This window comes from Caretta caretta, chromosome 14 (assembly GCF_965140235.1).
Source record: "Caretta caretta isolate rCarCar2 chromosome 14, rCarCar1.hap1, whole genome shotgun sequence".
NCBI lineage: Eukaryota > Metazoa > Chordata > Testudines > Cheloniidae > Caretta > Caretta caretta.
Genome location: NC_134219.1, coordinates 21,848,504 through 21,920,592, shown reverse-complemented (window position 1 = coordinate 21,920,592; position 72,089 = coordinate 21,848,504). Strand labels below are relative to the sequence as shown.

Sequence of the window (72,089 nt, the reverse complement as noted above, 5' to 3'; positions counted from 1 at the left end):
CACATCCGAATCTCACCTGTGCGTGCGCTGATCGTCCTATGGAAATGCATAGGGAACATTTATGCCTTTTGACTTCAGTTTGAGAGTCCCAGGGTTTGATTTCTGATGACGCATGCATCTGCCTTTCACAGCTGGACCAGATCCCCAGCTTTAGCAGAGCTATGCTAATTTACATCTGCTGAGGATCTGGACCAATGATTCACCAAGGCATATGAGGGACGGGATGGGTGAGCCACAACCAGAGGTTTACCCTGAGTGGTTTAATTCGTTAGGTTTAACACATGGCTCAGACTATGGGTCCAGCACGTCTGGTATCAATGTTAGGACTAAATGTGAATCCCTGTGCGAAGGCAGGGTAAGCCGGCTTTGAAGGGATGAATTCCTTCCCCAAGGCCACCACACACCAGCACAGCTGCTTTAGGGCTGCTACTGCAATTCCCGGGGTTGTGGTAGCAGCTGCAGGCCTTGTGCCCTCTTTTTTTTCCCCCCGCTTTCCCATAGTAAGAGATCCAATGGCTATACCCCTCCCCTACACTCTCCTGTGTGACTGCCTAGCGAACGCCACCATGGAATGGTGCAGGGGAGCACAGTCGCTCTCTGTGGCAGGAACCCCCAGCCATCTGCTATGTTTCTGCTGTCTTTGAGGCTTTCTGCAGCCTTTGCCACGAGCCACAGTTTGGCCCAGAGGCACTAGGCAATAAGGTTTCAAAGAAAAGAGCAGACTGCATTTGATGCCCCCAGCCAATCTAGCAGTGCTGCCAGTTCCCTGTGGTGACCATCTTATGCACTGACTGACTGTAGTTGCTATGCTTTGCATAGTCATCTGTAAGTTTGGACGAGCAATGCTATTTAGAAACCATTCCCCTGCTCCCGTGGCTGTCCAGGCTGCTGTGGCTCATCTAAGACATCGAAGATGAACATAATTTGTTGGGAAACAGTCAATATGGTTTTTGTAAAGGAGAATCATGCCTCACCAATCTACTAGAATTCTTTGAAGGGGTCAACAAGCATGCGGATAAAGGAGATCCAGTGGATATAGTGTATTTAGATTTTCAGAAAGCCTTTGATAAGGTCCCTCACCAAAGGCTCTTAAGCAAAATAAGCAGTCATGGGATAAGATGGAAGGTTCTCTCATGGATTGGTAACTGGTTAAAGATAAGAAACAAAGGGTAGGAATAAATGGTCAGTTCTCAGAATGGAGAGAGGTAAATAGTGGTGTCTCCCAGGGATCTGTACTGGGCCCAGTCCTATTTAACATATTCATAAACGATCTGGAAAAAGGGGTAAACAGTGAGGTGGCAAAATTTGCAGATGATACAAAACTACTCAAGATAGTTAAGTCCCAGGCAGACTGCGAAGAGCTTCAAAAGGATCTCACAAAACTGGGTGACTGGGCAACAAAATGGCCGACGAAATTCAATGTTGATAAATGCAAAGTAATGCACATTGGAAAACATACTCTTAACTATACATATACAATGATGGGGTCTAAATTAGCTGTTATCACTCAAGAAAGACATCTTGAAGTCATTGTGGATAGTTCTCTGAAATCATCTGCTCAATGTGCAGCAGCAGTCAAAAAAGTGAACAGAATATTGGGAATCCTCACGAAAGGGATAGATAATAAGACAAAATAAGATATTGCCTCTAAATAAATCCATGGTATGCCCACATCTTGAATACTGCGTGCAGATATGATTGCCCCATCTCAAAAAAGATATATTGGAATTGGAAAAGGTTCAGAAAAGGGCAACAAAAATGATTTGGGGTATAGAATGGCTTCTGTATGAGGAGAGATTAATAAGACAGAGACTTTTCAGCTTGGAAAAGAGGCAACTAAGGGGGGATATGATAGAGGTTTATAAAATCATGAGTGGTGTAGAGAAAGTAAATAAGGAAGTGTTATTTACTCCTTCTCATAATACAAGAACAAGGGGCCACCAAATGAAATTAATAGGTAGCAGGTTTAAAACAAAGAAAGTATTTTTTCATGCAATGCACTGTGAACCTTTGGAACTCCTTGCCAGAGGGTGTTGTGATGGCCAAGACTATAACAGGGTTCAAAAAAGAACTAGATAAGTTCATGGAGGATAGGTTCGTCAATGGCTATTAGCCAGGATGGGCAGGGATGGTGTCCCTAGCCTCTGTTTGTCAGAAGCTGGGAATGGGTGACAGGATGTATTACTGGGTCACCTGATGATGACCCGTTCTTTCATTCCCTCTGGGGCACCTGGCATTGGTCACTATTGGAAGACAGGATACTGGGCTTGATGGATCTTTGGTCTGACCCAGTACGGCCGTTCTTATGACTTGTAGCATCTTGCCACTCTCATTGCTTGGCTCTTAGACAGCTGCTGTTAGTCTGCTACATTCAACACAGTCCCATCATGCAACTTTGATAGAGAAATATCCTAATGCTTCTGAAGGTATCCGCTCAGCCTGTGGTAGGCAGCCACTCTGGGGTCAAAGTGATTGCATCACAGCATTTTTGAAGGTTAATAACTTGATCATAACGATAAGAAAATAAAAAAATTAAATAGCAAAAAGACATCATCATTAATAATTAGTAATAGATTTTGAATTACAGAAACAACTTCATTACCACAGTTTCACACCGGTATTTCTCTACTGAAATTACTAAAACTGGAGAAATGCAGTGATAAATCCAGTATTTTACCTTTTGATTTGCCATGCTGTGATCCGAAACAGCTAAAAATCATTCATGGGGGTTGGGGGAACATCCATCTTTTTAAAGTGTTTTAAAATGCTATTAAGAATCTCCTCTCCTCCACTTTTATTCTTCACTTTGAAAGAGAAAAATAAAGACCATTAAGTTTTCTCCTAGATTAATTTAGAATAAATTTCAGCAGGGAGCACACTTTTATTGCTGAGTATTAAACCACTAAAAGCAGGGGTTTACTCTTGAAAGCATCACAGATTTCCAGATTTAGTACCAGCTGGGGAACTGCTGGAATGATAGAAGCACCAGAATAGGGGGTGGAGGGAGTTAAAGGAAAGAAAAGGGGCTTAGTGAGAAAGAGGCTTTGTGCTCCTGGTTTTCCTGGTATGGATTCAAGTGACACTTTCTGCTGAATATGTTAACATTAGGCCCTACAAATGATGTGCCAATTCCCTCTGCCCTTCAAAGGTTGAAATAACTTTCTCCTTTAGAAAGGGGATAACAAAGGGCCAAGCAAACCCCTTCCAAAGCACATCGAATCAGTGATAAACTTCATAATTAGCTTCTGTAATAAAGTACTTAATCTGAATAAATGCTCTTACTAATTACAAGAGGAAGTTTTGTCAGAGCAGTTTACCTACTGCTGAGACTAAGTGTCTCTCCACTGGCTCTGGGAACCAATACCCACTAGGGCCTGTATCTCGACAGGAGCCCCAGGCCTCAATTAGCCCTGGCCATTCCGAGTGCAAACAATTCTCCATTTTCTCATTAAAAGATGAAAGAGGAGGGTTTTTAAAAAAAAAAAAAAAAACACCCAGTGATAATTTTGCTGCTGTGAAGAAGAAGCTGCTCCTTTTTCATGGCCCCTGATTATGAAAGACAATGGGATTAGTTCAAACCGAGTTGAGAGGCCTTGGTGACTCCTTTACCGGCTAAATTGCCAGCGAGGGTGGATAATGGGAGATTGATTAGGGTTAATAGACTTATTTCTACAGGTCAAGCCGCACAGCACTCTGGGTTGTGGCGCTCCAAAACATATTATCGCAAGCCATAAATCAAGTGGCTTGGAGGCAATTCAGGCCAGCCTCCCTCTGAATTGTTGGCTAACAATTGACTTTTGTCTCCCTGTTGCTACTGCCTACGGCTTCTTGCCCCACAACTCCTGGTAGCGCCCAGTCCTGAGCGGTTTGGAGCACCTACTGCCATGGGCTGGGCACCTTCAACACCCATTAAATTAATTGTGGTGCTGGGCATGCTCAGCGCCTCACAGAATCAGAGTCTTCAATACTGCCACAGGATGATTCTGACAGGTGGGAAGTAGGGGTGTGGGTGGGGAGACGAGGTTTGTTTTATACGCAGATGTTAATGGGAACCTTCAAAACAGCTCCGTAGAATAGCAAGGTTTTTTCTTTCTCTTCATTTCTAAGGCTACGGCATGCTCTCCCATGGCCAGCACAACTGTGGAAGGCTGTCAATCTGTCTTGTGCTCAGTGACCAAAATTACTACAGTTGGGTGAGATTTAGAAAACGGGGAGTTGGTGGTGGAGGAGGAGAAAGCGTTCACACCATGAGGGAATTCTATTTAGACTTCAGCATGTAAACCTGACTAGAGAGTGGTGGATCATACTTAACATTTGGCGTAAATCTGCTCCTGGAATTATTATTTTTTTTAAAAGTAAAACCCACATTAAGCGGAGTGGCTTGTACATCAGTTTTTGGTACTGTATTTTTCATGAAAAGAAAACCAAGGCCACTGCTCCCTTAATAGATGAGGAAAGTAGAAAGAGCTTTCTCTGTGAAATTTAGAACAACAGAGAATTTTCTCGCACAATGAGCCAGATTCTGATCTCACTTGCACCAGTGTAAACAGTGAGTATCTCCATTGCCTCAGTGGAACTAAAAACTGTTTCAAAATGCTAGTTACCTGCATTTACATCAGTGTAACTGAAATCAAAATACAAGCTTTTCCCCGTTTTCTCTTTGATTAGAAATAAACACAAGTTCCACAGCACACTATACTGTCACAACCCAGTTCATTGTCAGACACAAATACCTCCCACCCCTTGCAAAAGAAATACTGCCGTAAAGACACACACACACCAGCTTGCAACAGTGTTGCTGTTATAGCATTTTGAACAATTGCTGTTGCATACCAAATTATTATTGAAGTGCCAGCAGTATACTCAGAACTGTACCAGATCTCCAGACTGTCCCTGTTCTGAGGTGGGAATAATTTAGAACCCGTGCATGCAAATTCAGTACAACAGTTTGTTCCTCCCCAAAAGGCATCAGTACTTTGAAAAGAAGATAAAAGTCAGCAGTAGCATCTCCACATTCATAAGCAACCCTACAATAACAGAGCACAGTATGCAGCTCAGCACTCATGAATACATTGGACAAAAGAATTACAGCAAACATATTCACTTATTTATTATTGTGGTGGTGCTGAGAGGCCTCCACTGAATTCAGCACCCCATTGTGTCTCTGCTCCAAGGGGCTTATCATTTAAATAGACAAAGTGTGGGAGAAAAGAAATAGCTCCATTTTATAGATAGGAAACTGAGGCACAGATTAAATGACTTGCCCAAGATCCACATTGTCTGTGGTAGAGCCAGAAATGGCAACCAGATCTTCTGAAGCACAGTCTATTGCCTTAAACTGTGAAAAGGAAAAGGTGTTATCTGCAAACAGACCTAGATTTTATGAATTTGTTCATTATTCAAAATGCATTAAACTAATGGCCTATGGAAACATTTCAACCTGTGAGTTTGCTCTCAAGGTACTACTCCAACTACAGTATTGTTTCAGGTATTCAGTGTCTGCAGTTTGTTATGTACACCATGTTACTGGTCACCTGAGTTGCATGCTACTCTAGCTTTTCCTTGATTGGATCCACAAAGAACTTTCAAAATGGCTGCCTACTTCAGCACAAATACTCAGGCAAATACATATTTGCATGAATTGTCATTTGTAAATACGTATTGGTACAAGTACTTGGGTGACTCCCCCCCTCCTTCTATGCACTTTCTTGCAAACACCATTTCCTTCATGTGAATGTTTGCAGAACTGAATGAAAAGGCTTTCAAAGGCTGCCTTTGGAAATTTAGTATCTTTTATTCAAATAAGTGATTGAATAATTGTTGGCAGGCATCACCTAGCTCTGCAACAGTTCAACAACACAACAGCATCTGAATACTATAGCAACTCTACAGTAACAAATGGGCATGAATATCACAGTGTATGTCTTCACTGAAAAATGAGAGAGCCATCTCAATGTAAAATCCAAGTGGAGACAAGACACAGTTAGTTTATACCTTGATGTAGCTAGTCAAGGTTAACCTTCTACCTCCCGCCTGGGGTTTAACTTCACTGGCTACATGAGAGTAAACACTACAGTGCCTTGTCTCCATGAGAAACTTACATTTAGATGACTATCAATGTAAAACCACTTATTTTTATAGTGAGGACAAAGCCTCTTCTCATGACACCCTGTAATAACAAACCAGTGTGCACAAGCATAGCACGTGGGGGGGAGAGGGGGGAATCAGAAATTTCATTTTCAACTAGACAAGCAATTACTTTAAGCGTCTGTGGGGGGGCGGGGGGAATTGATTTAAATAATGATATAAATGTCTCCACCTCTTGATCCTGGTGCTAAGGCCGAAAGAAGAGAGAGACGGAAAGTGACAACCGGGAACTCTTTCTACATGTGCACGCCTTCCATTGCTGTGCCCTGCAGATTCAGGCTTTGTAAAGTGCTAAGGCAAGTTAGTACTGGGAAGAGGCTAATAAGCAGCTGCATCACAATGGCATTAAAGAGCTGTCAGGGCCAGCGCTGGCAAAGTGGAGTCAATTGTTTGTGGACAATAGAGATCAGGGAGAGGAGAGCATTTCAGGTCATCCTCAGCATCCTTGCAAGACAAAGAGGGGCCCAGGCCCCTCTTTGAAAGGAGCCTCTGAACAAGATGAGGCAGCCCCACTCACGTTGCCATTTAGCTCTGAGCACAGCCTGCCTGTTGCCCGCACGGATGAGAGTTTGCTGCCATGTCAACTTTTATGGGGCCTGGTCCAGTGTAAGTGTCCATTGTCTTGTCAACAAATGGCACTTCTCCCATAAAAGCCTTGATTGACAATTGCTAGGAGCCAGCCACTCTGCTGTGATCTCTTATGCAACAGGGATCATGGTAACACCAAGGGGAGGAAACAGACCTGAAAAGTGTCTTTAAACTGCAGCTTGTGCTCTGTCTTATCTTCCCGCTGGCACAGGGATCAGGACCCTGGCATGGCTGTTCTACCTAATTCCCAAATGCATGGATGGAATTAAGCAGGTGGATTTGATAGGGTATGCTCTCAGGTTAACATCCAGCTGATAACTTGGGTAATCGGTGTCTATATTTACAGCCTATCACCTCAAATAAAGGACTACAGGTAAAGTTTTTTGGCTCCTTCCAGAGTTTCAGTGCTGACTTCAAAGATGGCTTTGCATGTGTAATGTAGCAATAGGAGCAGGATCGTGCCCCTAGTTTGGGTTTCATCCTCAGGTTATCAAGTCAGGGTTTGGAGAGTTGGGATGATCCCATGGCTAGGATGTTTAGTCTGGGAACTAACTCCCGGATTTAATGCCCTGCTATAGCTGAGATTTTCTGTGTGCTTTTCGGTATGTCACTTAAGGGCTGATCTTTAAAGGTGTTTAGGTGTTGTGGGGGGTGGGACAGATCCCCACCCCATCCAGGAAGGAGTTAAGAGCTGCTCTGGGCATAATCACAACCTAGCACATCTATGAGGCTTGGCAAGCCTGGAGGTGGGTGGGCCTTTAAAGGGGCGGATCCCTGCTCTCTGAGGGTATGTCTACACAGCCAGCAGCAGCGAGCCTCGCAGCCGGTGTTGACAAACTTGGGGTAGCACGCCAAAAATAGCTGTGTCGACAGTGCGTTAAAGCCGTGGCTCGGGCTGGAGCTCAGGCTCCGAAGGCTCAGGAGGGGGATGGGCTTCAGAGCCACAACACCACAGCACTGTCTACACCACTATTTACAGAGCTCTAGCCCGAGCACCGCTGGCCAGAGTCTGTCGACCCAGGCTGGGAGGCTCCCTGCCACGGGCTGTGTGGAGATACCCAGGAGCAGGACTTCATCTCGGAGCACCCCAGCCCCTGGAAGCAGGTGTTGCTGATTGGGGAAATGGTTTGAGAGGGTTGGCTACCCCCTGTTTCTTTTCTTTCTTTGGCCTCCTGAAGGCCTAGGACTCTGCTTTTTTGGGCTGCAGACGCATATTGACTTTTTGTTTGCTCTACATTAACTGTCCCCTTTCTCCACCCCCCTCAGGGGGGGCAGGCACCCTGAATAGCACAGCCAGGAGCCTGCCTTCTCCCCAAGGGGGCACTGGAGAGGCATAGCTTGCTACAAATGCAGAACATGGGCATTCGCTTCCTAACCCAGACCTGCAGTTGTGGCATCTCTGTAGTTGCCTTAATAAAGAACCAGTTCATGTTTCTAAAAGTAGAGTCCTCTCCTGTTATTACCCAGCACTGGGGACATAAAACAGGAGTAACTTCCCTGGGGGGCCCGAAGGAGCACTAGGCCTGTCCATTGACCACATTTTAAAGACGCATAGTCCTCCGGCCGGGGCTTTCCTGCTGCTGGGTGAATCCATTGAGTTACACCAAGTTGTTGTATCAAAGACTCTTCCTTCCTGCAAAATGAGTGGGGTTTTATAGTTGATCACTGGGGAGGTGAGTGCACGTGTGTGTGATGGTGGGAGGTTAACGCTCTTTGTACTGCCAAGTCAGAGGCACAGTCCATAGCTTCAGACAAGTCTGCTGGGTACTCTGAGATGGAGATGAGCCAAGCAATGTCTGGAGCGATAGAATATCTCCATGGAAAAGCTCTTTAGTCTGCCCCATGCTACTTCACACTCTAGGGGACATTTGTTTTGGCTTTCCCTTGGAGGCTAAGGGGCCTGTGCTGGCGTTGTGCCTGGGACGAAGGAAACTATACACTTCAGGACAGTGAGTACATTCAGGGGGAGAAAATACTGGGTGTTAAAGACTCAGAAATCAAGTGGAGGAAGGCCTATCACGAACCAACGGCTGGAAGTTAAAGCCAGACAAATTCAAATGAGCACTTAGGCACAATTTTCTTAACAGTGAGGGTGATTAACCACTGGGAAAAAACTACCCAAGAGTAGTGGTGGATTCTTCTTCCCTTCCCAAGATGGGATGCCTTTCTGGAAGAGATGCTTTAGTTATACAGAGGTTGTTGGGCTAAATACCGGGGTAACTGGGTGGAACTTTTATGGCCTGCTTTATACAGGAAGTCGGACTAAATGGTCTAAGGGTGGTGCCTTCTAGCATTGAAACCTGGAGGTTAATTTCACAAAGAATGGTAATGAGCCTATACTTCCCCATTCCTTTCTCTAATGTAGCTTCTACACCATGTGATGGGGTGCTCTGCTGGGTTCTCTCCCCAGGGAGTCTGAGGCGATTCCGTTCAGGTGTTTCCCCTAAGGCAGTTGCGTTCCCGAAGGCTGTTGCGATTCCTAATTATGAATTAAATGGCCAAAGGTTCACGTTGGTTTCTGAATCACTATAAAGCCTTCCAAGCCAAGTGCCATGTGCAGGATGTAGGAGTTGTGGGGGGAGGAGTGGCTGTGAAAATGATCTTGTACTCTTCTTCAATAATCGTCGTTAAACGCATTCAGCTTTTGTGTGGATTTCAACCATCTCAGATCATTCATCAAAGAAGAATCTTGTGGCCAAACTCCCCTTGAAAAAAAAATACAATAAAAACAACTCTCACTTGTTGAGCAGGGAGCCAGGACTAATGAAAGACGAGATACGGGAAGAGTCATGTGCTTCAAGCACTGTCCTTCATTAATATCTTCAATAAACAAACAGCCGTGCCTGGATAGTACTTTCTCTTATGCACCCACTGTTATCACTTAACTAAATTCCCCATGAAAGCACACTTGTCATAAACCATTTTGACTACAAGCCAGAGTTAATATATTAGCACTCATTTCATTTGCATTTTAATGGCAAGACTACACTTTCAAATAAATGACTGCACTTTATCAAAGAATTACTTCAGTTTGACTGTAATGCTTCTTTATCATGTGGGAATCATGTGGAGAGAAGCTTGAAACAACCACTCCAGCAGCTCAAACAGAACCTTGGGGTTCAAGAATATCAGCCTCACTCTTTATAATTTAATTTTTAGAAAGGGGAAGAAAAATAGCAACATAAAAAATATATATGTGATGTCTTTCTTTGCATTGGAGGGTGACATTGATTATGTAATTCCAGTTCATTTGTTTGTTATTTACACTGACTCCTCTGGTTCACATAGAACTAAGAATTATAGGTGGCCTTGGAGCAAACCTGTGAGAACAAAACATTGGGGAATTCTGGATCTAGACAATTCTGATCTCAGCATTGTAGCTCAAGGCCCTTCCCTTTTTTCAAGCTGGCTTCCACAGCAAGTTAATACCCAAAGTCTTTCCACCTTTGACAAGCTGGGATGGCATCCAAAGTGCCTAAGTGTGTGGATGTGCTATTCTGATAGCTGCCATCTTGGCTAATGCTAGGGTTTGAACTGAAGGCTTTCAGAGCTAAAAAGCACTGGTCTTCATAGCTTAAGCCAAAGAGACAGGCTCCTATGCTCTGTGGATCAGGCACAGTGGACCTCAAATTCACACTGACCTGTGGGTTACACTGTCTTCTCAGGGCAAACGTAAGAGGAACTAAAAATGCCTTTGAAAGGGAAGGAGAAGCAGCCTGCAGCTGTCTCATGCAAAATGGCCACCTTACACCATTTAAAAAAACAGATTCCAGAAGGGGAGGCTGGAAGAGTCTCTTTTAAGACAAAAACAATGAGGAGTCCTTGTGGCACCTTAGGGGCTAACAAATTTATTTGGGCATAAGCAAGGTGCCACAAGGACTCCTCTTTGTTTTTGCTGATACAGACTAACACGGCTACCACTCTGAAATCTTTTAAGACAGTGGACTACCCTGGATGATTCTTGGGGATGAAGCCATCACAGAGGGCCTGATCTATTTCCCTCTGAAATCAAAAGACAGGTCCAGGGAAACTGCTCCTAGAGAAGAGGCTGATTTCTCATCTTTTTGATGGTCAGAGATCAAGAGGGAAGACACTAGGAGGGTCTGAGATAGTTATGGCCTTAGATACGATGTTTCTGCAGGAACAATCTGGATACGTTTTGAACATCAGCTGCTTCCTGTGTTTAAAGTTACCATCACTGTTCCCACTCACCAATAAGCTCCTAGTGAAAGACACCCAGACTAAACCACTAGACTACTTAGTAGAGCCAGCAGCTCCTGGGGGCCTGAAAGGAAGAGACGGAAGAACTGCGGATCTGGTCAGGTGAGACGTGATGCTCAAGCATAGGAGGCAGGTGATCTTGGAGGTCAGGAGCAAGAGTAAGATGCATTAGAAGTTTATGGAGAAAAACTTGCACAGAGCACGGCAGAGCTATAATTAGCTGTAGTTAGAAATGTTAGCTCCTAATTTTTTGAGGTAGCACATTTACCATTGGGGAAAAAAGCCCCTGTTTTTAAAATATTAGGTTTGGAACCAGCATGCAGAAAAGGGAAACAAACACAGGGAGTTCATATGCAAGAGGAAAACGTCAGAGCAGGCAGGCATTGTATCTCCAGGTGCTTATTACTAACCCGCTGGTGAGTGTGTGTTATAGGGTCCTGCTTCTGTGTCCAAGCCACAGAGGATATGAATTTGTTCCAGCCACAGTTAAGGAGAGTTGCCTTTTTAGCCCGAGTGCAGCAGTTCATGCTTTCAGCTCTGGAAGTCCCCGGTTTAATCCCTGTTGTGGCAGCCATGACACAGCTACACTGCTTTGGGTGAAACATTGGCTAGAAGTGGCAGGAGTTCAGATTCTCAGATAATAATTCAACTACTCGTTTTTCAGCCTAGCTGGAAATCCTTGAAGAACAGCCTTTCTTATGGCATTTCATTGTTTCTGGTCTCAGCCTGATTCCAGAAATGCAGAGGGGAATAGTAGAAGAAAAGGTAGCCATACTTTTTCCAGCCTCTAACTTTTTATTTGCAGTTTTGATCCTTTCACAACTGGATTACCCAATGCTGGAGTTTCTTTCTGATGGATTTGAGGTACTGAAGTCACTTCTTTCCTTGTATAATGGCAATGAAAATCCAGACAGCCATTGCACTGTCCCTAAGTGCTACTTCACTATCACTCAAATGAAATAAATGGCCAAGCAGATACTGATTTTTGGGAGAGGTGCTACCAAGCTGCAAAGCTTGGATCTAGGTTAGGATCTGAAATTCACTGTAGTTTGGATCTGGTATCTGATTGGGGCCCATCTCTGTATGAAAGAAAATTGCAAATGTAGCCTTTCCCACAGCACATAGAGATCCTGCTTAATTGCCATTGGGATTCCAGTAGCTGGAAAAACCTGCAAAACGTAAAACCACAGGGACTAAATAGACAACATCAAATTGCCCTTGAACAAACAGCAGAATAAACTTAAATCAATTTCCAGTTCAAATTGGAACAAAACCGAAGTGTCAGCCTGCATTTGTTGACAGGAGTGATGCTGGGATGAATGACACGCTTGTGTACAAAAAATTTCATGTGTATTAAACCCTTCATTAAATAAAGACAGGGTAATGTGGAGAGGTAGAGCTATTGTTTGCTACACAACCCAGTGATAATGAAGGATGCCAGGAAATAGTAAAGTGTGAAATGTTAGTGGAGATAATAGAAATCCCTTGCAGCATTTTTCACCCTTTGTTACAAATTAACATATTGTATTGACAAACTGAATAAGGAGTCTCTAAAACAACCCTCACCGCCTGTTTGCAGAAGGCCAGCGTTGAGACCTAAGATTTGTGAGTATCTGCCGGACAAACTGGTTATTGATTCAAAACCACTTTATTTTAAAGGGAATTTTTAGTGCTGGAGAAATGCACCAGGGTGGCAGCCTCAGATACTGGTATGGACCAGGGACAGCATAGACAGCAGCCCTGAGAGCTCCCTGTATGCCATCTCACCACAGTGCCCAGCCCTATAGGAGTGGGGTACTGCTGGGGGTCAGAGGACAGCTCATGTTCTATGCCTGTTGTTGATTGCTGTTGGTCTTATAAAACACCAGTAGCAATGGTGAGGTTTTTGTGCTGCAGACACCTGACCACTAGGAGCTGGACTCTGACCTTTCAAGCCCATTTTACACAGGATGTAGGTTAGATGCAGGGAAATAATTACTTTTAGCACTACTGCCAGTGTCTGGCAACAAACCAGTTGGTGCTGCTTGACTTGGAGGTTCATGCAAATCTCCAAAAAGTATGGTATCTTGTTTCCTTCCATTGTGACCTCCCCAAAGCACCTCTTCTTCTGCCCCTCTCATTCTTTTGCCTGATCCCCTCCCTTTCCCATTCTCTCTCAAAGGCATGTGCCCCCACCTATGGTCTTCAGGGAATGATGGGTGGCTACATCCCCATCTTTATGCTTTGTCAGGGCAGCAGGGGTACTAGAAAGGACAGCTGCCTCTATTCTCATTCCATTATGATCTTTGAAGGACAGGAAGTGGTCTGTTTTCCCAACTACCCCCGCCCCTGACTCCCAGTAGGAGAAGGGGAAATGCTACTAAGGATTATGGGTATGTAGTATAGGTCTGGCCTAGTCCAGCAGCTGCTGCATGGTGGTAGAGATAGCTGTTGAAGGTTAAGCCACTTTCCGTCCTGATGGGTTGTGGAGATAGCCATGGTGGAGAAAGGTGGAGGATAAGGAGCTGCCAATCAGCACCCCCTGAAAGACTGCAGGGAGGAAAAATGTATCCCTATGAGGGAACAGGGCCAGGGCAAAGAGGACCAGCAGCAGGATGGCCAGACAACTTCCCTATGCAGCTGATATACAAGGTGGGGCCTGAGGGGCACTGAGAGAACCAGCTTTCTGCTGGGCTTGCCTGCTTTTATGTACTGGTCATTTGATCTCCTTTCACGACTGCTGCTTGAAGATGTCCGGGGGTCCTGAAACATCAGCGTCAGGTGTTCAGTTCAGTTTGTAGCAGGACACAGGACAGAAAGGAGCTCACAATAACTTGTCTTGATTTCCAGTGGTAGGTTAGTCACAGCCAAATGAGCTGTACCAGCTCAGTAGAGAGGTCGAGGATTGAAGGAGCATGAAGGCTGTGTTACCCTCCCAACCCTAACAGGGTTGGGGGCCTATCAAGTAGGGGAAGCTTACACTACCACTCTCCATACTGAGAGCCTCCACACTTCTCAACGGTCACCTTTTATTGGCACGTCCCATCCGTTTAATGCAGTATTTTAATTGTTATTCATCACAGTATTTTAATTGTCAACTTAGGCTTCGGATATTTCTTGAACACCATCTTTGAATCCCTGAAATGTGTTACAAGTAGTTCCTGAGGCATGTCTGGAAAGCTTTGTTCCACGTTCTGTCCTGGTTATATGTAATTCCACTAAAGTCTAAGATGAATATGGTGGATTGTATTTACACCATTGAATTCCCTTAGCAGTGCTTGGGCTTTAGTTATGTAATTCCCACAGGACGTTACATGGGGCTGCTGAGATGAAACACCCACAACACTTTGGAAACCTGCCCTATGGCATTGCAGTGAGATGCTGTTTCCTATACACTGTATGAGTTTAAACCTAATATCCATCTCTTTATGCGCTGGTGGCTAAAACACCTCTCATCTGTGAAGAAACCCCCATAAAAGCAACACAGAAAACGTGAGCTACCTTCCCATTTAAATGCAAAGACAGTGCAGTGCAATCATTCAAACCCAAGGCCTTGTTAGGTTTGAATGATTGCACTGCACTCCTCCCACGTGAAGAACCTTGGAAAAATTCCTTTGCCGTAGCATTTTGCATGTATTCAGGGGCTGGTTGCTCTCTGGTTGCGGACTCTGACATATGCAGAAATTTGCCTTGCTATGCTGTATTTGAATACTACAACTCCCTGGGATTTCTGGGATGGTCTCAGAGCTCAGCACTTGCTCGCTCTTGGTTCAGCTGATGTCCCAGATTGGCAACAGCTGGTGCCATCTCTCTTGCCCTGTCCCCTCTTAGACCACTGATTTTTAGATGCCACCCATCTTCTCCTGAGCTTGACAGGGCAGAGGGAAGACAGGCTGGGAGTGGGTAACTCATGGATGTTGGGGGACTTCTCCCACGTTCTCCCTCTCTGCTAGACCATTCTAGAAGAAATAGACACACTTTGTTTAGAGCAGTGAGGATTGAGACTAACTCTCCATGAGCTTCGAGGTGGGCATGGAGGGTTGACTTCCTATTTTCCCCCAAGTGAACCCATCCTTTGCATATTCTGCTTTGGTAGCTGGGACTATTGCGGACAAATGTATGGAACCGTTTATCCTAATCCAAGAGAGGAAGAGATACTCAGGGAACATCAGATCAGTATGGGGGAAGCTCTTGCTCAGCCTGCATATATGTCCCTCTGTGTGTGTGATCAATTATGAGTTTGGAATCTGTTATGAGCCTGTTACTTTTCTTGTTACATATAATCTAAAGGAAAACTGCAATGATTAGTGTTAATATTTTAGATAGCTACATTACTCACGGGGGAATTCTGTGCCAAAAAATTAAAAATTCTGCACACAATATTTTAAAATTCTGCAACAGTTGGCATACAGATGCTCCCTGGGTTATGCAAGACCCGACTTACACAAATCCACACTTACAGAAAAAGTTCCGTAAGCTAGAAATAGGAGGGTTGGGGTTTTTTTGTTTGTTTGTTTGTTTTTTTGCGTAATGTTCGGGTATGTGTTTCCAACTTATGCAAAATTCGAGTTACACAAGGCGTTCCGGAACAGAATGATTGCGTAAGTCGAGGAGGGTCTGTGTTTTATTTGTCAAAATAACACAACATAATCATGCCAGTTTCAATTGTTTTGGTAATTTATTCCAAAATATCTCCCAGGAGCTATGTCTGTAACAATATAGAAAACAAAAAAGATTCAGGAAATGTTTTTTGACAAATAGATTCCTTACTAGGCATATTAATACAGAATTATGAGTAAAAATTCATTTAAACTACAATACAGAAACATATTTCCCACACCCCTCAGAAGAAGTGCAAAGGCTTGGGGGAGTCAGAAGTAATGGAGGAGCTGAGGGAGAGGGAAGTAATTACTGGTTAGGAGCCTGGCTGTGAACTTAGAGGGTTGTTGGGTGTGGGTGGGAGATGTATGGAACAGGGGATTTTTTGGAGCAGGGAGGGATTGTCAGGGAGCCTCCACCATGCAGACCCTGGCTGACCCATAGCCTTGCTCATTCAAGCAGGCACATCTTCCCCTGTCCCCATGTGTCCCTGTAGCCCCCCCCATCCCCATGTGTCCTTGCACCCCCACTCAACCACCACATCCCCATGTGACCCTGCACCCCCTCCCTCCTGTTCCCATGTGGCCCTGCCCCCTCACTCCCAATCAGCCATCACCCCAGTCTTTTTCTGTAGACCATGTATAGCTGTTCGAAGTGTGGAACTAGTACAACCAGTGTCAAGAGTAAAGCATTGGCATGTCCATGGCCACTTATGAGATGAAACTGTTAGCTGTCTAGTGGACGAGATATTAATCATCATCCAGGTCAGAGGTTTTAACATTAGAGTTAGGACAAGGATTGTCTTGTTTCTAAATTTGTATAGAGCCTAGCGCAATAGAGTACCAATCACAGTTGGGGCCTTTGGGTGCTACAGTCACTGATGGATGAAGTCATTGAAGGGTGAAATAGTTGCAGCAAATTAGGATCTCAGTTCTGATCCTCATTGAAGCTAATGGGAATTTGACTTCAGTAAGGGGCAGGAGCTGACCCTAGCTCTGTAATGATACTTGTTTTAGTAAGAGAAGTTATGAGTTTCTTGCAGTAATCACTTGGTGAAATTCTCTGGCCTGGCTTATGCAGGAGGTCAGACCAGATGATCATGATGTGTCCCTTCTGGCTTTACATCTATGAATCTTCGAATAAATAATTCTAGTAGAGGTAAAGAAAATGCAAGAAAATGGGTCAAAAGGCCCCTTTTCTTTAAAATAAAACCAGGCCCATCAGTTTGAAGGTGGTATTTTTATTATCCCAAAAAATGAAGGCTACAAAAAATAAACTCAGTGACAACCACCCCCATTTTGCTTTTGAGCCAGACTTTAATCCTAACAAGGCCTTGGGTTTGAATGATTGCACTACACTGTCTTTGCATTTAAATGGGAAGGTAGCTCATGTTTTATGTGTTGCTTTTATGTGGGTTTCTTCGCATCCTTAATGCCTAACCATTCAATAATACTCCACTTTGCAGGACCCAGGAGACAACCTTCCAAGCAGTATTAGTTCTTTTATTTCCAACACAGGAGTAGTTAAGAAACTGTCTACACATCAATGACAAATTATTGCAATCTAACAAGAAATAAGGCAATAAAGATCACACTGGCTGAAAACTTAAAAGAAGATACAGACAGAAAAAGATAAAAAGAAGAAGAAGAAAAATCTCTAACTCTCTCAAATGCAACAATGTAACTAATTGGTACAAATGAGAGAAGCTTTAAAAACAGACCTGGAGATTAATTGCAAAGTTCTCGTCTTTCTATCATTCGTTCCAGTGGCTCTAAACTCAGTGCTGCTAGGGATCCATAAGCCCTTTCCTACAAAAGCCTTTCATTTTCGAGCACTGGTAACTCAGCTGTGAAAGTGCACAGCTCTGAGCCAAGGCTTGGTGTGTGAAATCTCACTCCCGCAAAAGCATGTTTCTTTATATATTTTGTATATTGACCAAAAACACCTAGGTGGACTCACACTCTGACTATGGTGGACTGATCTAGCCACTTCTTAGGATTATAGTAAAAATAGGGGGGGGAAGACTTCACATTACACTGATTCATCCCAGGGGTGAAAGTAAGTTAGAGGACTACCAGTATGCCGGAGTCCTGAGCAGGGGGCGTGGCCTCAACCGGAAGAGGCAAGGCCTTAAATCCCTGGGCCCTTTAAATCTTGATTTAAAGGGCCAGGGCTCCAGCTGCTGCTACCGCAGCGGAGCCCCAGGCCCTTTAAATCACTGAGGAGCCCTGGGGGCTCCTGGCTGCCACTGCTACCCCGGGGCTCTGGGCTCTGGAGAGCTTTAAAGGGCCTGGGGCTCCGCTTTGGTAGCAGCTGCCAGAGCCCCGAGCCCTTTAAATCCCCACCTGAGCCCTGCTGCCCGAGCCCTGGGGTAGCGGCGGCCGGGCTCTGTCGGGGATCTAGCAGTGCGGTAGCAGTGGCTGGAGCTCCAGGGCCCTGTAAATCCCCGCCGCAGCCTCGCCGCTACCCCAGAGCTTTAAATTGCCTTCTGGCAAAGCCAGTCCCGGTATGGCACACCGGCTCTTACCGGTACTTACCGGCTTACTTTCACCTCTGATTCATCCTTCCTAATACATCCTGTCTTGGCAGTCCCTTCTGAGGCTTGGTAGGGCTTGGTTATGAAGTTGGGAAGAATAATTCCCTCCACTGCAGGAATTGCTGGGTGAAGGTCTGTGGCCTGTATTATGCAGGAGGGCAGATTAGATGATTGTAATGACCCCTTTGGGCCTTAAAATGCATGGATGAAATTCCAGCCCCATTGAAGTCAATGGCAAAGCTCTCATTGACTTCAGTGGCACCAGGATTTCATCTTGTGAATTTATTAATCCTGTTATCAGGGTAGGATACAGCCCTCCAAGAGACAGTGTGTGAGATATTAAACTGACACACTACACTCAGTCTTCTCCTGATCTGCCTCTCTTTACTTCCTTCAATACCGTGTCTTTTATTTCACCTTGGAGTGTGTCTGGATGGTGTTAAGCTCATTGGGGCAAAGACCATCTTGTTGTTCTGTGTTTGTACAGCATCTAGCCCAATGGATTCCTGCTCTATGACCAGGTGCTACAGGAATACAAATAAATAATAATAATGGTGAGTCATGGCCTGTGAACATTTACAGGTTCAGAGGATTGGTTCATATAAGCACTCAGAAGTCCAGATAAGGCTCTGGAAAGTATCTAAACGATTCCACCCTCTTGGGCCTATCAAATGAGGCAGGGAATCTTATGTGAATTGTTTTGCTTGTAAGATTTCTGGTTCTCCTTGGAAACAGTAGGGCGAAATCCTGGGCCTCTTGAAGTTGAGTGGAAGCTTTGCCATGGACTTCAGCAGAGCGAAGATATCACCCAGGAAAATAACTTTACTGCTGCGGGAACCAGATAATTCAGAGGCAACTTGAAAATGAAAAATAATGAAGGGGAGGAAAGATATATAAACTTTTTATAACCTCAACAAAAGTTTGGGGGAAATTTTCAGGCAAAGGTCTGGGTTGCCTCTTATTGCATTCATACATGCTGGTTTGCTCACCCCTAGTGGAGAGTTCCAACATGGTAGAGTTCTTCCCTCTGGGTACATAAAACAGACTTGAGGGAATCCACTACCCTAGATGAACAAGTAAATATCTGCCCCTACCACCGGTTCAGCCCTGTGGGTGTGATTTGACATGCGGACATGCACTCTAATGGAAGATTCAGTGAGGGGAGATTGCAGGGTGAATGCCTCAAGCATTATCCTGAAATGGAGATCTCCAAAACAAATGTTTGGCTCAAAGTATTAGAAACATTCCGTAATCCTGGATTTGAACATTCCCGATCTTTGGAGGGGTTCAGAATGTGAGCCCTGATTTTGATCCAGATTGTGCAAAAGGTCCCCTGTCTTTATAATGGATTAAACCAGAACTCCAGTGCTGAGTCTCTAAACTTCGGAGAGCTTGAGACCTGGATCTGGATCTGACTTTTCAGACTTAATGCCTATATTTAGTTGTAATGACAGTTACAACTCATCACATATCCCTTTTTGTTTTTCAATGAAATCTTAGATCCACTGGGAAATGGACATGAGACTAAAACACTTATAGAAGCAATAAAATACCTTGGCAAGTACTTGATCTATACCTTATATGAACATTCCCAGCTACAGCTAAGGAGGATTCTTTGTTGGGGTTTCTTTTCTGTTTATGCAACATAGAGGACTCTGTGTACATAAAAGAAATAATATTTGACCTGATGGACAACAGAGGGTGTGATTCAATCTTTCTTGTGTATTTTCTTTCAGGAAACAATGAGTATGGTGGCAAAACTGATTATGTGTCTTGCAACAATTCCCCTTGGGCCTTCACAAGGACTGGAAGCCATGCTGTGATCACAGGTAGAAATATTCCAGTTGACAAAAGGGTAGCAGCCTGCTTCCTTTTCTTTTGTTCTGATGCTTTTTAAGTATGGCAGTGTAAGACATATGTCAGAAATGTATGCCACATGAGTGCACAACCTGAAGGCACTCTGGGGGTAGGGGATCTGTGTGAGACAGTGGCATGGGGAAACAAATGAAACCACAAAGCAACCACGTCATTGCTCAAGACACTAACTGTGCATTTCTGCTGACAATTGGGCTATTCAGAGTCAAATTCTAAGCCTTGCAAATAACCCTTTGCATTGCAGTGAACCTACACTGGGCTGGGGAAAGGAAATCCTTCCTCCTGACATGGAGCCAGGGTTCAGAGCTGCAGATGTGGCTGCTACTGCAGCCATGGGGCCATAGAAACTAGAGTTGTGTGAATAATGGATATTTTTTGTTTTTTTGGCAATTCAACCAAAAAATCATTTCTGTTCAAACCAAAACCAATTTTTTCCAATATTTTCAGTGAATCGAAACATTATTTTAAAATGACATCGTTTTGACTGGGTTGAATTAAATGTTTTCTTCTATCCAAACTGAAACATTTTGTTTCAATTTTGAGCATTTTTATTGTTTTTTTTAATTAACAAAAATAAAATTAAAGGAAATTTTGAAATGGGAAGTCATTTCAAATAGAAACATTAAAACACTTTGAAACAAACTCTTCTGATTCTTTTCAGAATTTTGTTTTGCAACCAAAACAATTTGGCGACATCAATACAAATTTGGGAAATGTTTCGGTGTTGCTGAATCTGCATATTTTTACCCAAAATATTGTTTTGGTCATAAAATTATGTCCAGCTCTAATAGGCGCAGATGTTGCATTTGAAGCACCCCATTTACAGGGATTTTGGCCAATGGAAATTCAACCTGAACCTTCAAGTTTTGTTTCACTTGGATATGAAACCCTGAGATTTGCATTGTAAATTGCCTTGGGGTCCCTTGGAACTTGGCCCAGTTTCATTCCAACACTTGCAGAGCCTGACCTGGGTTTTGGCTTGGAAACTAAACTGAAGCTGGGCAAGTCTAACTTGGCCTTGGGTTTCATTGCAGAGCTCTAGCTGTGGACTATAAATCAAATACGTCATAAGTTTACAGAGGATCTGGAATGTGTCTGCAGATAATAAGGATGCCATTATATAGCCCACACATGTGTGACAAGGTCATCCCAATCCAGAAAGATACTATACATTTAATATCCTCAGTGCACACAGAGGAGTTAGAGATGTTGGAGTCATTAGACTGATCAAAGCATATAGAGATTCCCCGTGCAGTTTATTTACTGCCCTAGAGTTCTCTGTCTCCCTTTTAAATCTTTTAAATGGCTCAACTTGATTATCATACACATTGTAAGGAGAGTGATCACTTTAGATAAGCTATTAGCAGCAGGAGAGTGGGGTGGGAGGAGGTATTTTTTCATGCTTTGTGTGTATATAAAAAGATCTTCTACACTTTCCACAGTATGCATCCGATGAAGTGAGCTGTAGCTCACGAAACCTTATGCTCAAATAAATTGGTTAGTCTCTAAGGTGCCACAAGTACTCCTTTTCTTTTTGCGAATACAGACTACCACGGCTGTTACTCTGAAACCTTTTAAATCTTCAGTTCTATACTCCAGGAAAGGCCTTGGGCTATTAACTAGCATAAGGTCTAATCCCAAGAGAGACCGAACAGCCTCATCTTCTGCTGAAGGAAGTTGTTGGACCTCAGCACTGGCAGAGGGAATAGAAGTCACTATATGCAGGGGGCAGGACAAGGCCTATGTACTTTATTAGCCGTCTTGTGAGGTCTTAAGTGACTCGTAGGCCCTCTGCACAGGATGAATTTCACCCAGAAGGAGTTCCGAACTTTGAAGGTTCAGGTCTTTAGAACCCAATATTACTCTCAATGAAATCAATGGCAAAACTCCCAGGCCCAGATCCTCAAAGGTATTTAGGCACTTAAACTCCATCGATTTCAGTGGGAATTGGGCACCTAAATACCTTTGAAGATCTGGGCCCCAGTGACTTCAGTGAGAACAGGATTATGCTGACAGTTTGGACTTCTTTCCATTTTACTTGATTTCCTGCTGCATTGTTGCAATACCTTTTGCCACTAATATTATTTTAAGCGCTGGCAATTTCCTTGGGAAGTCGGTTTCCATTGACTTAAGGCCATTATTGCACATTCCTCCACTGGCCATCCAAGCCTGTTTCTCCAGGTAGCAGTGAAGTGATGATGGCTGGAAGGTTTGTTCTCTCCTGAACTCTGTTGTGTAGCTGCCCAGCTGTTTCCTGATGACCTAATTCCTCTGTGTTGACTCTTTCAGCAGGAAAGAGGAATAGCAGTTCATAAATTCAAGGTATAAAGACATTCAATCCACTTCACATTCCTGCACTAACACTTTGAATCAGAAGTCTACTTCTCTCATTTTTTAACCCCACCACAAAGATTTTTTCTTTTTTTGCAATAGCAGGTTTTGATGTTTTCTGAAACACAAGAGAAAAGCCACACTGTCCACTATTGCTAGCAACTTTCTATACTGTACTAGATCTGACCAACATGGCAAATGCAAAAGTTTTTAATGATGCAAGGGACATTGATGTGTTTGTTTTATTCATAATGGGCCAAGTCCTGAACTTCCCACTCATGCTAAACTCCTGAATTGAGCATGGTCTTCAGGATTTGGCTTAATCACATTACCAGGGGCACAATGAGGTGCAGTGAACTAATCAGCTAGTCATTTGCCTCTGGAAACTTATATTCAAATTCTGATTGAGTGAAAAACTGCTTGACGATCTTGCCTGATCCTCTGGTTAACATTGATCTACTTCGCAAAATCCCCACCCTGTATTGAAACACCTGGGGCTAGATTCTACCATGAATTCAGCTGTGCTGCACGAAGTCAGAACAGATCTGGTTTTGGCTTAAGAGAAGTCTGTGACAAGTCCAATTATTTCCAATCTAAACAAAAATTATGTGAACTTTTGGACAAGGCAGCAGATGTCTTTCCGGGCGGTATCGAAACCTTAAAACATATGACAGCAAAAATTGTGGTGTAGCTACTTGTGCACAGTACTGCTATTGTAGGGTTCTGGTGGCTTCTGAAACACAAGACAGTGAGGGCCACTACAGGGCTCACAAACTATTTAAAGGCATACCACCCAATTCCTGTACCCGATAGTGGAGAATCAGGCTCATTAACAGCTTCAGTGCCAAATTCTGTGGTCAATTACACCAGTGTACAAGTGAGTGGAGAGTTAGTTTGGAATTACACCAGAGTAATTGAGGGCTGTAATGTGCCATTCTTTGTGTTTAATAAAGAACAAACCAACATTCATCTGTTCTTGATCTTGGGCTCCTTCTGACACTAATTTATATGGTCTCTTTCCTGCTTGGACTGGCTTTATTTTGGGTCTTGATTTGGAACACTGATCGGAAAGGCCTCATTATTGAAAATGAAAAGTAAAAACCAACATGAGACTCACCATAAGGCATTACACTGAGGCTGATGTTAAATAGGCATGAAATATGGAGGAGTGATTATTGCATTCCTGCCATGATATTAAAATAGATACTTCAATAATGAATTAGATCTTGTACTCAAAATGCCAATATCAATTTGGGGCCATTTGCTTTCTTTTTATTGCTCTGCAGCTGTGCTTTTCTTGCTCCTAGGGCATCTTTTTAGGACAAGAAGAAATTATTCAGCATTACTCTGTCATCTGGCTAGATCGCTGCCAGCATGCTGTGGCTTTTTGATATATTTTTGTGCTAGCTTGCATGCTGTCCAACTATCAGCAGCATGTTCAACCTCTCCCAAGGCAGCAGGTTGGCAGAACATTTGGAAGGATGCTGTTAAAGTAAAGCTCAGTGCACTTTGGAATGTTCATGCCAAACTGCGTACGCAGAAGAAGGCCTAAAATTTAATTAGGTTTGGAAGGTTTATATTTTTATTGGTACATGTAGATTTCACCCTCAATGCACCGACAAAAAAAATTTCCAATCAAAATTCACAGATAGGTAAAGTAAGGAAAATGCCACTTGAGAACTTGTTTGAGTTTAATTTAAGGATATTTACATGTGGTATTGACAATTTGTGTTTTAATGGTTATAAAGCTTTAACATTTTGTATTTCAACATTTGTTGACCTTAAATAATTATTGTCTGACCACCTCCCCCATACTTTTGAGCAACTGTGGAAAACTTAAATAGATTTTTTTTAAAAAAATCTTAAAAATAAACAAAACTAAAAAAAAAACAGCAAAAATGTGTTAAGTACATCAGAAGCAGGATGCCAGCCAAATAATCCGTTTGGCTGCTGGATGATCAAGGTGCTAAAGGAACACTCCAGATAGACAACGCCCTTGCGGAGAAGCTAAATGGATTTTTTGCATCGGTATTCACTGCAGAGGATGTGAGGAAGATTCTCGCACCCGAGCTATTCTTTTTAGGTGACAAATCAGTCCTATATTGAGGTCTCAGTAGAAGAGGTTTTGGAACAAAATTAATAAATTAAACAGTAATAAGTCACCAGGCCAGATGACATTCCCTCAAGAGTTCTGAAGGAACACAAATATGAAATTGCAGAACTACTAACTGTGGTATATAACCTATCGCTTAAATCAGCTTCTGCATCAGACGACTGCAGGATAGCTAATGTAATGCCAATTTTTAAAAAAAGTCTCGAAGCAATCCTTGCAATTACAGGCTGGTAAGCCTAACATCAGTACCAGGCAAATTGTTTGAAGCTATTGTAAAGAACAGAATTATCAGACAGAGAGATGAACATGATATGTCGGGGAAGAGTCAACATGGCTTTTGTAAAGGGAAATCATGCCTCACCAATCTATTAGAATTCCTTGAGGGTGCCAACAAGCATGTGGACAAGGGGGATCCAGTTAATATAGAAAGCCTTTGACAATGTCCTTTACCAAAGGCTTTTATGCAAAATAAGCAGTCATGGGATGAGAGGGAAGATCCTGTCATGGATCAGTAACTGCTTCAAAGATAGGAAACAAAGGGCAGGAATAAATTGTCAGTTTTCATAGTGGAGAGAGTTAAATAGTGAGGTCTGCCAAGGATGTGTACTGGGACACATATATTTATAAATGATCTGGAGGAGGGCGTGAACAGCGAGGTGGCAAATTTTGCAGATGATACAAAATTACTCATGATAATTAAGTCCAAAGCCTACTGCAAAGAGTTAGAAAGGGATCTCACAAAACTGGATGACTGGGCAACAAAATGGCAGATGCAATACAATGTAGATAAATGCAAACTAATGAACATTGGAAAACATAATCCCAACTATACATACAAAATGATGGTGTATAATTCCATGGTACCCCTTGAATACTGCATGCAGTTCCAGTCACCCCTTCTCAAAAAACTTATATCAGAATTGGAAAAGATATAGAGAAGGGCAACAAAAATGATGAGGGGTATGGAACAACTTCTGTTGAAGGAGAGATTAAAAAAACTGGGAGTATTGATCTTAGGAAAGAGACAGCTAATGGGAGATGTGATAGAGGTCTATACAATCATGAATGGTGTGGAGAAAGTGAATAAGGAAGTGTTAATTACCCTTTCACATAACACAAGAACCAGGGGTCACCTAATGAAATGAATAGGTAGGAAGATTAAAACTAACATAAGGAAGTACTTTTTCACACACTGCAGAGTCAACCTATGGAACGCATTGCCAGTGGATGCTGTGAAGGACAAAAGTATAACTGGGTTCAAAATAGAATTAGCTAAGTTCATAGAGGATAGGTCCATCGATGGCTATTAGCCAAGATACATAATTGGTTAAATAACTGCAAACAAAGAGTAACTATTAATGGAATGATGTCAGATTAGAGGAAGGTCTCATGTGGGGTTCCACAGGGATCTGTTCTGGGTCCAGTGTTGTTTAACGTCTTTATTAATGACCTGGATGTAGGAATAGAGAGCAGACTGATCAAATCTGCAGATGACACAAAGCTGTGGTGGGAGGGGTGTGTATGTGCATGTAGGGGATTGCCAACACTTTGGAGGACAGAGCTAAAATTCAAAGGGATCTTGATAAATTGGAGAACTGGGCTATAGGCAATGAAATGAAATTCAACAAAGACAAATGTAAGGTGCCACACTTAGGGAAGAAAAAACAAATATACAAATGCAGAATAGGGGATAACTGGCTTGGCAGCAGCACTGCTGAGAAGGATCTGGGAGTTGTGATGGATCACAACCTCAACATGAGTCAACAATGCTGTGTTGTAGCAAAAAAAGCAAATGTGATTTTAGGTTGCATTAACAGAGGCAGAGGTGATAATATTGCTCTACTCGGCACTGGTTAGGCCTCAGTTGGAGTACTGTGTCCAACTTGGTCACCAATATGTAGGAAGGATGTAGAGAACCTGGAAAGGATCCAGAGATGAGTGAAAAAGATGGCCAAAGAGGTGGAATGCAAGCTATATGAGCAAAGGCTGAAGGAACTGGGTATGTTTAGTTTGGAAAAGAGGAAATTAAGGGAGGACATGATAGCAGTCTTTTAATACTTGAAAGGCTGCCATAAAAAGGTAGAGAAAAATTTTTCTCTCTTGCCACAGAGGGCAGGACAAGAGGCAATGGGTTCAAATTACAGAATAGCAGATGGGGTGGCTTAAATTTTAGGAAAAACTTCCTAACTGTAAGAAGAGTAGGACAACAGAACAGACTGCCAAGGGAGGTTGTGGAAGCTCCTTCCCTGGAGGTTTTCAAAAGGAGGCTGCATAGCCGTCTGTCTTGTATGGTTTAGACACAACAAATCCTGCATCTTGGCAGGGGGTTAGACTAGATGACCCTTGTGGTCCCTTATAACCTGATGGTTCTATGATCAGGGACACAACCCAATACTATGGGTGTCTCTGAACCAGGGCTGTCCCTAGGGAGGTGCAGGGCCCAGGATATAGGCGCCGGGTTTCTATCTGCCATGGGGTGCTCCCCCCAGCTCCGCCCCCACTCCACCCCTTCCCCAGTGTTCCCCGCCTCTTCCCGCCCTGCCTCTTCCGCACCCAGTTCTGCCCCCTACCCTAACTGCGCTGCGCCCTCACTCCTCTCCCCTCCCCCCGAGCGCCTCCAGAGGTAGTGAAACAGCTGATGGGTCATAGGCGCTGGGAGGGAGAGGGATGCACTGATCGGTGGGGCCTGCTGGCGGGCAGGAGGTGCTGGGGGAAGGGGGAGGTTGGTACGGGGGCTCCTTCTTGCCTGCCCCGCCCGCCTCCTCCTCATACCCCACAGGGCCCAGGGCAGTTGCCCCAATTTGCTGTACCCTAGGGATGGCTCTGCTCTGAATCTCTGATTGCTGGAAGCTGGGACTGAACAGCAGGGGATGGACCATGCAATAAATTGCCCTGTTCTGTTCATTCCCTCTGAAGCATCTGGCACTGCCCACTGTTGGAAGACAGGATCCTGGGCAAGATGGACCATTGGTCTGACCCAGTATGGCCATTCTTATGTTCTTAAGATTGATATTATCTGTCACAATTATAAAAATAATAAAAATTTAATTCTGCCAAGCCTAAATACAATGCAGGGGATGCAAACCTGGGCTATGCAGCTTTTAACCCAAGCACTATATATTCTACCCATTTAATTATTTTTGGAGAGAACTTTGTGTTGGCAAACCAAATCCTGTATTTATCTACAAGAAAGGTACAAGAGAGATAACAGCAACACAAGCTTCTCCCTCCAGCACAATACTACCAGTGTAGCTGAGTGCTTACCTGAAAGGACCCTATCTAGGACTGTGCAGAATTCACTCAAAACAACATATTCAGCTCTTGGCCTCTCTGGTGTGCTTGTGAAGAAGGAGATGTGGCCTAATGGATACAGTAGGAGGCTGGGACTCGAGAGACCTGGGGTCTAGTCTTACTTTGCCACTAGTTTGCTGGGTAAGACATAGAGTTTAAGGCTAGAAGTGACCATCTGATCTGACCCTGCCTGCAACCCCTGCCGGGATAACTATTTGGAGAATCTGTCTGTGTACACTTTATGAATTCTGTGTGAGATTATGAACCTGTATGTGTCTTTATCAAGCTGCAAACTCCACTTTGCACGTTGGGTTTGTTTGCCTTCTCTGTTGTCCTTTTACCTCCAGGTTGCACTAAAATTCCAAGGGGTAGGGCTAACAATGGAGGATAATTGAAAGCTTATGCTCAAATAAATTGGTTAGTCTCTAAGGTGCCACGAGTCCTCCTTTTCTTTTTGCGAATACAGACTAACACGGCTGTTACTCTGAAACCATACATCTTGATGGTCCTCTATTCAAAAAGAAACGCTTTGAGAAAGGCTAACTCCTGTCGAGGAGAACTAGTTTGTCAGGGGAGAGGTTGCCTGGCAACAAAATCACCAGCTAGGGGTCAGTGATCACCTGAGGTGGCTGATCAGGAGGTCACATGACAGAAGGAGCCTGCCAGGTTATAAAAGGGCAGGAACTGCGGTGCTAGGGATCTTTGGCTATTTTCACCAGCTCGAGCTGCCGCAGGATCTTGGTTCTAGTGCCACACAGCTGGACTCCCAAGAGAAGGGTGAGGGGCACTGTGTTTAGGGTGTGTGGTGTTTGCTAACTGGCTCTCCTGTGGTTTATCTCTGAAGTAAAGTGCAATGGTGTTTTAGAAGCCTGTGCAAAGTCTGCTTCTGAGTGTCTGTTGGCATTTACTGCTGTGTACCTTGAAGAGGTAATCTGTACACCAGAAGGCTCACATCTTTGACTCTGGGGAGCAAGCAAGACCTCCTGAGGAGGCTTGGAGGAAACAGCACCAGTTTCTGGGCCTATGCAATTGGATTGGGGCTGCCAAGAGAGGTGTCAGAGCTAAAGTCTGCACTGGGAATGCCTGCCTAGAGGCCCAAAATAGGGTTGCCAATTTTCTAATTGCACAAAACCGAGTGCCCTAGCCCTGCCCCATCCCAGAGGCCATGCACCCTGTCTGGCCCCTTCCCAGACGCCCTGCCCCCCTGGCTCACTACATTCCTCCTCCCCGGTAGCTCACTCTTCCCCCCCCCCACCTGCCCCAACTCTCACTTTCACTGGGCTGGGGCAGGGGGTTGGGGTGTGAGGCGGGTGAGGGCTCTAATTGGGTGTGTGGGCTCCAGGGTGGGGCTGGGAATGTGTGGTTTGGTGTGCAGGAGGGAGCTCCAGGGTGGGGCAGAGGGATTCAGGATGTGGGAGGGGGCTCTGGGCAGGGGGTTGGGGATATGGGAGGGGGTGAGAGCTCCAGCTGGGGGTGTGGACTGTGGGATGGGGCTGGGGATGAGGGGTTTGGGTTGCAGGAGGGGGCTCTGGGTTTGGGGGGGCTCAGGACTCTAGGCAGAGGGTTGGCTCAGGGTTGGGTCGCAAGTTTACCTCGGGCAGCTCCTAGTCAGTGGTGCAGCGGTGCTAAGGCAGGCTTCCTGTCCAGGCTTCCTGCCTGACTCTGTGCTGCGCCCCGGAAGTGGCAAGCAGGTCCAGCTCCTAGGTGGGGGCGTAGCAGGTGGGTCTGCGTGCTGCTTTCTCCCCCAGGTTCCCGGCCAATGGGAGTGCGGAACCAGTGCTCGGGGCGGGGGGCAGCCCGTGGAGCCCCGTGGATCTACTGGTAGGAGCTGGACCTGCTGGCCATTTCCGGGTCAGAGCTAGGACATGTAGGGACTAGCTTGCCTTTGCAGCACCACTGACCAGACTTTTAATGGCCCAGTCAGGGATACTAACTGGAGCTGCCAGGGTGCCTTTTAGAGTGGGTGTTCCAGTCGAAGACTGGACACCTGGTCACCCTAGACCAAAACCAGGGATATGTAGGGTGGCCATGTGTCCTTCTTTTGGCGTATTTGTCCTCTGTCCTTCTTGTATATTGAGGAGGACACTTAGGTGTCCTCCTTTCGACACTTTTGGTTTTGTAATTTAGAAAATGATTAATAAAACTTAAAAAATAAAAACATTCACAATCCTTCCCCCAAGCTCCCTCTCTCACTGGGGTTAGGGCCCTGGGCTCTCTGAGTAGCATCTGGTACCGTGCCTTTGCTCTGCTCCAGTGAGGGAACAGGCCTTTTTTCCAGGTCAGGGGTGTCTGACTAGGCCCTCTCTCTCCCCAGCTCAGGGTCACACTGGCTCTAGGCTTCTTTTTCATTTCCCCCTCCCCTCCTGCTCTGGGCGGAGCAGTCCTAGTCAGACATTAGCTCCATCGCCCATCCAGGAGCCTCGCTCATTGGCCCCAGGATGCAATGGCTTCTAGTGCTGGATATCCATGCCCTTTTCTTCAACCACCTGGTTCTGTGTGTGTTGAGTTCTGGTGGCCACCATACTTGAGCTCCCTGAAATTGTTGCCCAGTGCCAATGGGCACCTCCCTGAGAGGGCTGAAGGAACTGGGAACTCCAAGGTTGTTACAAAAACCCCCCAAACTTGGGTGACCACTGCCAGTTTCATACCGTGTTGGTGGTGCCTAATCTCTGTGCAGCCCCTGAAAAATTAAAGGCACATGGGATTCAGTGTTTGGCTCCCCTGGTGAGTATAAAGCAGGGAGGAGTTTGACCAGATCTGAGACACCTTGGGCAAGTCACTTAGCTGCCCTGTGCCTCAGTTTCCCCATCTGTAAAATGGGGATAATGATACTACCCTCCAGCATAAAGCTTTGAGACCTACTGCTAAATAGTGCTATATATGAATTAAGTATTATTACTAGCTTCAGTCGTGGAATGATGGGGTTTCTGTAGGTAGCTGCCTTGCCACTGAGTACAGCTAGTTGGAAAATAGGAGCTTTCTTCCACTGAATGTTTTGAGGAAAAAAAAATTTTTGGTCAAAAACACTTGTGGAAAATGTTAAATTTGTCTGGCAAAATATCAAAAACCAAAATATCATGACCAAAACGGTCTCCTGGTGATGGGAAAGGGTGCATCATGGGAGCCACTAGCTGTGGTCCATCATAGGAGAAGTAGTCTGGCCAGAAAGTCTGGCCTATGGAGGAGAATAGAAGTGTGAAGCCCCATACCACAACTCCCCATAGGCACTGCAGCGCTATTCTGAATCAAAATATTCCAGTTTTCATGTGTTCGGTTTTCCAGAGAAATACATTTTCCACTGAAAGATTTTTCTTGCCAAAACCCCAATTTTCTCTCAAAAAGCAATTGTCATGGAAAATTTTTGACCAGCCTATTGGTTGCTCAAGGCCTGGGTTGCTCGCTTACCTTAAGGCCCCTTTATGCCATTCTGGCAGTGTAAAGGGGGTCTTAAAGTGGGTGTGACTATAATATACTCCAACTATAAAGCCCCCTTTACACTGCCAGAATGGAGCAAAGAGGCCTTAGTATAAATGACAGTCAGGCCCTCTCTTCAGAATAATCCACTGAGCTGCTGTCACATTGAAAAGACCCTTCCTTGCCGAAATATTAAAAATGATTCTCCTTATAAATTCAGGGTAAGTCAGACGTCATCAGTCAGATTTTAATGTGTGTGCTACCTGGAGCTACAAAAGAAATACCTCCATGCTAGCCACAGTTTGAAGGAGGAGAGAAAAGTAAAAATCTCCATTGCCATAAACATCATCTCCTGTTGTACTTTAACACTCTTAGAACACTTACACATGTACCTTCAACACATTCAGGTGTATGGAGCAAATCAATTCAAGTACCTACCTGTGATGAAACTGGTCATTACTCCAGGCTAACTCTGAATGTGTAGAAGCTACTATGGTAAAATAGGGATCAAATCAATTACATTTAAACCTGCCCAAATAAAATGTAATATATGATTTTAATAGCTCCCCACAATGCTAAAATAATGCATGTTCTCCTTTTAAAGCCATTACCTAGGTAATGGGAACAGCAATAATGAGCAAAGATCATAGATGAAGTAAAGATATAAAAGTTGCATCTATTACACCAGTAACAGCTGCCGTGGCTTTTTCTTCTACATTTCTTGCCTTTAAATTTCCCCGGCAGTGAAGGAGAGTCTTTCTGGCCTCCAAGTTGCCCTGGTATATTTCTGCTCTTAAAAAAATGTTTCATCTCCCCCAGTCTGTGGAAAATAAATGTCTCATTCTAAGATGTGCTGAACAGATCTGGGGAAATACTCTATAAAAATAATAAATAAATCTGGGACTATTGCCTTGGATTTTTAAACAAATCACTTTGAATGAGTTCATGCCCCTGTTAGATTCCCTTAGGGTTTGAGCCAAAGACCATTGAAACTGATGGGAGTCATTCCACTGACTTCCATGATCTTGGGATCAGACCCATAATAGTTGAAATCCACCCCTGTGCAGAAGCCTATGCATCGCTTAAGCTCTCAAAATGGAGCTTATGTGGTACATGGGGGCCTTGAACAGGTCCCCCAAGCAGGGATGAATTTCACCTAGTATGGGTGTTCCAGACTAGATCCTGCCACTGTATCCACCTATGCACACCCCCGCAGTTTCTTCCAGAGTGACCCTGTAGTTAATTCCTTGTAAATATTCTAACTGGCTCCTTACATTGCTCCCAAACTCTGAGTACCTTCCAGTGATGCATTAACCAATGTGACTAGAAAAGAATGATACCAGTCCAAGCTCCTATTTCACATGGATAAGAACATATAAGAAGTAACTCAGACATCCAGATGCAACCAGATACTGATCTACTTACTCACTTTGGGCCAGCCTGTGAATCCCTTATTCCTGTTGGCTAGTGGGTTATGCCCAAAAGTAGAATAGTCCCATTGAAGGGGTTTAGTCACAGAGTGACTGCTCAACAGTGGGAGGAAGGAGTTCACAGTGTGGGCCTTTGTGTAGTACCTGTCACAGTGAGTTTCCTCACATAGATCTATTAGCACTATTTGTGGAGTAAGGGACTACTCAGAGCTAGTAATGTATCAGAACTGGGTCCATAGCCATCATAGAACTGGGTCCATAGCCATTGGCAGGTCCCAATAGAACTCTTTGAAATCCTCGGATGAAAAGGATTTAGCCCCAGATCCTCAAAGGTGTTTAGGCACTGAACTCCCACAGGAGGATCTGGGGCTAAGGGCAGAGTATGGGCCAAATCCTTGGCTGGTGAAATCAGCATAGCTCCATTGACTTCCCTGGAGCTATGCCAGTTTACACCTGCTGAGGATCTGGCCATGTTATTTTTAAACAACAAAATGTGTAGAAGCAGCAGGAAGACACACCCAGCAGCAACACCTGTGGCAAGTGGCCGGTATGTTCCAAAAGTTATTGAAAAGCTTGCTTAAAGGATGTGCTGCCTGCCAGATTTAATTTATTTTTAAAAGCCCAATCGAAATTTGATTTGCAAGTGCAATCCTCCCATCTGCTTTTGGGCTTTATCTCTGGAGTTCAGGAACAAAACATATGTCTTGTGGTTAATAAGAATTTGTTTAAATGGGTCATATGACCAGGTGATTAATAATCCCTAGACTCTGATTGTACTCATTATAATGATAACATATGGACCTGCCATCCATCCCCAATGCATCTCTATGAAAAGAGCTCATAAAAGGGAGATGAAAATTCCTGTGGTTTAGATTAAAGCAAATGGGTTGAGAAACTAGCCACAAGCGAGCTAAAATTTACTGCACAGTGAAATGAGCTTTTTGCAACTCTATTTATCTCTGTGGGTTTGTGTCTATGGCCAAAATCTTCAAAAATGGGTGCTCAGATCAAGGTGCCCAGTTCCTTATTTAGGCCCTTAGCTAAGTGGCCTGACTTTCGAGGTCTGGGAAGAAGGATGATCTTTTAGTTAAAGCAGTGGGCTAGGAGGCTGAAAGCCCAGTTTCAATTCCATACTCTGTGATCAGACTCCCTGAGTGACAATGGGGAAGTCACATAGGTGAAGGATTTCAAAAATAGGAGCCAAAAGTTAGGCCACTCCTTAAGGCTCAAAAGAGCTGAGCAACGCCAACAGCTCCCATCGACCTGTTATCAGATGGTAGCAACGTTTTAGCATTGTTGAGCTGGGCTTGATGAGGAGCTATACTGGGGTAATTGAGAGCTCATCACCCTTTATACTCAGTGAATCTGATTCTGATCTCATCACACCGCCATAAATCTGGACTAATTCCACTGAATGCTATGGAATTTCTCTAGACTTATATCAAGTGTAATTGAGACAAGAATCTGACCAAGTTAGTTTACCTACTTGAAAGTCTCTGCCTCCTTTGAGTTTCCTCACAGTTCTCCCACTGCAAATCCTCATTAAATCCTTTGATTTCAGTAAAACTGCTCCAGATTTCTGCCAGGGTGACTGATAGCAAAACCCTACCCCTACAATTTACAATGAATTTCTCAATGGCATTTTGTTTAATGCCGAATTCAAATTCAAAGTGGTTTACAGTATTTGCTTTCCTGATTCACTGGCTGTGTATTAAAAAATGTTGTGAACTTTATTGCTTGGCAGATATGCAAAGCAGTTACTTAAGAGGAAATTCAACCTATTAAAGAGACCTGTGATTATGTTATCATCATTTCCACTGCTTTATGTCTTCTCATTTCCCCAGTTCATAATGGGAGCTTAAAGAGACAGCAATTTATTTGGTTGATTTTTAAGAACTAAGTTTGTTTCATGGCAGGAAATAATGAAACATTATTGCTTTATGTATCCCCAGGGGAGATGGTGGAGTTGATCAGGTGTATGGTCCCAAGAGTCATAAAGGAACACAAACCGGAACAGGTAACTGGTGTCATTTCAGCTTTGATCTGCTTTTCCAATGTTAACATCATGCTAATATTTGGAGTGAGAGGTCAGTGAAAGGTTACAGCCTCAGACATGGCAAAGTTGCTTGAAAAGGAAATCCTGTCTGTCTGTCTGTGCATGTCTATGTAGGGGCATATGAAATATTGATGATAAAAAGCAAAAACTACATTTCCCCCTCATCTTGTAAAGACTCCTCAACTGGGTCAATTTTTGCAAAAGGTTAACTGGGTAGGTAATATTTTTACAGAGAACTTAGTGCTTCTCTGGGGCAAAAATGGGACACTTTTCAAGTGCAAAGGGCCCATTTTAGAGCAAAAAGGGGCTTCCAGTTGAGAAGGTGAAAAAGTTGCGTTTTTACATGTTTTTGCTGTGGGGGAAATAGTACATTTTCTTGGGGTGAAATTGCAAAATGGAAAACAATGGCAATTTCCCCCAAAGGTGGCTGGAGCAGGGGGCGGGGGAGGGGAAGAAATGGTGAACTTCTCAAAGCACTCCTCGTATCCTGCATGCATCTGTGCAAAGCCTGGGAAAGCTCAGTAGCTGGTGTTAACATAAAGTGCTAAACTCTCCAGATAGAGTGGTTTCTGTTTATCAGAAACCTTATTACTTTTCCTTGTAGAAAACTAAACATAAGCTCAATTAAGACTGACTTACCTTGAGAGTGTCCAAATATTTATTGCTAGGATGCCTGTGAGGTTTATTACTTTTGCTTTCAACCCTTCTTAAGCACTCTCAGCCTCCCTTATCTGCACACCCTACAATATCTTTCATTCCAAACTGAAGATTCAGACTTAAATTAGTTTCCCCTCCTTTATGGAGCAGTGGTGATCTTTCTCAACCCCGGTGGCAGGGAGATATTTGGGCTGTAGGGTAGGCTGCAACTACTTGGCTGAAGTAGCCTACACCGTGGGGCTCCCTCTGAGCCTTCCTTCCCTCTATCTCCATCCTAGTGCACTGTCTGCTAATGTGAGTGCAGGCCCCCAGGAGTTGTCTCTTGCTGCCCACTTTTGGCTGTTAGTGTCCTAAATTCCCTCCCTTCCCCAAGAGGTATCTTATTCATTAACTTAGAGGGTAATTTTATCTTGAGGGAGATGCCTTGAAAAATAAGGGCTGAGTGCAAAGACGCTGACTTCAGATGTGGGTAAAGCGTGTCTGAAAATGAGGCGGCAGTTTTCTGATTGGACGGGATGTTTATACCGTTTGCCTACAGTGCAATCCAATAGTCTTAAAAATGGAAACAGAGAAAGAGCACACAGTAGATTTTTCCACTGGCTTTGTCATTATCATCACAAGGGGCAGACAGATGGGGATGGTTTGATCAGCCGAGGAAATGCTGTGCCAAGTTGGATTCCTTCATCTGCTCTGAAATATTACATGGCATATGGCAACTGGTATTTTCTGATGTATTCCTAAGATGGCATTGCGATGACAGCATCTCTGTGGTGAGAGATATAAAATAAAACAGGCTGTGTGGCCGAATTCCAGAAAGTAATTTGAATGAAAGGTTGGGCTGACCTCATTGCCAATCAGAAGCATGTCACTGAGATGGTTTATTAATGGGGTGAAGGATTGTGAGGCAGTTACTTATTTAAATGACATGGCCCATATGGTTATTTTTCACTATGCAAAGAGCTCTCTGCTAAACAGAGTGGTGGCTCCATTCCTGAGCAATGTGCAAAAGTAGCTATTTTTGTTGGGGAAATATTCCTACATTAAAATTAGGGTAGTAATGAGAGCTGGGCAAATTTTTTCAGTGGGAACTATTTTTCAGCAAATATGTAGATTCAGTTTGACAGAAGCATTTTTTAAAATATGTCGATTTCTGTGAATTATTTGTTTCAGAGTAACAGCCGTGTTAGTCTGTATTCGCAAAAAGAAAAGGAGTACTTGTGGCACCTGTGACGAAGTGGGACTGTTCTTAATGTTTCCTCTGAATAGTGTGGGGGTGCCGCAGTTTCCCCCAGGCAGTTCTTAAGTATCTAGGGGGTGGAGTAAGGGTGTATGATCATTGCAGAGCCCTAGAGGGCATGTGTGTGCAGGGGCCTGGACACAAAGAATGGTCGACACCCTGTTTCCTGGCAACTGATGGCCTGGGCCCTTCCCCCCCTGCAAGGTGAGAGCTGAAGGGTTGGAGAACAAAGGAATCGGGTGACCACCTGGCCCAGGAAAGGAACAAAGCCCAGAGGAGGAGGGGCTGGAGGGAGTTTCAGTTTGGGGCTGGCTGGGACATGGAGTGAAGTGCAGACGTGGTTGTCTGGCTCACTGCCCCCCAGAATGGACCCAGCTGAGGGGTCCCGTTCTCTGCACCTGCAAGCTCTGTTTTAGACCATGTTCCTGTCGTCTAATAAACCTTCTGTTTTACTGGCTGGCTGAGAGTCACGTCTGACTGCGAAGTTGGGGTGCAGGACCCTCTGGCTTCCCCAGGAGCACCGCCTGAGCGGACTCACTGGGGGAAGCACACGGAGAGACAGAGGATGCTGAATGCTCCGAGGTCAGACCCAGGAAGGTGGAAGCTGTGTGAGCTGTGTGTCCTGAAGACAGTCTTGCTCACAGAAAGGCGACTACCCCAGAGTCCTGACTGACTTCATGGGGAGCAGTTCCAGAGCATCGCCCAGGGACTCCGTGACAGCACCTTAGAGACTAACCAATTTATTTGAGCATAAGGTTTCGTGAGCTACAGCTCACTTCATTGGATACTATTGCTGGCACGTGATGGCATATATCACATTGGTGGATGTGCAGGTGAACGAGCCTCTGATAGTGTGGCTGATGTTATTAGGCCCTGTGATGGTGTCCCCTGAATAGATATGTGGGCACAGTTGGCAACGGGCTTTGTTGCAAGGATAGGTTCCTGGGTTAGTGGTTCTGTTGTGTGGTATGTGGTTGTTGGTGAGTATTTGCTTCAGGTTGGGGGCTGTCTGTAGGCAAGGACTGGCCTGTCTCCCAAGATTTGTGAGAGCGTTGGGTCATCCTTCAGGATAGGTTGTAGATCCTTAAGGATAGGTTGTAGATCCTTAATAATGTGTTGGAGGGGTTTTAGTTGGGGGCTGAAGGTGACAGCTAGTGGCGTTCTGTTATTTTCTTTGTTAGGCCTGTCCTGTAGTAGGTGACTTCTGGGAACTCTTCTGGCTCTATCAATCTGTTTCTTCACTTCCGCAGGTGGGTATTGTAGTTGTAAGAATGCTTGATAGAGATCTTGTAGGTGTTTGTCTCTGTCTGAGGGGTTGGAGCAAATGCGGTTGTATCGCAGAACTTGGCTCTTTGTAGACGATGGATCGTGTGGAGTGGTCAGGGTGAAAGCTGGAGGCATGTAGGTAGGAATAGCGGTCAGTAGGTTTCCGGTATAGGGTGGTGTTTATGTGACCATTGTTTATTAGCAGTGTAGTGTCCAGGAGGTGGATCTCTTGTGTGGACTGGACCAGGCTGACGTTGATGGTGGGATGGAAATTGTTGAAATCATGGTGGAATTCCTCAAGGGCTTCTTTTCCATGGGTCCAGATGATGAAGATGTCATCAATATAGCGCAAGTAGAGTAGGGGCGTTGGGGGACGAGAGCTGAGGAAGCGTTGTTCTAAATCAGCCATAAAAATGTTGGCATACTGTGGGGCCATGTGGGTACCCAAAGCAGTGCCGCTGATCTGAAGGTATACATTGTCCCCAAATGTGAAATAGTTATGGGTAAGGACAAAGTCACAAAGTTCATCCACCAGGTTAGCCATGACATTATCGGGGATAGTGTTCTTGACGGCTTGTAGTCCATCTTTGTGTCCTCTAGATGTAGAGGGCTTTGTGTAGAGAGCCCTCTACACCAACATTCCACACAAAGAAGTCACCTACTACAGGACAGGCCTAACAAAGAAAATAACAGAACGCCACTAGCCGTCACCTTCAGCCCCCAACTAAAACCCCTCCAGCGCATTATTAAGGATCTACAACCTATCCTAAAGGATGACCCAACACTCTCACAAATCTTGGGAGACAGGCCAGTCCTTGCCTACAGACAGCCCCCCAACCTGAAGCAAATACTCACCAACAACCACATACCACACAACAGAACCACTAACCCAGGAACCTATCCTTGCAACAAAGCCCGTTGCCAACTGTGCCCACATATCTATTCAGGGGACACCATCACAGGTCCTAATAACATCAGCCACACTATCAGAGGCTCGTTCACCTGCACATCCACCAATGTGATATATGCCATCACGTGCCAGCAATGCCTCTCTGCCATGTACATTGGTCAAACTGGACAGTCTCTACGTAAAAGAATAAATGGACACAAATCAGATGTCAAGAATTATAACATTCATAAACCAGTCGGAGAACACTTCAATCTCTCTGGTCACGCAATTACAGACATGAAGGTCGCTATCTTAGAACAAAAAAACTTCAAATCCAGACTCCAGCGAGAAACTGCTGAATTGGAATTCATTTGCAAATTGGATACTATGAATTTAGGCTTAAATAGAGACTGGGAGTGGCTAAGTCATTATGCAAGGTAGACTATTTCCCCTTGTTTTTTCCTACCCCCACCCCAGACGTTCTGATTAAACTTGGATTTATGCTGGAAATGGCCCACCTTGATTATCATACACATTGTAAGGAGAGTGATCACTTTAGATAAGCTATTAGCAGCAGGAGAGTGGGGTGGGAGGAGGTATTTTTTCATGCTTTGTGTGTATATAAAAAGATCTTCTACACTTTCCACAGTATGCATCCGATGAAGTGAGCTGTAGCTCACGAAAGCTTATGCTCAAATAAATTGGTTAGTCTCTAAGGTGCCACAAGTACTCCTGTTCTTTTTGTGAATTATTTGGGTCAACAAAAAACCTACACAAATTCTGAAAGTCCCTACATTTCATTTCAACAGGCTTTAAATTAATCAACTGTTTGATTTGAAATGAATTTTCATTTTGAGATTATCTTTAGTTTTATTTTTAAAAATTCCAAGGAAAAAAGCTCAATGAAAATGAAACATTTAGTTTTGGGTGGAACAAAACATTTTGTTTGACCTGAAAATTTTTTTTTTAAAAACTTTTCTGTCATTTTGGCTGAAAATTCTCAACCAGCTCTGCTGGTGGGTCTTGCTGAACAAGGCTCTGGGCATTTGGAGACGTTGGCTGCTGTAGTCAAAAATTGTCTGGGGCATTTGGGCCATGTGGCAAGCTGGATTGGGTGCACAGCTTGTTTGTGTTCACAGCTGTGCAAAAGCATGATTGTATCACTGTTCCTAGAGCGGGTCAGGAAATAATTTCCACTCTCCCCTCTTCCCGCCCCCCAAAAAAAGTTTTGACAAAATTGAAAAGTTTTTCATTAAACTCTTTATCAAAAAATCCCAACTTGATTTCTTTCCCCAGGTTTTGATAGCTGAACGTTTTGGATGAGAATGGAGTTTTGTTTGGGAAAATGTGTATTGTATTTTGAAAGCTAGTTTTGTCAAAATTAAAGTTTTGATGACAAACTTTTGACCAGCTGTACTGTTACCCTGTTCTCAGTCTCCGTGCAGCCATACACGCACACAGTTTTTCATCCACTTCTTGGGTCTTGTGTTATAACACAAGTTTATAATCTTTTGAGGTCGACCTGTCCTTTTTATTATAATACAAATACATCATCATCATGGCAATAATGAAGTAGAACTGCCAGCTCCCATTGATTCCCATGGTGACTCAGTGGGGACTGCTCTCCCAACCACATAGTCAGTGTGCAGGGAAGTAATGGGCTCCCCCAGCTTGTACCCGCTTACCCCCTTGCCTGTGTGGGAAGGGACCCAGGATTTTGTTTTCTTCCCTCCTTTTCCTCCAAGCAGACACACAGCTCTTTTCTATAGCAGGAAATCAATGTGGGACATGTCAACAGTGCTGTATTGACCGTCCTGGACACTGAACACCTTCATTTACCCACAGAACAGACCACACCCATACAAGCAATTCCCTGCCAAAGTGCCCCAGTTCTGCCCTGGGGTGAGCAGATAACTGTCTCCATGATCCATACAATCCTTGCTGTCGAGACTTCCAGTGACAGAGCCAATTTGTCCCAACTGTGATGGTGGTTTTTATGATGTGGGTGTCTGTCCACTAGGAAGGAGATGGTGTCCCACCAGTTCATTTCAGTGCAGTCCATTGATGTACCACAGCTCTATGCAGTACATAAAGACCTGAGCGGTAGGCAGAAAGATCCCATCAAGGGCATTAAATAGCCTTCAGGTGGATGGATATTCAGTGCCAGACCGACCTGCCCTGGATTGGAGCCAGTGACCAAGGAGTGAAAGGCTTTACTGATCCATGCAGTCCCCCATCTCCATCTTAGGTATTTTTATGTCCCTCCCACACCCCTTATATGTAGGAATGATACCTTTCACTTTTTTTAACGTTTATTTCTCCTCACAACAACCCTGAGAGTAGGGCAGGGATATTAACCCTGTAGTACAGAATGTGACTTGCCCTAGGTCTCATGGGGGTCTGTGGCAGAGCAAGGAACTGAGTCTCTTAACGCCCAGCTTCTCGCTTTAACCACTGGACCATCCTTCCTCCTTTTTCTTATAAGCTGGCATTTTTCTTATAAAAATCCTTCCTTTTTCTTATAAGCTGGCATTTCTTAAATTTCCCTAATATCTCACTTCAGGAGGCTTACTGAGGACTCTTGATCCCATCAAAGCACCAAGGTATGGGTGGGGGAAAGCTCCATGTCTATTGTTAGGCAATGCACTGCATTCATCCTGCATGGGTGTCAGATTCCTTCTTTAAGAAAAAGCCATTTTCCATGAGAAAAACACAGCACGGTCCCCTATGGCTCCTAGATGATAGCAAGTTTAATATACATCCATAACTTAATATAAAGGGGGATAAAAAGGGAGGAAAGTTTCATATCCAGGCTGTTTAGGGTTAATCAAAAAGCAACAAAATAGTGCTCTGCAGATAAACCCGTCCATCATGCAAGCTGCAAATGGAATTTATTAAAAGGTAACAATCCTGGGTTACACTTAAAACTCTGTATCTAATTCACAAAGTAAAGAGGGGGTTTTCTCCCTTAAGTTGGGCTCAGTAATAAATTCTCATGTCCTATAAACTCACCACATCTAATCAGGCGAGAGTTCTTTCCTTTTTTGGTTATTTTGTGTAGAGTCCTAGCTCACTGGGCAATAGGGCACAGAGGAACTCAGCAACTTGTCTTGACAGCTAATTCTGGTGTATTGATCTTTCATGGAATAATATCTCTTGGAAACAGACTCCTTGTTTCCGTTAAATTGGGTCTTTTCATCGAGTGAATAGGCTGGAGAAGCTGAGTGAGGCAAAGGGGTTTTCTTCTATAGATTTTGCAGTTCCCCCAAGAGACGATGTGTATATTTCTTAATGTGATTGCATTGGTGGTGTTACATTAATCACAAATTGCCTGGAACAATGATACTAAGGACCCAATCCTTTCACCCACTGAAGTTACTGGCAAAACTCCAGTGGCTTCAATGGGACCAGGATCATGTTCTGGTTTAGAATCCTGTACTGTTCCAATTCACTGAATTAAATAGGAACTACGGATGCTCAGCATCTCACATGAGGCCATACTGTGCTATCAATTTTTAAGCAGAGCACAGCTGAGCCGGAGAAGTAACCTGTTCCAGGCTTACATCTGGATGGGCTGTTGGCAGCAGGGACTGAATTTAAAACCTTTGGATACTAAAGCATGAGTCTCTACTGCCTGAGCTACTCACCTCTGTTAGTTAAGCCAATAACAGCTTCATCATCAGATCGACGTGTGTGGAGGAGTCGTTGGTCTTGGGACATGGTAGGTGCCAATGACATAGGGAAAGGTAGGAATGAGATCCTAGAAACCAAATGTAGGCCACTAGGTAAGAGATTAAAGTCTAGGACCTCCATGGTAGCATTCTCTGAAATGCTTCTAGTTTCCCACACATAGGGCCAGTTAGACAGGCAGAACAGCAGGGTCTCAATGCGTGGATGAGATGATGGTGTTTGGAGGAGGGATTTAGGTTTATTTGGAACTGGTGAACTTTCTGGGAAAGGAGGAGCCCATACAGAAAGGATGGGCTCTACCTAAACCGACTTGGAGCCAGATTGCTGGCATGTAAAATTAAAAAGATGATAAATGAGTTTTTAAACTAAAGGCTGGGGAAAAGCCACCAGGCATGGAGAAGCACACAGGCTCCAACAGAAACATCTCTTAGGGGAGGATTTATTAAAGAGGATAATCTATATCCTAGTAAATAGGAGAGGATGGAAATTGTTAATGTACAGATGGGAACTGAAAAGAAACAAACGAATAAGAGTCCAAATCAATTACATCACATGAAGGTAGACAATTCAATATTGTCAAATTTTATAGGTGCTTTTTTACAAATGCTAGAAGTCCTAAATACTAGGATGGGTGAACGCGAGTGCCTGCTATTACATGAGGATATTGATATAATAAGCATCACAGAAACTTGGTGGAACAATGATTATCAGTGGAACACAGTAATACCAGAGTATAAAATATGTAGGAATGACAGATCATATGGGGAGATGGGGGTGGAGGAGGCATTATATGTGAAAGAATGCATTGAGTCAAATATATAACAAAATGTTAAATGACTCAAACTGTGCCATAGTATCTCTAAGGATAGAAATTCCATGCTTGAATAATAAGAGCATGGCAGTAGGAATATACTACTGGCCATCTGACCAAGATGTGGCGATGATTGTGAAATTCTCAGGGAGATTAGAGAAGCTACAAAACAGAATAATGGGGGATTTCAACTATTCCCACATTGAGTTGGGTATATATCACTTGAGGACAGGCTGCAGAGATAAAATTTCTAGACCGTCTTAATGCCTGCTTTGTGGAGCAGATAGTCCTGGAACCCATAAGGGGAGAGGCAATTCTTGATTTAGTCCTAAGGAACTGGTCTGAGAGGTGAATTTAGCTGAAACGCTCAGTAATAGTAACCATAATGTAACTACATTTAACATCCTTGTAGGGGGGAATATACGAAAGAAATCTACCACAGCAACATTTAACTTCAAAAAGGGGAACTACTCAAAAATGAGGGGGTTAGTTAAACAGAAATTAAAAGGAACAGTCACACTAGTGAAATGCCTGCAAGCTGCATGGAAACTATTTTAAAAAAATTTAATAGCGGCTCAAACTGAATGTATACCCCCAAATAAAAAAGAAAAAAACAGTAAGAGGACAAAATAATGCCAGCACGGTGAAACAACAAAGTGAAAGAGGCAGTTAGAGGTAAGAATACTTCCTTTAAAAATTGGAAGTCGAATCCTACTGAGGAACTCTGGCAAGTCAAGTGAAAAAATATAATTAGGTAGGCCAAAAGGAATTTGAAGAGCAACTAGCAAAGCCCACAAAAACTAACAACAAATTTGTTTTTTAGTATATCAGAAGCAGTAAGGCTGCCAAACAATCAGTCGCGCCACTGGATGTTTGAGGTGCTAAAGGAGCACTCAAGGAAGACAAGGCTGTTGCTGAGAAGCTAAATGAATTATTTGCATCAGTCTTCACTGCAGAGGATGTGAGGGAGATTCCCACACCTGAGCCATTCTTTTTGGTGGAAAATCTGAGGAACTGTTCCAGATTGAGGTGTGAATAGAGGAGGTTTCGGAAGAACCTGGTAAATTAAACAGTAATAAGTCACCAGGACCAGATGGTATTCACCCAAGAGTTCTGAAGGAACTAAAAAATGAAATTGCAGAACTAATAACTGTAGTCTGTAACCTATCATTTAAATTAGCCGCTGCACCAGATGACTGGAGGGTAGCTAATGTGATGCTGATTATTTTAAAAAGGCTCTGGGGATATCCTGGTATGCTTCTGGGGCATCCCTTTAGGGGGCTGCCTTAAAATAAGGGCTGTGGCAAAGTCACTATGTAGCCCTAGAGGAGCAATCATTGTGCTCAGTACAAGTTTGACATGATTGGAAGTGGAGTGAAATGATGAGTAACTCTGCGATCCATTTTATTAATTAACACTCTTGAGGGTAGAGCAGGTCATGTGCAATAAATGGTTACGAGCACACAGAATATCAAAACAAACCTAATAAGGACCATGGAATTTTCAAGCTATTGACTGCTGAATTCTACTTCAGCATCTGTGCTTTCCTCCATAAGCAAATGCTCCAGTGCCCTCTTTCCCCTCTTCTAACTAAATAAATACCAGTGCACTCACCAGCAACCCTGCAGCAATACGAAATAGCAATAATATGGCAGCACTTTTCTTCTGAGCATAGTCAGAGCATTTTACGAACATTAATGAATCCTGCCTCACAATAGCTCTGCAGGGACGGTATCACTAGACTAAATTTATAGATGCGGAAACTGCCCCACACAGATGTGAAGTGACTCATTCAAAGCAACGGAGCTGGAAATAGAAACCAGAATGCCTGTCTTCCCATACCCTGCTGTAACCAGACTGCTGTAGACAGACTTATCCCCATCAGAAAGCTATGTGCAAGTTGGGGGTGGGGGATAAACTTTTGGTGAAGGGAAGAGATTTTTAGTTCCCAGCTTCCCAGGGGTTATTACAGACCTAATGTGGGCGTGCATCTTAAACACTATGACAAACACCTTGACAGTGTCCCTTTCAAGTCAAAGCCCTAAGTAAGGGAAATTCACTGATGTATGTTTTTATCAAAGCTCTTCTCTGTTATGGAATGCACAGTAGCCTACAGAAGTTAAGAAGTTAATGGGGGAAGCAGGCATTAGATAGAAAGATCAAATACATCAGCTCATAGCCAAAGGGATGAAAATGATATGGCACCTGAGAGTGGCAATAAATGTAAAATGCTTATCTCTCATTTCAGATGTATGATTAACCGTTTCTAAATATACTGTGGATTGAACAATAAAGGGGGAAAATGCAGTGGGCTGTAATGCAGTCAAAATGTTTCACAAATTCTGACTAACAGCCCATAAAAGCAGGACTCTGGGGCTCTTAACCACGGAGGACACGTTTTCTCTTTAAGGCTGAAAAGAAAAATAAAGATGTAGGGGTTTATAAATAATTGTTAGGATAGTGAGGTTTCAAAGATAAAAGATAGTGGTGGGGATAAACCAAAGCAATGAAATGGGAAGGAAGAATTATTGGGTGGCGCGTATTGGAGCACGGGGAATGGAGCAGCATTGAAATTCCATTAGAAGTCCCAGCACTACTACTTATTACTCCTGTTTTATTATGGCAGTGCCCAAGGGCTGACCAAGAATGGGTCCCCATTGTGCTAGGCGTTGCACACACACAAAGTAGCAGAGGAGCGTCCCTGCCCCCGAAGAGTTTATAATCAAAATAGATCAGACAGAGACACGGTGGGGGAAGGGGTAGAACACGTAAGCAGAGTGAATAGTGTGATGGCTGCAAATGGGGTGTTGATTTTATAGGGACAGTCCCGATTTTTGGGTCTTTTTCTTATATAGGCTCCTATTCCTCCCCCCGTCCTGTTTTTTCACATTTGCTGTCTGGTCATCCTAGGTGAAGAGACTGGGGATGGGGAGGGATGGAGCAAAGAGTCAAGGAGCACAGGGCAAAGAAAGTCTAGTCAAAACTATAGAAAGTTCTCTGAATACCCAGATGTCCCTGCTTTAGCTGCTTCTGTCTCTAGTGGCTGGGGCCTCTGGCTGGCTTCTCTGGAGGCAGAAGTTTTTATTTTCCTTTCTTTCCCATTCTGAACCTGTGCTTTGTAGAGCACAGGATTAAGGTTGCGGAGGTTCCAACCTCACCTGTCCATAGAGCCTTTGATCTCTCGATAGCTTGTTTGCAAATGTTATTTCACAGTGTGGATCTCTCCTGCATCTCTTTGAGCTGATGAGTCTCGTCAAATGGAAAGCAGCTTGTTTGAAATATTTTTAAATCAACATTTTCAGTTTGTTGCAGCCAACTACTTTGACATTTGCATTTATATTGATAATGACAACACCTTGCACTTCTGTAGCACTTTTCATCTCCGGACATCAAAGGGCTGAGCAAACAATTTATTTAGCTTTTCAACACCCCTCTAAAAATATTTTCCAGGCGGAGAAAAAGAGATACTGAAAGCTTGATCTTCCATTGCCTCTTACTTTGCAATGTCTAACACCAGTGCAAATTGTGTGTAATATGCTACAAAGCTGGAATTCTCCACTCAGCGGCATGGCGGTACATGGTGCTCATATTGTACAGGGATCACCTACTCAGTGAGGCAGAAGAGAACAGAATCAGGAATTAAAAGGGCCATCAAGCAATGTGATGGCCTTTTGCACATTTTGAATTAGGTGGTGGGGAAAGCAGTGCTGGTGTTTATCCCACTTCAGTCACCGATCTGGGAGCACAAGCTTTCTGGAGGCTCTGGGCCTGATTCTGAGACCTATTTATGCCACTCTGGCAGTGGAGAGTGGCTGGAAAGTTGGTGTAACTTACTCCTACTCTAAGGCCACTTTACACTGCTATCATAGTGTAACAAGGCTGTGGTGTCAATGAGAATTCAGGCAACTGACTCCAGCTGTGTTCTCAGCTGCCAGGATTTTCAGAAGGCAGCTATTGCTGTGCCCACCTGTTACAAAATGCCAAAGTGTCCCTGTGCTGCTCTGGGCTCCAGGCTATTAGCAGCAAGGCATATGGGATGAGCACTGTCTAGTAGGAAGAACCCGCTATATGTGCCGACTCCGTGGGTGCTCCAGCCCTGGAGCACCCGGGGAAAAATTAGTGGGTGCTCCGCACCCACCGGCAGCCAAGCTCCCCTCACTCCCCGCCCCACCTCATCTCCCTCCCCCCCCCCCGAGCGCTCCTCGTCCCCGCTCCTCTGCCTACCTCCCAGTGCTTCCTGCCGTGAAACAGCTGTGCGGGGGTGGGGACAGGGGTAGGGCTGGGTTGAGCACCCACCGGGAACAGTGGAGGTCAGTGCCTATGGAACCCACCTAGACCCTGGTGTGACATCTTGCTCAGGTCACCCACTGGGTTATGGCTCTGCCTCAGCAAGAGTGAGCTTTGCTGCTGCTAAGCTCTGGGTCAGTGCCCTGAAGCACCAGCTTGTCTGCCTTGCCAGCAAGCTCTTCAGGATTCAGTCAGTCCAAACCTTGCCTTGCAGTGAATGCCAATTCCCGAGCTCCCCAGAGATGTCCTTCTGCAGCATTCAGTCCCTCTCACTGGACACTCACAGAAGTTAAGTTCGCTGCCTCCAAAAGAGAAGACCACACATCAGGCGGGAAAGTTAGCTGAAGACCCACATTTCACTTCAGTATCTTCAGTAAAATCTTTGTCTAATGGGGTTTCTCACCTATAGTCAGCTCCCAGAGACGTTAAGTACCTTGGTTGATGGACCCACCTTTCTCCGATGCCACGAGCTCTGGCCTCTTTTGTCCCTCAGATGATGGATGCCAAAATGACTTTGTTTCTGCTTATATTTCCCAATGTCCATTTGATTAGTTTCCAGAGCCAGGAAAGCTTCCCGGCAGTACAGCCTCCTTCCCCTGTGGTGATTGTTAGGTGATTCCCCACTTGCTAGTTCGATGCCTTTGTTTATCTTTTATGTAAATGAACTTCCATTGTTTCTGTCCTTTGCTTGCTCAATTTCCATTGGAAACACAGCCAAGCAGGCAAAACTCACACAGGCTGGGCTTATGCACAGCTGGCCAAACACATTTTAAGAGCAGATTTCCAGCACACCTCTATAATTCTTTATACTCCCCCTGTACATCCATCACACAATAATAGTACTGACCAGCGTGTCATCAGTTTGCATGCGATGCCTTACTTGAGACTTTTTAGATACAGATTATGACAATAGTGAGTTGGGGCAATGAGTGTGTCAGCCGGATGTGAGTTATGATATAGTGTGCCCTCTGCCAGCTGGCACTGAGGGGCTCCCTGGCTCACACCAGAAAACATGCATGATGCCAGAAATCACAACACTGCTTGGATGGGTAAGGGCAATTCATCACATCCTCCCACTATACCCACTCCTGCTAGCGGCAGAAGAACTATTGCAGGAAGAAAGCTAAGGAGTTGCTGCCCCATACTTTGACCCAAAATTGATGCATTTCAAATAAAAATACAATGAGCCATCCATTGCCAGAAACGTCTAGAACAGAGGTGGGCAAACTACGGCCCGCGGGCCACATTCGGCCCATGGGACCCTCCTGCCTGGCCCTAGAACCTCCCCCGCAGCCTCAGCTCACTGCGCTGCCAGCACAATGCTCTGGGTGACGGGACTGGGAGCTCCTGGGGCAGCGCAGCTGCTGAGCCCGGCCTGACCCAGTCTCTGTGCTGCATGGCGCGGCTGCCTGTCCTGGTGCAGCCGTGCTGCCAACCACCAGTGCTCCAGTCAGCGTTGGAAGGGGGCAGGGAGCGGGGGGGGGGGGTTGGATAGAGAGCAGGGGAGTTCGGGGCATGGTCGGGGCCAGGGGTGTGGATAGGGGTCGGGGTGATCAGAGGGCAGGAAGCAGGGGGGTTGAATGGGAGCAAGGGTCCTGAAGGAGAGGAGGGGTTGGATGGGGTGGCGGAGGGCAGTCAGGGGTGGGGGTTCCGGGGGTGGTCAGGGGACAGGGAGCGGGGGGGTGGATGGGACAGGAGTCTCAGGGGGGCAGTCAGGAAGGAGGGGATGTTGGATGGGGCAGGGGGTCTGAGGGCGGTCAGGGGACAGAGCGGGGGGGTGGATGGGGCAGGGGTCTCCAGGGGGCCGTCAGGGAATGGGTGGGTTGGAGGGGGCAGGAGTCCTGAGGGGGCCGTCAGGGGGGCAAGAAGCCGGGGAGGTCGGATAAGGGTCGGGGGCTGGGCTATGCCTGACTGTTTGGGGAGGCACAGCCTCCCCTAACTGGCCCTCCATACAATTTCAGAAACCTGATGCGGCCCTCAGGCCAAAATGTTTGCCCGCCCCTGGTCTAGAATTAGTAAACAGCACAGAAACCTAGGCATACATATGTGATTTGCAAATGGACCCTGGCACAGGAGATGAAACAGCTATGGAAAACAGTGTCCTCTTGTTACAGCCTTGCTGAGACCCAGTTAGTGCATCCACTTGCTTTTGGAAACTTGCCCAAGTCACATAGTGAGTTAGTGGCAGAGGGGGAAACTCTTCAGGCCATTACTCTTACCCTAGAGCCTGCTTCCTGCCATTATGAAAATACTGGTGTATGATGCTGGCAAACCAAGTACCAGCTCTGGCCAAGGCCTAGGCATCAGCTGAGAACTGGCAAACTCACTGCTGGAAGCCAGGCCAATTCACTTGTGTATTACTATAGATCACAGTGATTGTTAACTATATAAGAATGTATTTGGTGTTTTAAACTTCATGAAAAGTAATAGGCTGCTGTATGCATTGTTTTCACTTCTCTGTCTCCTGTTAGAATGGAATAGCAAGCATTTGCATTGTATAGACCCCTGCAACTAAGTAACTCATCAAATGAGAAAGAAGCCTTTTGTAAGGCAAATGAAGAACTTTAATAGAAAAGTGCTAATTCTTGCACTTTGGAAGGCAAATGGTCATTGGGTGTGGTGATCAGAGACTTTAAATGTGCTACTCCTCTCTCTCTCTCTGCCCTCAAAGAAAGAGCTAATGTGGGTAGTTCCTGCCTACTTGTTTATTGTGAGAAGAAGCTATAAGTATGGACACAAGTAAAGATTCTTCATCTCTGGACTGTTTGGATTCTAACAGGGCAGAATAACTGAACGAGAAGACAGAGATCCCCGGAGTTATTTTGGCTAGTCCTGAGAGACTTTTGGGAAACTGGCAGATTACTACTTGTCTGCTACCTTTTGATATTCTAGACTGTGACTCACCTGTACATATGCTTTTATCTGCTTTAATCTCTCAGCAACTCTTATTTCTTTTTCTTAGCTAATAAACCTTTAGTTAGTTTACTGCAGAATTGGCTACCAGCATTGTCTTTGGTGTGAGATCTAGGATGGGAATCGACCTGGGTGAGTGACAGCTCTGTTAGGACTGGGTGTAACCTGGAATATTTGTGATATTTGATGTAAATGACCATTTATCACATAGTCCAGCTTGCTTGGGTGGCAAGATAGATTGGAGTTTCTAAGGGGACTGTCTGTGACTCCATGGTAAGACAAGTTATAGTGTTCAGGAGTTCACATTTGGTACTGGCTTGGTGAAATCTAATTATAGAAAATACCACCAGTTTGGGATGTCTGCCCTGCTTTTGACAGTCTGTCTTGAGGTAGGCAGTCACGGCCGTGAGCTACTCCAGACAGCGTGACAATTTATGGCACTCGCAGTTGCCTCCGTAGCTTTCAGGAGCAGGTCAGCATTCCAGAAAGTGACAGGCGGGCAGGCCCTTCTGAATAAGGGTGCAGTGGGGAAATAAAGCTGATCTGACTATGAATATAATGCTCAGTGGATGAGCCTATCACATGCCTCTCTAATTTTTATATCAGACAAATCCCGAATCACTTAGATAGGAAAAAGGATGACACCACAAATAAAAATGTGATTTCCATTTTCATGTCCTAGCCAATAGTCTCACTAAGGCTGTAAGGACATTTAAGTGGTGGTGGCAGGGGGCAGGGGTTGCAAGTCTTTGGTAGGAGGAGGCGTTAAATATTTAATATGAGTTTGGCCTGGTACTAAAAAGCAAAAGTGCCTGTGTTCTAAGAGGAACACAGGGATTGCCAGGCTGGATTGGACAAGGGCATCCATATAGGTCAATAGCCTGCCTCCAATAGTGACTTGCACCAGCTGCTTCAAGGGAAGGTGTGAAACCACTGTAGTAGTAAGTTATGGGATAATCTACCCCCAGGGGAAGTTTCTTCCTAACACCCATTACTCAGATGTTGCCTTGTCCTTTGAAGCACAAAGAGAGTGGTGTGAACAATAGCATGACCAGTCTTGGAGAAGATACCAGGTAATGAAACAAAATGCAGTACTGATAGCCAAAGACTCACTGGAGACTCTCCAAGGCATATTTGTCATAGCTTTCATTGATTCAGTGGTTTGTGGGCATGCAATTTCACCTGAGCTTTGAGGCACTAGCTGAGCAGAGGAGACCTGACTGCACTGTTCTAGGTCACCAAGAGGCTCTTCATAGGGAGACACTAATTCTAGCTCTATTCATTGCTTCCAGGGCACTATAATTCTTTTTGTGAGGGAAAGAATGACCCTTCTTAAGGAAGGGGGTCTGAGAGGAATGGGGAGCAGGCCAGCCAGTGAGGAAGTGACCCAGGTGGAGATTTCTGAAACTCACCAGTTTCACCTGCACCTTCCCTTCCTCACAACTTTCCCTGTCTCCGCACCTTGTTGTCTCCTGGAGGAGCAGCTGCCTGCAATTCACCCCCTCACTCTAATCCTATTTCCAGGGAAGCCACGAATTTTTCCCCCTCTGCTTGGGATCTTTGTGGGGCAATGGAACACCCGAACATTCAGAGATGCCCTCCGGTGTAGCTGCTACACCTTCCCAGCCTGAGTCCACCGAGAGTCTTGTTATGGGGAAGAAGGGAAGCCAGGGGCTACTTACCCGTTCCACCACACCTGGCCCAGTGGGGTAGGAAATGGTCCTGCTTTTATGGCAGCTGCCAACTGAGGAGCAGGACCAAAGCATGTTGATGTCAATGGGGCTCTTTCTATTGACCTCAGTAGAATTTGTATCAGGCTCTCAATGAGCCCAGGGGCCTGAGATGCCTCCCAACCTTTTCATGATAAAGGAATTCCCTAGCTTGTCCATAGACAGGACACAAAGGAAGGAAAGATATGAGCCAAAGGAAAAGAGAAGGGGAGTCCCTCCCCCTTCCCTGGAAGGTCATTGTAGCGTCACTTAGTGGTGGTAGAGCTTAGCATCCAAGCATCTCCAGCCACTTTGCATTGTACAAATGGGGAAAATGAGGTGCAGAAATGCAAAATAACTTGCCCAAGACCGCACAGTGAGTGTGTCGGTGATGGATGCAGGAAGATCAACTCTTCATGCGAAATGCTTCAGAAGGCTGCAAATTTCCTAAGGACTAAAGAATGAAGATTCCTTCGACTGTAAGTTCTTTCGAGCAGGGACTGTCTTTTTATCCTGTGTTTGTACAGTGCCTAGCACAATAGGGTCCTAGTCTATCACTGGGCCTTGTAGATAATACCACAGTAGAAATAATAAATAACATGAAGAGCAGAAGAATAAGTTTATGGGCATCTTATCTACGATATGTCAGAAACAGGCCAGACCTGACCTGCTTTTCACCCACCTACCTAAATAGATACATATGCTGGGAACATGCTGTGATGGTGTACCTCATAAGGCTTTATGGAAATATGCTTATGAATGTATATATGACATAACTAGAATATGTTTTATGCTACGTATGCCATGTAACATATCTCTGTAAAGGTTATGATCTACTGAATCTATTAATCCTATTTGTATGCATGTGTCATTTTTGTATTCGAAGTTATGAATATTGGCTGTGTACTGGCTTGACTTTTAAGTAGCCTTTGTAAAGCATTTGGTCAGCTTCTTGAGAAAGGAATGTGCAAATTAAGTGCCCAATCAAGAAGCACTTAAGGGACAATGTATCTTGGAAGGCTCCAATCCACATAAGAAGTCTACATGAGGACGTTCAAGGTAGCAGGTAAGCAAAGGCTGCTGCCTGTAAAAACAGACTCATGCGTGGACATGAGACTTGCTCATATGACTCCATGACTCCATCTTGGAGCTGGACTTTGCATAGGCGAGAGGAGGGGGTTGCCATCCACAAGAGAAAGTCTATTTAAGACTGTGGGAGACCGCTCCATTTTGTCTTCAGCTGGCTCAAGAAATAACCTCTCCACCCCCAAGGATACCTGAAAGAAATGACAGTAACTACAGGGGGTGTGAATGAATTCTGGACCCAGATTAGAAGGAGACTAGTCTGTAAAAGGAAGCTTACTGGAACACCACTGAGGGTCATATTTTGTCCGTATTCTGTTTTCTTAGACATAGACTTGCAGGTTTTATTTTATTTTACTTGGTAATTCACTTGGTAATTCACTTTGTTCTGTCTGTTACTACCTGGAACCACTTAACTCCTACTTTCTGTATTTAATAAAATCACTTTTTACTTATCAATTAACCCAGAGTGTGTATTAATACCCTGTGGGGTGGGGGGAACAGCTGTGCATATCTCTCTATCAATGTTATACAGGGCGAACAATTTATGAGTTTACCCCGTATAAGCTTTAAACAGGGTAAAACAGATTTATTTGGGGTTTGGACCCCATTGGGAGTTGAGCAACTGAGTGTTAAAGACAGGAATACTTCTTAAACTGCTTTCAGTTTAAGCCTACAGCTGTTAGGGGACGTGGTTCAGACCTGGGTCTGGGTTTGCAGCAGGCTAGTGGGTCTGGCTCAAACCAGGCTGGGCGCTGAAGTCCCAAGCTGGGAGGGCAGGGAAAGCAGGGGCAGAAGTAGTCTTGGCACATCAATTGGCAGCCCCAAGGGGGTTTCTATGATCCAGCCCGTCACACATGCTGCTTCCATTCATACCAATTTGATGCTATTGATTTCAGTGGGGAGGCACCACTTTAAGGGAAGTCTGAATGGGCCCTAATGAACAATCAAGGAAATGAAATGATACATGATAGTCCGTAATGGCTGGAAGAGTGGGAGTCCATTAGGGGATGCTGTACCAGTTATTATGTGGAGACATGGTGATAGATTGGACCGATATGTAAAATAAAGTAAACCAGAAATTCAGATTTATGACAGGAATCCCAGCTTGGCACTTCAGTCTTTACTCCTGTGGGTCCTTTGATTTTTTCCCCAGCACTGTGAATTAGGGATGAAATATGAGTCGTAATTTTTTGCCTGAATTTCCCTGTCCTTTTGTGGTTTTAAGTCGGGTTCTTAATATGACCTTAATGTATTGTTTGATGGTTTAATACATGGCACAGTTACTGGGCAATGATTAACAGTGGTTTGCTATGACAATGCAGGATGTCTTTAATCTTTGCAGACTTGGCTTTCAGATGGGAGGTGAGCTGGTAACAGATCCCTTAGTATAGGGATTGGAATCCCACAATTCACCTGGGGCGTGGTCTCTGAGCCAGCCATAGAAATTACAGAGGCAGTCAGGGATTGACAACGAAAACATGCCCGAGCATTTGATACCATTGATGCCAGACGTTAGATTCACTGCAATTACCCACTTGCCCTCAGAACAAGCCCCTGAAACATTCCTCTCCTGCGCTGCAGGAGTATTAGATTTCTGAGAGTTAACAGGAGGTGAAGCCGATAACTGAAAAATTTGTAGTCCTCATTAAAGCCATTGGCTGAGTTTGGGTTCAGGCTGGAAACAGAGGTGGATTATGGTTCTGTGGGGCCCTGAGCCAGAGCAAGTGGGGCTCCCTCCGCACCCCTTCTGCCTGCAATCCCCCCCAACCCCCTCCTCAGTGCTCCTTCTGAGGAAATGGGGTCGGGGAGTGCTGGGCAGAGCGGAGCAAGCCCCCGTGTCCCAACCTCGCTCTCTGGCAGGAGTGCCAGGCGGAGCGTGGTATGGCACAGGGGTGCCCATTTTTCCAGGGGCCTAATTGGCTGGGGCCCCTGGACATGGGCCCAGTTGGCCCAGTGGCTAATCCACCACTAGGTGAAAAGACTCCTTCCCTGAATATAGAAGGGAAAGTTGCTTGGAATGATCCCTCTTGTAGTTTGTCTTTTGCCCAAAGTCTTACTATCTATTGCTCTTAGGTATTGTTGTGGTGCCCCTCCTACCATCTAAGCACCTCACACTCTTTAACGTATTTATCCTCATGACACCCCATGCCGTTTGGGAGTGCTATCATCTCCGTTGTACAACTGGGGAACTGAGGCACAGAGACTAAGTGACTTGCACAGGAAGTTTGTAGCAGAGCAGGGATTTGAATTAGGATTTCCCAGCCTTGCAGTGTAACCACTGCACCATCTTTCCTCCCTGTAATGGCTGGAAGAGCTGATTGCTATTAGGCGCTACTGTGACAACTATTATATGGAGAGACAGTGATTGATTGGACAGAAACATCCAAATAAAGTAAACCAGAAATTCAGGACTACTACCCTGCGGGTCGGTGGCAGACATGAGGACAGAACAAGGATCTAAACCCTCAATAAGCCTCCTGCTAGCAGTGCCTTTTAAGGTGTATTTATTTTTCAATTGTAGTAAATATTTCAGGTGACAGTCGCCCAGATGCAGTATTTGGAGACTACAGGAACCCAGTTTCCATAGAGAAGAACGCAACTTATAGACACTGCACTAAACTTTTATGTTAGACTGGCTGTATGTGCCCCATTGGAGAGACTGGCATGCAAACTGCTCTGTGTGGGCAGATTTCTTTGCCTGCTTGGAGCCCCACTGAAGTCAATGGGAGTCTGCCCAAGGGGAGCAGTTTGCCAATGTAAGTCACTAGAACTCTGATAAAAAATGACCCCCATTTAGTGGTGACTAGACAATGCCATTTATTCGTTGTTGCTATCTGTGCCCAATAGCACCTAGAAAATATGAGGTGCTGTGCAAACATAACAGAGAGACGCGATAGTTATAACCATCTCCCCGCTTTCTCTTTTACAAATCTCTTTGACTGGAATCCAGGCCTCATTTTAATGGTCCATTTGTCTAACTGGAAAGCGAGGGAGTTTGTTTTCAGTCCAGACTTTTGGGATCAACAATCCATAAAACTCCACACCGCTGACCTAATGTTTATCCGCCGATGCCAACACGGCTGGCTCAGCGTGGGGTGGCGGCAGCTTCTGTGCTGTCCTACACAATACTCAGCTGTGCACCAGATATGGTCAAACCCAGCACAGCTTCCAGACAGTGCTAGTGAGGCGTTTGGCGCTATTGCAATATGCTTTAGGATTTGATTTAAGGGCTGGGCTCTGGTCCCCCAGGGACCCTGGGCTGGGGAGATGGGGAAAGGAGGAGAAAGCAGAGACTTAGGTGAGCTTGCTTCTTTCACTGCATGCCCTGACAGCAGACTTGTGGAACATCGGGCAGCATGGTACAATGGTTAGGGCATTGGACTGGGAACCAGGAGACATGAGGCATGATTCTCTGCTTACTTGTGAATTTGTAGAGTTTTCAAGCCAGAAGGATCCACTGTGGTTATCTTATCTGGTCTCCTGTATAAAACAGGCCAAAGAATTTCCGCAGACATAAATCCGGAGTAACTCCACAAAAGTCACCAGCATTCTATCAACTTTGAACCAGTCCCTAGATGTTGGCTGTGCCCTGGGCTCACTGTGCGACACTGGGGAAATCACTTAGCCTCTCTGTGCCTCCGTTTCCCCATCTGTTAAATGAGGGTAATAATTCATACCCAGCTTTGTGAAACACCTTGATCTCTATGGATGAAAAGTGCTACATAAACGCTAAGATTTAATTAGTATTGATTGCTGCTATTATTACTTCCAGCATCCCAGGATAACATTCCTGCCTCTACTGCTGGAAAAATGTGTCAACATGATGATTTATGCCATTTACCTTTCCTTTCTTTACGTCCAGACAGGCGAGAGGCTCTGAAACTTTTTTTCTCTTGGGACACGGGTTGATGTGGAGAAGGTGAGAACCACGGGTCTGTTGTATAAGAAATGAGGAAAGATCGTTCAGTGGTTAGCGCACTCTTCTGTGCTGTGGGAGATCCCAGTTCAATTCCTGCTCTGTCACAGACATCCTGTGTGACCTTAGGCAAGTCACTTCAGCCCAGATCCTCAAAGGTATTTAGGCACCAAATTCCAATTGAAATTGATGCCAGTGTGAGTTCAGTGTTAGTAATCAATGGGAGTTTGATATCTAAATACCATTGAGGATCCATGCCTCAGTTTCCCCATCTGTTAAATGGGGGTAATAGCACTGCCCTACCTCATAAGAATGGCCATACTGTCAGACCAATGGTCCATCTAGCCCAGTGGCCAATGCCAGGTGTCCCAAAGGGAATGAACAAAGCAGGTGTAATCATCAAGTGATCAATCCCCTGTTGCCCATTCCCAGCATCTGGCAGGCAGAGGCTAGGGACCTTCAGATCATGGGGTTGTGTCTCTGACCATCTTGGCTAATAGCCATTGATGGATCTCACAGGAGTGTTGTGAGGAAAAATATGTTAAAAGATTGTGAGGCACTCACATACTGTGGTAACCGAGGGCCAGATAAGCAGCTAATAAGAAAGGAATTGTCAGGCTCAACGGTTAGTGATCAATGGCTCCATGTCTAGTTGGCAGCTGGTGTCAAGTGGAGTGCCCCAGGGGTCGGTCCTGGGGCCGGTTTGTTCAATATATTCATAAATGATCTGGAGGATGGTGTGGATTGCACTCTCAGCAAATTTGCAGATGATACTAAACTAGGAGGAGTGGTAGATATGCTGGAGGGCAGGGATAGGATACAGAGGGACCTAGACAAATTGGAGGATTGGGCCAAAAGAAATCTGATGAGGTTCAATAAGGATAAGTGCAGGGTCCTGCACTTAGGACGGAAGAACCCAATGCACCGCTACAGACTAGGGACCGAATGGCTAGGCAGCAGTTCTGTGGAAAAGGACCTAGGGGTGACAGTGGACGAGAAGCTGGATATGAGTCAGCAGTGTGCCCTTGTTGCCAGGAAGGCCAATGGCATTTTGGGATGTATAAGTAGGGGCATAGCGAGCAGATCGAGGGACGTGATCGTCCCCCTCTATTCGACATTGGTGAGGCCTCATCTAGAGTACTGTGTCCAGTTTTGGGCCCCACACTACAAGACGGATGTGGATAAATTGGAGAGAGTCCAGCGAAGGGCAACAAAAATGATTAGGGGTCTGGAACACATGACTTATGAGGAGAGGCTGAGCGAACTGGGATTGTTTAGTCTGCAGAAGAGAAGAATGAGGCGGGATTTGATAGCTGCTTTCAACTGCCTGAGACGTGGTTCCAGAGAGGATGGTTCTAGACTATCCTCAGTGGTAGAAGAGGACAGGACAAGGAGTAATGGTCTCAAGTTGCAGTGGGGGAGGTTTAGGTTGGATATTAGGAAAAACTTTTTCACTAGGAGGGTGGTGAAACACTGGAATGCGTTACCTAGGGAGGTGGTAGAATCTCCTTCCTTAGAAGTTTTTAAGGTCAGGCTTGACAAAGCCCTGGCTGGGATGATTTAATTGGGGATTGGTCCTGCTTTGAGCAGGGGGTTGGACTAGATGATCTCCTGAGGTCCCTTCCTACCCTGATATTCTATGATTCTATGAATTGTGCCAGCACAAAACCAGAAGCTCCAAAATGAAGGGTGAGGATGAGTCAATGCTGGCAATTGCAGGAGAGAGCAGCAAAACCAGAAAGCCTGAGATGCCAACGACTTGACCGAGAACATTGATTTCCCAAGAGCATGGCTGGCAAAAGGGAGGGGAGCGGAAAGCTGGCTTTGATTGTTTTCTGCCTGCGGTTAAATGGACAAGAGATGGCAGCCTTTACTATTAATCTCCTGCCCTTTGTGAATCTTTAGATGAAGACTTTGAGTAAATGAAGAAGGATCAGGAAAGGTCTTCATCACTCTTTCTTTCATTGTAATGGGCTCCCAGTTCCTGGAGTAAATGAAAACCATCCCAAACCACAGTCAGCTCTGCTTTGGAACCAGAGCGTAAGGCAGCACAACATAAATTATAAACCCGTTTTGCCATGAACCTGTCTTCTTATCTTAACTCATGCAAAGCTGGCTGGATCACAGCCTTGGTCGCATTAATCTCATCCTAAATGTCTTAAACATGTTCTGTCTCTCTTTTATATATATATAATAATTTCAATCCCCGTCATCTTATTTGGGATAATATGGTAATAACTTTTTTTTTATGCATAGAGCTTTGAAGTTTTTAAATACAAAATCCAGTGCTGTTAGCAAGGGAGAAAACACACTCTATCTTGAGAGAAAATTTAGGGAGAGGAAACACAAATAACACAATGCTTGGCTTAGCATCTGATTACTATTATTTCTATTGCAGTAGCACCTGAAAGGTGTAGGTTCAGATCCTCAAACATATTTATACTTCTTACTTCCATTAATTTCAGTGGAAGTTAGGAGACTAAATACATTTTGAAGATCTGGGCCCCAGTCTTGGACCAGAACCCCAAAGTGCTAGGTGCTGTACAAACACAGACCAAAATGACTGTCCCTGTCCCAAACAGATTACAATTTAAATATAAGATAAGAGACAACATCAGGATACAGACATAGATGCAAGAGGGCAAGGAAGTAATGAGATTGATACCATGGTGATGGGTGCTTCCTAAATAGATTAGATGCAGCAGAAGAATTTGAAATAAATCAAATCTGATTCGTCAATGGCATTTTAGAAACTGTTCTGCTAGAGCTTTTGGAGAGGCTGACTGTGCTGTAGCCCCAGTTGATAATGCCAAGGATACAGATGCAGTGACACAGTACTCCCTGGTTTACATTTAGCTTTATTAAAATGCATATTTTTATTTGTGCCCAGTTTACCAAATGATGCAGATCACTCTGAATCTGTGATCTATCTTCTTAGTTATTTGCCACTTGCCCAATTTTTGTGTCAGCTGTGAACTTTATCTGTGATGATTTTACATTTTCTTCCAGGTGACTGATACAAACTTTAAATAGCATAAGGTCAAGAACCAATCCCTGGGAGACCCCACTTGGAAACACACCAGATTAATGACTATTCCTCATTTACAATTACATTTTGAGACCTATCATTTACCCAGCTTTTAATCCTTTTAATGTGTTCAATGTTAATGTTATATCTGTCTATTTTTTTAATCAAAATGCTGTGCAGGACCAAGTCAAATATCTTACAGAAGTCTAACTATATTAGACACCATTACCTTTATCAACCAAATTTGTAATCTCCTCCAAAAAAGATATACATTTAGTTTTACAGAGTCTATTTTCCATAAATGTTGATTTGAATTGATTACATTACCCTCCTTTAATTCTTTATTAATTGAGTCCTATATCAGCCACTCCATTATCTTGTCCAGGATTGATGTCAGGTTCACAGATCTATGATTATCAGGGTCATCCCATTTACCCTTTTAAAATATTGGCACAACTTTAGCTGTCTTCCAGTCTCCTGCTACTTCCCCAGAGCTCCAAGACTCATTGAAAATCAACATTAACAGTCCAGTGGGCTCCTCAGCCAGTTCTTCTAAAACTCTTGGATGCAAGTTATTTGGACCTGCTGATTTAAAATGTCTAACTTTAGTAGCTTCTGTTTAACATTCTCTAGAGAAAGATGATATGCTATGATAAGACTCTATCACCTGTTTTTCCCCAAATACAGAACAGAAATATTTATTAACATTTCTGCCTTTTCTGTATTATTATCAATAACTCTGCCATTTCCATCTAGAAAATGAACCAATACAACTGCCAGTACTCTTTTTATTCTTAATACATTAAAACACTCCTCCTTATTGTCCTTAACTCTGCTGGCCGTAGATTGCTTCTTGTATCCCTTGGCTTGCCTTATCAATTTTCTACAATTCCTAGCTTCTGATTTATATTCATTACTATCAACTTCCCCTTTCTTCTATTTGATATATATCATTTTTATATATGCCTTCACTTCCCCTCTAACCCAGGTCAGTTTTTTGACCAGTACAGTCTTCTTTCTTGATTATGGCTTCTGGGGCATCGGGTAAGGTATTCTTAAATGATTCCCAATTACCACTCACATTTTTTGGATTATATTCTTCCTTCCAGATGATTAGGCACATAATTGTTTTCAGCTTTGTGAAATTGGCCCTATTAAAGCACCAAGTGTAATCTCTGGCTCCTTCCTTCAGGAGAGCATTCTTTCCTGTGCTATGCACAAGTCTCTGTTTCTGGAACCCTTCCCGGTTCCCTAAGCAGGAGTCCCTAGCTCTCCTGTCTGGAGTGAGTTTGTGTGTTAGTCCCTCACTCTCTCCTTAACCAGAAGTCTCTCCAGCTCTCCCCTCTGGAGCTGGGTTCTGCTAATCAGATTCACTGGTCCTTAAGCAGAAGCCCTCAGCTCTCCTCCCTTAACCTGCTGTAGGGCCTTTGCCAGCTTCTCCCTCAGCTGGGCCCTTTCCCTTAATTATGTCCCATTTTTAAGGGACAGTCCATTTTTTGGGGACTTTTTCTTATATAGGCCCCTATTACCCCCCACCCCCTGTCCCGTTTTTTCACAGTTGCTATCTGGTAACCCTACTTAATTAGCACCCAGGTTTCAGGGTCCTCAGCTGGCCAGCCTTTCCCTGCTGTTGTTTCCTGGTGTCTGCCCTGCTACAAGAGAGGACATAGTCTCTAAGATGGTCCCCTACTCCCAGTTCCTCCCCAGTTGGTTGGGGAAATGGCGTGACTTGGCCCTCCCCCTCCACAAAGCTCCTTGCCCAGGCTTTTAAAGATACAGGGACAGGATTTCCTCCCAAGTACCATTCGTTCCTGGGAATTCTTCCTCTCTATCCATATCCCCCTGATGGCGTTATCTCTTTAGGATCTTTCAAACCCTTAAAGGGCCATGCCACGTGATGGGTGGGCTGACCACTAGACCCCACTACCATTGAGGGCAGAGTACCCTGTCACAGAATGTCAAAGCACACTATGGTACTTTTAATGCCCAGTAGCAGGGTCTACATGGCCACTTAGTGCATGGCAGCCTGCAGCACAATGGATATACACCCTGGCTTGCTGCATACTAGCTCTCCGTGTAGACAAGCCCTTGTGCTCTGCTAGCAATAGGCTTCTGTTCATCCCCAGTGAGGTAGGGATGGATGGCCTAGGGGATAGAGCTCTGGAATGGGACTCATGGCTGCCTGGATTTTGTTTCTGGCTCTGCCACTGGCCTGCTGGGTGACCCTGGGCAAGTCACTTTGCCTCTACATGCCTCAGTTTCCCCATCTGTAGAATGGGGATAATGATTCTGACCTCCTTTTTAAAGTGCTTTGAGCTCTACTGATGATAAGAGCTTAGTGATTATTACAGATGGGGAACTGAGTCACAGGGTAGATTATAAATAAAACTTCTAAAAGCACCCAGCTTAGGTCATTTAGACAGTTTTGAAACTATTACCCTTATGTTCCTAGCTACCTAAATCACTTTTGAAAATTGGATGTCAGCTCCTAAATCATTTGGGTGCTTTTGAAAATTTTACCAGGTCACGTAGACATACCTGAGCTAGCTTTAATCTGGCTGGCTTGGGTCCTGGAGCAGTGATGCTGGGAAGTGCATGCTTCATAGAATCATAGAATATCAGGGTTGGAAGGGACCTCAGGAGGTCATCTAGTCCAACCCCCTGCTCAAAGCAGGACCAATTCCCAGTTAAATCATCCCAGCCAGGGCTTTGTCAAGCCTGACCTTAAAAACCTCTAAGGAAGGAGATTCTACCACCTCCCTAGGTAACGCATTCCAGTGTTTCACCACCCTCTTAGTGAAAAAGTTTTTCCTAATATCCAATCTAAACCTCCCCCACTGCAACTTGAGACCATTACTCCTCGTTCTGTCATCTGCTACCATTGAGAACAGTCTAGAGCCATCCTCTTTGGAACCCCCTTTCAGGTAGTTGAAAGCAGCTATCAAATCCCCCCTCATTCTTCTCTTCTGCAGGCTAAACAATCCCAGCTCCCTCAGCCTCTCCTCATAAGTCATGTGTTCCAGACCCCTAATCATTTTTGTTGCCCTTCACTGGACTCTCTCCAATTTATCCACATCCTTCTTGTAGTGTGGGGCCCAGAACTGGACACAGTACTCCAGATGAGGCCTCACCAATGTCGAATAGAGGGGAATGCAGGCTGTCCAGGCCTGTCTAGAACCCTGGATAATTACTTGCCGGGTTAGCCCATGCTGAAGCCTGTGCTGCCATGGCTTCACTTTCCCAGGACTCGAGCGAGCTTAGGTGTGTCTACGCGAGCTGCAATCACACCCCGTGAATGCAGTATAGACATACCCTACGTGACTTGTCCAAGGTCCCACTGAGGAGTCTGTGACAGGGCTGGGAAATGTGAATGGAGGTGTCCTGAGTCCAGTGTCCCATGCAGGAGAGCATCTTTCCTATCTATTCACTCCTTGGCCTCGCTGAGACGACCGCTGGTGTGAAGTGGACTCCTGTTTCTAGGGACAGGACAGTGATCACCACCTCATGCCCGAAAGACCATTGCGTGTTGATAAATTTTGCTCACTGCTGCCCTGGGCTGAGCTCATCTTGGTTACCTGGAGGTGAAAGTCTCTCTACCCCATTTTCCTCCAAATGGCCATTCAGCCTCCCTTCCTCCCTGCATATTACTTTTTAAACAACGTGATTAATTGTCATTTTTCCTGGGAATGAGACCAGGTAGTTCCATTGAGGCAGATAGAGTGGCAATTGGTTAATAGTCCCACAAAAGTGCTTTTATGCTCTATATTCGCAGTTGTAATTAATGGTTATCTTGTCAAAAAGGTTTCTACTGTATTAAGAAAGCATTCTACCTAGCCCGTTGTGATCCTGCTTGCAAAAGTCTCATTACTATTCCAGCAATAATAGTGTCTAATTAAGCAGAATAAAGAGAGATGGAGCATAATGGTTAGTGGATAGAGAAGTTATTTGTCAGACGGCGGCAATAAATTACCCTGAGCCCTCCATCCCGGGATACTGTGAAAGATGCAGTGTAAGAGCCGACGCCGGAAACTAGTTTTTCTTTTTGACAAATTGACCAGCTCTAGATTATTTTTTTTTTCATGGAGCTTTTTCTTTCCTTTAATGAGCAGAGTAAAGCCAGTGAAGCTGGAGAAGGGAGAATAATGGAGGGTTCAACCGGTCGTTATAATGGGCTGATTTGTGTATTGCTATGTGGCCAGAGAGCCAGAATGGCCCATAGAAGATCTCTACCTGGCTCTGTGCCCTGGTAGGCTTAGCTTCTCTTCAGCATACTTTAGCTCTTGAATTATTGCCAGGCTGTTACCCCTTCCCGGGAATGGAACTCTGCAAACAGCTACCCATGTATAGCACAGTGGGAGAAAGATGCAAGAATGTCATTAAGGTCACCCCGAGAGTCCCATGCTGTGTATAAAGAACAATTCCTGACAAAATGAGGTGGTTGGAGCAGTGCAGAGATAAAAACCTGCCTGTCATTCTGTTGCATGAACCTATATTCCAATTTTATCTGCTGAATGTGATTCTCTTTTATCCGGTTTGCTGTTTGAAGGGATTTGGAGCAGAATAGATAATCCTAACTTTGAACATAAATCACTGGGCTGCATGGCTGATAGATGCTTTGCACTTTCTTATGATAATGTCTGATTGGAGACTGGGAGGGAAAATGCCAGTAGCTTATCTCTGTAAAGCAGCATTCGGAGGGGGTGCGGCTGGGCTCAGACAAGGGGGGGGGGCGATGTGAGGTGGAGTCTTCCTCTATTGATTGATTTTTTTCAAAATCTCAACTTGAGCAGAGATGCTCTGGGACACACCCTTGGGAATGCCGGGTCTTGGGGACTGGTGACATCAGGCAAAAGGCACCAAGTTATTAAGGCCAGCACAGATATGACCTGTGGGAGCCTTCCCAGTAATGGGGTCTGTTCACTTTGTAGCCATCGGGGTAGCATTGTTTTAAACTTTGAATGGTTTGGCACAGCCTTGGCTTCTCCGTTCGCTGTAGGCTCAGGGGAGAGTTGGGGGTGGGGACATTTCCTGGCTAGAGAGCCTAAGATGGGTTAAGCATGACATAATACCCATAATACAGGGGATCATGGATTGTTATTATTCTGCTAAAACCAGCTTTTTAAAAATGAGACTCCTGCATTTTCATCATCTGCAGGGTAACGGGCAGATCCCAGAAAGTGTGGGATTGTCCTTCCAAGGGACTAGGTGATAGGTAACATTTTCTAAACTGCTTAAGTGACTTAGGAGTCTCATTTTCAAAAGTGACTCAGGCATGAGCATAAGCCTCATTGAAAGTCAATGGGATTTGGGCTCCTAAGTACCTAAGTCACTTTGAAAAATTGGACTCTCAGGGTGTGTCTACACAGCAATTAAGTCAATGGCAGAGGCTAGAAGAGAACACAGGTCTCCTGTGTCCCAGGCTGGTATGCAACCTACAGGAGCCCACTGCCTCCCAACAGAGCAGCTACATGATGAGTCATATGGAGTCTGGGTCCTGCACAGGTGCACAGACCTGGGAAAGGTGCAAGTAGCCTTTCCCTTGTGCCATCTAAACTGTGGCCAGCTGTAGATATCAGAGCAACATTCAGAGGGGATGAACATGCTGATCTTAGGGGGAGAGAAGAAGCGTGGTCTAGTGGTCAGAATTGCAGGAGTGCTCTATAAATTAGATGTCACTTTACACAGAGTTCTTATTGGTTACAGCTCTGTATACGGGGGGGAATGGAGGATAGGAAATCAGCTTTTTATTCCAGTCTTTTTCACTTGACCTCTTTGTCCCTCAGTTTCTTCATCTGTGCAGTGGGGACAATAACGTAGACCAACCGCGTGGGGGGTTGTGAGACTGACTCCATTAAGATTTGTAAAGCACCTTGAGATCCTTGTTTGGAAGGTACAAAGCATTCTGTTTCTTGCTGAATTCTCCCTCTCATCATCTGGAGCTCATTCGTGATCCCTGCTGCATAGCTGCACTTGGGGAGATAAGTAGCCCCTCTACTCCCCTGTGCAAGCTGTTTGCACTGTTGGAGCCTGAGATGGGGTGGAGAGCAGCTTCTGCCAGGCTGCTAGTCTCCCTCTGGACCAGGTGGCTAGGAAGTGGGCAGAGTCTTGGCTCTAGCTCCTGCCCAATGCCCCATAGCCTGTGGTGCCACTTGCTTCTGCCCTGGAGCGAAAGAGAAACAGGAATCAGATTGTGACTCTCAGTCAGAAAGTTTTACAAAATCGATGCCTTTCTGCAAAATGCTTCAGTTTAATCAAATGCTCTTTCGATGGCAAAATGTTCCATCAGAAAAAATTTGATCAGCTCTGCCCCTTACTTGCATTACAAGTTCAGATGTGGTGTGAGCGGGAGTCACTTTTTACTGTAGTGATGTTGCCTGTACTCAAACCAGAGCTTAATCCAAACTAAATTCAGCTATTTGAGGTCTTTCTAGAGCTCCCATCAAGGGTTTTTTTTGCTAGTTTTCTATCTTCGAGTTGTGTGCCGCAGACTTTCCTTGCCTTTGGTTACCCTGGGGAGGCTCGGGAAAAGGGTGAATTTTGCAGCATGCTCTAGAAAGAGTCAGGTTGAGGCTCTGCTGTATTTCCTCCAGTAGGACATTCCACAGCAGCGTGTTGTCGAAGGACAGTGCCTTATCTCCAGCTCCAAAGAGCTTCACCCTGGACAATGTCAGCTGCAATGTCCAGAGTGGGGCAGGAATCTCAGTGGGTCATGGGTGGAGAGGTGACCTCTCAGTGATCTGGGCCCAAACCGCTGCGAGCCTTATAGGTTATTGATGCCTTAATGTCATTGGTGACTACAACACTGTTCTGGGAATGCAGAGTGGATGAAGGTCAATGGACACAGATGGAGCTCAAGCTGCTGGTTTTGCTGAGACCAGGGGTTATCAAACATCTATGTGATTTACATAGTATGGGCCACATCTTCATAAAGAGATCGTCTTATGGATACCTTCCCTCCCATTCACAATTGCAGAGACCATTTCTCCCCCATTCATGACTGCATAATGTTGCAGTGGAAACTATAGCAATTGCCTACATAGAAAAGTAATGTCACAAAAGAAGCTGATGCATCTTAAGCATTTTCTAATGCTGTTTAGCAGCTGAAAACAAGGAGGATCCAGCTAGCCACTGACCACTGAGAAGTACTCTGCAGACCAGTGTGAAAACTGCTGGTATGCGGGGGGTGGGTGTGTCTGGGCATGAAGAAGCCATGGATTCAGATCTTGAAACTGACTCCCTTTTGGCCTTGGCCAAGTCATGTAACTTTTCTGCCTTGCTTTGCTTATCTACTAAACAAGGATGCTATTTTGATAGCTACCTCTCAGGGCTGATGTAACTAAGTTATCTAAAGTTTGTAAAGTAATTTGAACACAAAAAACTATTCATGGTGCAAATGCTAAGTGTCACTCTAAACAGTGGCTAATTGTTTTCCCTTTTACTTTTTGTATGGTCGATATTAAATATATGGATCAGTGATACTCAGGCTGAGGCTCGCAAGCTGCAAGTGGCTCTTTAATGTGTCTCTTGTGGCTCTTTGCAGCATATGATATTAAAACACTGTGATTTAATTATTAACCAGTCTAAGTTATTAACCAACCAGGATGCTTTTACTATGTTATTAACCAACTGTAGTTGATAAAATAATAATACTTGGTTGGTCATTTTGCTGTGAGAATAATTAATATATATATATATATATATATAAACTAAACACTTCCCCATCATACTGTTAAAATATGACTGTATAGTACTATAGTAAATGAAATAACGAAGTCCCACTCCTGTTGCTCTTTTGGATAATGTTGATCGCTAATTTGGCTCCTGAACCACCCAGGTCTGAGTATCACTGATATAGAAGAATAGATTTTAAGGCCAGAAGAGACCATCATGATTCCCTCATCAAGCCTATAGCTTGTGTTTGATATAGAGAATGTTTTAGAAAGACACCCAATGTCTATTTCAAGAGTTCTAGTTATGGAGAATGAATCACATCCTCCAGCCTTGTTCCAATTAATTAATTAATTAACCTCACTGTTAAAAATGTGTGTGTGTGTGTGTGTGTGTCTCTCTCTCTCTCTCTCTCTCACACACACACACACACACAGAGTCATGAATTATTTCCTATTAGACTTTAACAATTTCAAAGTAGGTCAAGTTTTGGTCTTAAAGTATCATTTGCTTCCCTTTGTCCTTTTCATCAGTTGCAAAATTCCTGATTGTTTCCACACAGATATTAAGGTTAAAAAGAAACAAACACAAAGGAATTGACAAATGAACTCTGAAGGATCAAGTCTCCCTTATGGTTATAGGTTTACATTCAGCAGATGAGACTTCCATGTGCAAGTACCCATGCACCAGGTGCCTAAATGCATTTAAGTTTCCTCAAGTCAGGTGCTGGAAAAACAGAACTAGTTGAGATATTCTATGGATTTTTGTCCTTTGTTTTTTTACCAGGCTGGCTAAATATATGGCTTTTAATACAAAAATGCAACTTGATTAAAAACCAAACCCATCACCACCTGAGTTTACCCCGGTTATTGATGCCATGGATATACAAGTGTGATCATGTTACTAAAGGGGAATTAGCCCAGATTACAGCTAAAACAACGGTGGAGCTTGCTTTTCCTGGTGACATGTGGCCTCACACTCAAATGTCCGGGCCCTCCCATCAGACTGGACAGCTGCTCCCAGTCGCCCTCAGACTGGCTGGCGTCCAGGGAATGGCCTGCTGGAATGTAGTGTGGGGCACCTGCTGCAAATCTCACCAAAACAGCAGGGAAGGGAACTACTAATACAAGCCTCCCTAATCCTAGGTGCTGCCCTGCCTGCTCCTAGTGATCTACCATTACTGGAAAGGAAAACAACATGCCCCGGGAGACAGGCTTTCCTGAGGAGTCTGACTGCAAAACGATACGGCCGCACAGTCACCCCCTTTCACCTGTGGAGTCGACTGTAGATAACAGAGTAAAGATGAATATCGACCACTTTGCTCCACTTCTGAAGTTCCTTTTGAACGGAGAAGTTACCCAGCCCCTCCTCTGAAAGATCCCAACTGTTATGGTGTTTTGGGGGTAGCTTAGCAGTGATACAGCTCAAACCAAAGTCTGGAATTCCACAGCGGAGAAAGCACTCGCCGCAGATTGCTGGAGCAATGGGTCTATCTCAGAGGCCTATGGGGATACACTGTGCAGAGAGAGAATCACTTTTATCCCATAGGGTTTGCTACACTGCGTCAGACTATTGGTCTACAAAGTACGGAAGTACAATAGACATTGGATTCTACACACCCTTCCCATCATCCCCTTTCCTTCCCAAATGCTAGATATGGGTAGGAGGGAGCTCCTTCCAGACCAGTGATTGAAGGAAAGTAAATAAAGGGCAGGAGCGGTCCAGCTTTGTAGGCTGTTGTCATGGATCTCGACGCCATGTAGCGACACCGTGTGGTATCATCTTGCAGTGGTGGGATGCAAGAGGAAGGAGATAGTGACAAACAATGGATTTGAAAGGAGATCATGTCCCCAAGTAGACCCACAGCCAGCCAAAGACAAAGCGTGTGTGTGGTGGGGTGGCGGGAGGGACAGTGTGCGGATCAGAGGCAGAGTGTGACATTGCCCCATTCCTCTAACTATCATTGTTTAGATTTGACCACACTGCAGAGTCTGCAACTGGTATGAAAATCATATGTTAAAATGGGAGGTGGGGAGAGACCTAATGGCTCTTCTCCTGGCCATTCTGAAATATCTGACATGATGTCCTGCATTTTAGAAGGGTTCACATCCCAAGAGAGATTTTGCACAGTATCTATTGTACATTATGTGTGTGTGTATCCCCCTGAAGGGGAAGGGAAGGAGAGCCAGCATGGGCAGAAAGGCCTGGTCTGTACTCAAAGGTATACCAGTTTAGGAAAGGGTATGATTTTATACAGATTTAGTTACACTGGTGCACCTTTTTGTGTGGATGCTCTTATATCAGCTTAAACCCAGTTTATATCAGGATTACAGGCATCCGGAAATTTACAGGTGCAAGCTAAACTGATATAAGAGAGTCCACACACAAAAGTTTCACGAGCTTAACCAAACCAATTTAAATGAAACCAGGGCAACCTCTATGGGAGTATCTACACTGCAGCTGGAATCATGCTTCCCAGTTTGGGTAGACAGAAACGTGCCAGCTCTGTTCAAGTGACCATGCTAAAAATAGCAGTGTTGCTGGGATAGCATGGGCTTTGGGCTAGCTGCCTAAGTAGCTACCCAGGGGGTTCAGCTAGTTTGCACTCAGGTGACTCAGGGGAAGAACTCTACAGTCCCTCTCTGGTGAATAGAAACTGGAGGAGAGGCCTGGAGAGAGTCAGACACACAGTCAGCCCAGGGTGGGGCTGGGGTGAAAGACCTGAAGGAAGACCAAGTTCAGGGAGGCAGTGAGGAGCCTGAGGCAGGAGACCTTAGATGCTCTCCACAGGGTCCCTGGCCTGGAGCCCAGAGGAGAGGGATGGCCAAGTTTCCCTTACCAGCCACCACAAAAGGTGGGGTAGAAACACTTGGGGAGAAGGACTATTGAGTTTGGAGCCAGGCCTGCAGGGAGAAAGCTCGGGGTGGTGTCACACCCAACAAGAGTGGGTCAGTAACTCTACAGAGCCAAGGAGTGGGGAGGAGTTAGGTTTATCTGAGTTTAGTTTATTGCACTGTCTGTTTTCCCTGGAAGGAGTGGCACTAAATGTGACCTGGGCTGAATCACGGAGAATAAGCAGACCCCCATAGGACTGGAGTAGCTGTCTGCAGGGGTGCTAGACAAGGAAAGTCTGCTACACCACACCCAGGCACTAGGGGTCGCACAAGTTGTGAGTCCGCTCTTCTACGTTTTTGTTTTGATAAGGTAAATGTTTTGTTTTGACTTTTATATTACATAATTATAATATAATAGCCCAAACAAAATATTTTGACCGTATCAAAAAGAAACATTTTGATAATTTCTCAGTGAAAATTTTGATGAAAATATGTTCCTGTGAAATGTATTGATTTTGTTGAATCAACATTGTCTGCTGGAAAAACGTTCTGTGGGAAGCGTTTTCAACCAACTCCAGTGAAAATGACTATAACCAAAGTGCTCTCAAATATGGAAGCAAACAAAAAGGGAAAAAAAACATATTTTTTTCTGTAATTCCTTTCAATTTCCGGCATCTTAGATGTTTCTTGTGACAACCACAAGTAAAAACATTTCAGACAGAAGTCTGGTGTTGTAAGATGACTGCATCACTTGAAATAAAAAGAAAACCTTCAAAACAGGAAAGTAACTGATTGTTCTGTACAACCTCTGAAGCCTTGACTGAAGATGTGGTTGTAAGTGTTTTTTTGGTATATATACTAAAGGGATCCTATGGGAGTTGATTAACATAGTCTTGTGTTCTAAAGGTGACATTCTCCCTTTCTGTTTTGTGACATCAGTTACCAATCAGAGCCAGAATGTGTGTGTATATATAAATGATGTCTTCCCATTTAGGCACCATTTGATCTCAAAGATAGAAGCTGTAATTGACTTCATTTAAAGATTAACTGAGTGTAATGCCTTCTGAAAACATAAAACTTGTTATTAAAGTTGTCAATCAAAGAATTGAAGCTTTTTTAAAAAAATACACAGGCTGGAAGTGTTCTAATTTTAAGGCCAAAGCAAATTACAAAGCTGAAATTAGAGATTAGGAATTTCCAGTTTCGGTTGCATATTTTACCTTTCATCTTTCACCTTCTGCCAGGAAAAATCAGTCTTTAGCATGCTGTAATATATTTATAAACTGCCTTTGTAGCTAGAGGTGCTGCATTTGGGATTGCAAGTAGGGAGAAGACTGAGAAGCATGATCAAGTTTTTGATTGATTTCTGGTGGTTTGCAATGATACTACTATATTATATTCTAGAGAACAGAGATTGATGGCTACTAGGATGCAAGCTTCCAGACTTCAATTCAGCCAGGTGTTTAGGCATACGCCTAGGTCGATCCATAGTCAGAAAATCACTTCAGTAGGTCTCAA

At 44.5% G+C, this 72,089-nt stretch overlaps 1 long non-coding RNA gene across 2 annotated transcripts; it reads left to right on the top strand.

The window, feature by feature from the left end:
• Positions 1-19,822: 19,822 nt before the first annotated feature.
• LOC142069014 (uncharacterized) lies at positions 19,823-39,994 on the top strand. 2 transcript variants are annotated; one of them, XR_012664828.1, is made up of 3 exons: positions 19,823-19,899; positions 34,477-34,541; positions 39,926-39,994. It is a non-coding gene; the product is annotated as an uncharacterized LOC142069014 (long non-coding RNA). The 2 variants fall into 2 exon arrangements; XR_012664829.1 differs by lacking the exon at positions 19,823-19,899 and adding an exon at positions 28,400-28,457.
• The last annotated feature ends 32,095 nt before the right edge of the window (positions 39,995-72,089 follow it).